Source organism: Vombatus ursinus, unplaced genomic scaffold (genome assembly GCF_900497805.2).
Source record: "Vombatus ursinus unplaced genomic scaffold, bare-nosed wombat genome assembly UNPS02014802.1, whole genome shotgun sequence".
Taxonomy (NCBI): Eukaryota; Metazoa; Chordata; class Mammalia; order Diprotodontia; family Vombatidae; genus Vombatus; species Vombatus ursinus.
Genome location: NW_020954580.1, coordinates 25,346,749 through 25,418,837, shown reverse-complemented (window position 1 = coordinate 25,418,837; position 72,089 = coordinate 25,346,749). Strand labels below are relative to the sequence as shown.

Sequence of the window (72,089 nt, the reverse complement as noted above, 5' to 3'; positions counted from 1 at the left end):
AATTGCAAAAACTCATGATTATCCCTAAGAAAGTAAAACTAAAGGTTTAAGATCTGCAACATACAGATGGCAAATTAGGTTACAATGAACCCTCATTCAGAGCAGAAGCTATACTTAGGGTTTTGCGGGTGGGAAAAGGCTTCTCTGTAATAGGACTCTGGAATAGGATATAAATGAAGCCACCCAATTCCCCTTACTTTGCAAATCCAAAAGTATTTAGTAATCCATGAGACCATAGGGTTTCTAAATATCTTCTCACTTTCAGTTTATCAATTTTCCCTATACATGGAGTACTAAGAGAATAGAGATTCTGAAAGGAAGGAAAAAAGATTATGCCTTTAAATTCTCAAGAAACCTGGTGAATCAGAAGTCTTGGCGAGACAGATGGTCAATTAACACTCAAGAGCCCGGTCATTATGTACATATTTTATAATTTAGGTCTAGGATCATAGACCTGGAGCTGACAGGGACCCCTGGAGGTCATTTAGACCAACTCTTCATTTTATAAATGGGAAAACTGAGGCCAACAGGCTAAGCGACTTTGCCCAAAATCAGTAAGTATCAGAGGAGGGATTTGAGCCCAGGTCCTCTGATTCCAAAGAGAGTATTCTTTCTACCATACCACATAATATAAAGGTTATATTTAATCTAATATTTTAAGGTTTACAAAGTGTTTTCCTCACAACGACCCTGTAGGTAGGTAGCACAGAAGTCTTATGATCTCCATTTTACATCTGAGGAAACTAAAGTTTAGAGAGATGAAGTTGGTCACTCTGCTAATAAGTAGGGGACCAGAGTACAAGTTTTATGACACCTAAGACTCCCTTTTCCATTGGGATGGGTCTTCATGGGTCTATACCATATAGTACATTTCATCTTGTTTCTAGCATATTGATTTTCACATGCACATAAGGTGCCCAAGGAAGAGAGGGAAGCCATATGTTATTCTATTATGTGTAAACTCTAATCTCTTCTTAACCTACCAATAATTTTATGTATGGTATAGACCCATCAAGAAAGTAATAGGTTGTCATTTTTGGGGGGGGGTGAGGCAATTGGGGTTAAATGAATTGCCCAAGGTCACACAGCTAGTAAGTGTCAAGTGTCTGAGGCCAGATTTGAACTCAGGTCCTCCTGACTTCAAGGCCAGAGCTCTATCTACTGTGCCACCTAGCTGCCCCAATAGGTTGTCATTCTTTAAATTGTAACATGTATACATTTGGACTCTACATCATACGCTATGATAGATTTTCTTTCTTTACATTCATGAAAGAATGGACCCTACCCCTCCCTTCAACCCCTACTTGGCACCTATTCCTTAGCTTACTGGTATTTCACCAAGAGCAGAATCATGATAATTCTAACATGGGAGGAGTAAACCAAAGCTTTGGGAATTCTTAAAGATATATGAATTTCTCAAGAGACATTTCTTTTTTTAAATAATTAATTTATTTTTAGTTTTCAACATTCACTTCCATAAGATTTTGAGTTTTAAATTTTCTCCCCATCCTTCCCCTCCTCCTCCAAAGACAGTGTACAATCTGATATAGGCTCTACTTATACATTCATATTACGCATATTTTCCCATTAGTCATGATGTAAAGAACAATTAGAACTCATAGGAGGAACCACAAGAATGAAGCAATAAAACAAACAACAAAGGAAAAGGAGAGCAGGTAGTCTGCTTCACATCTGCATTCAGACCCCAGAGTTCTTTCTCTGGGTGTGGACAGCATCTTCCATCGTGGGTCTTTTGGAGTTGTCTTAGATCTTTGCATTGCTGAGAAGAGACAAGTCCATCAAAGTCAGTCACTGCATGGTGTGGCTATTACCGTGTACAACGTTCTCCCAGTTCTGCTCATTTCACTCAACATCAGTTCATATAAATTCAGGAGAAATTTCTAAGGAAATTTAATAATAAAAATTTATACAAATTTAATTGTGAATAAATTTGTAAATTTCTACTTTCACACAGGGCCTCGGTGAGTCAGGTATGTTCCTGGGATGTTCCGTGTTCTTTGCTATCGGTGATGCGGTGACAGCAGCTCGCAAAGAACGGGGCTTAATGGAAGACTTCATGCTGAACAGCCCAGCGACTCCAGAACGGATTCGAATGGCCTGCGCGGACAGATTCACAGAGATGGTATGGAATTACCCTTCCCCCTCCGATAACATTGGGGATTTATTTTACTATTTCCAGTCATGCACAACAAACATTTTTTCCTATCTATGTAGCATTTCCTGAAACAAATGGATGCATAATGAAGATATTCTTGATTAAATTTCACAATGACTAAATAGTCTCTGCTGGAATGTAGGAGGATGGGATAGCAAATGGAAAGATCCAGAACTTCTACCCTTCCTGTCTTGCTTTAACACCATCGCTTTATAAGAGGCCTGGTTACAATAACATGATGATAATAGCAAGCATTTTTCCTGCACTTTTCATATGTTGCTTCATTTGAGACACACAACTACCCTTTACCATAGGTGCTATTAATACCATCACCCCTATTTTACAGATGAGGAAACTAAGGCGGAGAGAAGGCAAATGACTTACCCAGGTTAAGGTGTCCAAGGCAAGATTCAAACTAAAGCCCAACTAGAAAATTCATTATTCAGTGGCCAAGATTTCAAATCCTTTTTCATCTAGCTGCCCAGTGAAGTAACTTGAGAAACAGTAAGAGTGGACTAGCCATTCTAATTTCAGCTAACACCAGAAGCTTGGCTTCTAAGTTACTTGCTCTATACAAGAACAACTTGGTAAAGTCACTGGAGGATTAACTCTGGCTTAAGTGGACCTGGTTTCAGGGCAGCTAAGTGGCATAGTGGTTAGAGTACTGGCCCTGGAGTCAGGAGGACTTGACTTCAAATCCAGCCTCAGACACTTGACACTTAACTAGATGTGTGACCCTGGGCAAGTCACTTAACCCCATTGCCTAGCAAAAAAACCAACAAAGAAAAAGAAAACCTGAGTTCAAATCATCTCTGATGTTTACTTCCTATATGTTGGGTTCTCTAGTGATATTCCATTTGCTTTCCTATTCTCCAAATTTTAAACTTTTTTCAATATCAATACTTAGTCCTATAATGTATTATTTTTATGCCTTATTACTAACATTTTAAGGCATCAAATACAAGTGTCGAAATATAAGGTAGACGATCATGCATCATACCTCTTTTTAGTAGGAGTAAAATGTCTCTCCATTATATATGATATTAGCTCATGAGTTCAAATAGATTTTTGCCATACTAAGAAAAAATCTTTCCATTCCTATATCCTAGTGTTTTGGGTTGGGTTTTTTTGTTTTGTTTTGTTTTTTGAGGCAATCAGGGTTAAGTGACTTACCCAGGGTCATACAGCTAGTAAATATCTGAGGCTGAATTTGAACTTAAGTCATCCTGACTTCAGAGCCAGCACTTTCTCCACTGTGCCACCTAGCTGCTCCTATCCTAGTGTTTTTAACATAGACTAATGCTGCATTTTATCTAAAGCTCTATTAACATCTCATGACATAATTATGTAATCTTTATTGTTGATATATGTTGAGTGGTTTCCTGATATTAAATTATCCTTACATTAACTACATCCTTACATTATATAAATCCTACCTGATCATAACATGTTTTTAATGTATATTTTATTTATGAATATTTTGTTTAAAGATTGTGCATTGATATTCATTAATGATATTGGCCCATAATTTTTTATCTACATCATCCCTCCCATTTTAGAAATTAAAATACTATTTTCTACTTATACATTCATATTACGCATATTTTAGTCATTGTGAAATTTAATCAAGAATATCTTCATTATGCATCCATTTGTTTCAGGAACTGGTTAGTCCAACATTTTTCTCTGTTTCAAAAAAAAAATCTGTATCATAGAGGAATGATTTGGTCTTTGAAAATTTGGTAGAATTCATTCGCAAAGGGGCAGTTAGGTAGCATAGTGAATAGAGCACTGGCCCTGGAGTCAGGAAGACCTGAGTTCAAATTCGACCTCAGACACTTAACACTTACTAGCTGTGTGACCTTGGGCAAGTCACTTAACCCCATTGTCTAGCCAGGAAAAAAAAAAGAGAATTCATTTGCGAATCCATGTGATCACCTTTGTGCAGGAGAGCTCTCTAATGGCTTATCTGGTTTATCTTTTTTATATTGATCTGCTGATTGATTTATTGGAAGGAGGGAACAAGCTTTATTAAGTATCTACTATGTACCAGGACTGGGCTAAGTGCTTTACAAACATTATTTCATTTGATCCCACAACTACTCTAGGAGATAGGTGCTATCATTATCCCTACTTAACAATTGAGGAAATTGAGGCAAACAAGTTTAAGTGCCTTGCCCAGGGCCACACAGCTAGTAAGTGTCTGAGGCTGGGTTTAAAAGCAGGTCTTAGGCCTCTGGACCCAGCACTCTATCCACTGCACCACCTAGCTGCCTCAAAATATAAAATTGGCATTCACTCTTTTTTGTTAATAATCACCCCTTCTTTCATCCCCACTGTGACCTTCCCTTTCGCATTTCAAAATTTAACTTGGGCTCTCTTTTTTTAAAGATTACATCTGCTAATTGTTTATCAGTTCTGTAGGCCTTTTCAAAGAACAGCTCCTGTGCCATTTCAATTGTTTTCTCATCTTCCATTATATTAATTTCAGCATTTTGGTTATTTATCTCTACTTTCTGTTAGTGTTGGGCTTTGTTCCTTTTCTACCTTTATTTCCACAATTTATTTTTAGCATCTTTTAATTCCAGTGCACACTTATCTTGCTATGATTCTCTTTCTTATTAATATAGGCATTTAACACTATGAATCATTATTTCCCCAATCTGTTTTTAGCATCTTTTAATTCCAGGGCAAGTTTCTCTTGCTAAGTTCCTCTTTCTTATTAATACAGGCATTTAGCACTATGAATTTGCCTCTAAGTATTGTTTTGGTTGCATCCCATAGATTTTTAAAATATAGAATCATTGTCTTTGATATTCTATTATTTTTATAATTTCCTCTTTCCTTCATGCATTACTTAGTAGATCACTTTTTAGTTCCATATGAGTTTACACGCCCCCCTTTATTCATTGTATTGTCATTTACCACAATAATAATAATAACTTGCTTTAAGGTTTACAAAACATTTTACATACCTTCACCTCATTTGATCTTCTCAACAATCTTATGAAGTAGGAGCTGTTATTATCTCCATTATTTCATTATGACTCATAAATGTAGTATATAGAAGTTCTGTTTTTTTATATTTACCTGGACTTTCTTTGTGATTCAGGGGCATTGAGAGGTTAGATGACTTATCCAGAGTCAGGCAGACAGTGTGTGTCAGAGCCAGGAGCTAAACTCAGCTCTTCCTAACTCCAAAGCTGACCTTCTGCCACTAGGTTAAAGCTATCTAAGTTCAAAGGGTTAAATGTTTTCTATAAGTATGTTTTCAGTAAATATGTTTTCGTGTAAATAACATGCTTGGTTTTAATCCACTCTGTGTTCTTGTTTTGTTTGTTTTTGTTTTTGTTTTTTTATATATGAGGCAATTAGGGTTAAGTGACTTGCCCAGAGTCACACAGCTAGTGAGCCTTATGTGTCAGAGGCCAGATTTGAACTCTTTTAATCCATTTTGTAATTTTTTTTCTTTTATTTAAAATGTTAGTCCAATTAGCAGTGCTATTATTTAGTTAAATTTTCTTCTACCATTCTGCATTATCACTATAATATTATTATTATTAACAAACTAAAACTAAATTCCTATGCATTATACTATTAACTACATAGATTTCTTTAATTTTTGCCTTCCTCTTTATCAAAAAAGTAAGTTTTATTTTACATGTTTCTGAAATGTTTAGTGACTTAGGCAATATAATATCCTAAAGGTTTCTGTATTTAATTAGTCATTGCTTAATCTTGATTTGAAAAGTATGGGTCTTTTTAAGTACTTATCTTTGGGACTAGAAGGCCTGTCTTCAAAATTCCTTTGAAATGCAAATGTCTCTCTAAGAGTTTTTCAAAGTCTAAATGTTTCATAAATGACCTCCCCTTGTTTTCATGTGGCAAGTTAAATTTTGCTGGAGAGATAAGTACAGGTTTGGTGCTAATGCTTCTTAATATTATATCTGTTAAATTCTTATGTCTCCAATCATTCCTAATCTTTCTTAAGAAATCTACTATAGAGCATTGGCCCTGGAGTCATGAAGACCTGAGTTCAAATCTAGCCTCAGACACATAACACTCACTAGCTGTGTGACTCTGGGCAAGTCACTTAACTCCAACTGCCTAGCCAAAAACAAACAAACAAAAAAAAAGAAATCTACTGCAATCCTCATTGATATCCCTTGGTAGACATCATTGTTGTTTTCGTAAAGTTCGCTAGATTTATTCCTTGTAGAATTGTTGGGACTTTTTGTTCATTCTTCTTGCTCAGAGGACCAATGACGTCACAAGGGTGATGTCTTGACTCTATTGTGTCTAGAAGGCTTGAATTCTTAGTGTTTCCATGTCAGGGTCCTGTCAACTCCTTCTATTTAGACATTGTCCTCTCTTTTTGGTCATTCTGAAAAGTTTCCTTGAATAATTTCTCGGGATAGTCTTTCCATATTTTGTAGATTACAGTGAGTTTCCCTGCCAGAATCCAGTAGCCCTATCTAAATGTTTATGATCAAATACTTAAAATTTTTAGTTTGCTCAGAGATCTGTTATTAGAATTGCTTAGTTTATATGCCTCAATACTTACCAAATCATTTAATCCTAATTACCTCCAAAGTTAGAGTTCCCTTAAAGTGGGACCAAAACATGGTATACCCCATATTTGACAAGGAAAATCCTTTATCTCCACCCCCCCCCATATTATGCACTGATCAGTATGTTGAACATTCTGTCAAATCTTTTCAGCAAACAGCAGGATTCAATTTTCTAAACTAATATATGGTATGAGGAGCAGGCAAGATTGAAGCACGATCATCTGGTCCCTAAATTCACTACCTCAGAGTTATCCTCAATTCCTTGATCTTCCTCACCCCACATATCCAATCAGTGGCCAATTTTGTAATTTCTTTAGAAACATTTCTTAGAAACATTTTCCTTCTCTCTACTCACACAGCCACCATTCTCCTTCAAGTCCTAATCTTTCAAAAACCTTCTAATTGTTCTCTCTGCTTCAAATCTGTCCTCATTCCAATCCATCCTCCTCAAGACCAACAAAGTGGTTTTCCCAAAACATAAATCTAAGAATGTTTCTCCCGCACCTCCACCCTATCTCCCCTTATTCAGTAAACTCCAATAGTTCCCTATTATCTCCAAGATCAGATATAAATTCTTGTTTGACATTTAAATCTCTTTACAACCTGGCCTCTTACTGTCCTTTTAATCTTTAACATATTAATCTTCTCCATGATTACCTGCTTACTTTCTCCAGCCATACCTGCTTACTTGTTCTTCCTTACACCCCATGCCTCATCTCCCATCTCCATACTGTCTTCCATGCTTAGAATGTTCTTCCTTTTCATCTCTGACTCTTAAAATCCCTGGGCTTCTGAGGTTAAGTTCAAATCCCATGTCCTATAAGAGGCCTTTTCCAGTCACCTCAGCTGTTAATGCCTCTCCCTCTAAGAATATCTTCCATCTATTCTGTATCTTGTATGTTGTCTTGACTTTGTCTTGCCACTGAACTTCAGTGACTCTGGAGGAGAGAGTGAGGCATGCTGACTATGTGACTGAGAACTTAGTTAAGATCATTACATGTTATCCACAGGATCCAACAATTTGTCATAAGACTTGGACTGAACAGACAAGAACTATCTGTAGACCAAACCATGTAACTAGTATAAGCCCACAATACCGGACTATTAAGAAACTAAGAGTGAGGAGGAATGGTCTTAGGACAGATGGAATCCCAATCTTGAATAGTGTCACACAGGGATATGCCCTAGCCTCCCATCTTCTCAATTTATATCTTAACCAACTTGGTACTGCTACTAGGTGAAATGTGTTCATATTCTGATAGAGAAGACAAAACTTATTTGTTTGCTCGAAAAGTATTTAAAGAGCACCTATTCTATACAATACACTGTGCTAGGTACTAGAGAAGATGCATAAATATGTAAAATATGGGCCTCTATCCTCAAGGATACCATAATGTAGGAAATATAACATGTACATAAATAAATACATTATAAATCAGAATGTGACAAGTGCATAAAAAGTACATAAAGTTCACCTTCTTGATTCTTATATTATCTCTGGGAGCTGTCTTAGAAATTACTTGGACTTGTTGGTTACGATCAGAAGGAATGGCTTAACATCTTTCTCACTAAAACTAAAATTATCATATTTTATATGCATTTCCCAGCATTTAAGAGGATAAACTTAAATAACCCCATCTAAAAAAGTCAATCCATCTTGCCCTAGTAGGTGCAGAAGTTAGATGCTAGGATGTTAGAACTAAAAAGACCCTTAGAAATAGTCTAGTCTAATATTGATAGACTTAACCCTTCTCAGCAATACAAGGATCTAAGACATCTCCAAAGGCCTCACGGTGGAAAATGCTATCCACATCCAAAGAAAGAACTATGGAGTTTGAATGCAGATCAAAGCATATTATTTGCTATTTTTTTTCTTCTGTTGCGTTTTGTTTCCTCTTTCTGGTGGTTCCTCCTACTAGTTCTAATTCTTACTTACAACATCACTACTGTGAAAATACGTTTAACAGGAATGTAAATGTGTAGCCTATATCAGATTGCACGCCATCTTGGGGAGGGAGGTGGGGAGAGAGGGGGAGAAAAATTTAAAACTCAAAAGCTTATGGAAGTGATTGTTGATAACTCAAAAAAAATTAATTCAAAAAAGAAATAGTCCAGCCAAACACTTCCTTTAAAAAGAAGAGGGTTTTTTTGATAGTGTTTATTTTTATATTACAATCATTCCCAGACATAATCTATCCCCACCTCTACCCCTGCATTGAACTCTTCCTTTTAACAAAGAAAAACAGTTAAACAAAACCAACTAACTAACCACGGTCTCTAGAAACCGTTTCTGACAGTACATGCAACATTCTCCACCCCGCCACCTATCTGTTCCTGGGGGCCAAAATTAGGCATGAAATTAATCAAGGTCCAGCTTCCTCTGAGTATTCGTTTCATTTGCATTGTTATGGCCATTGTGTATAATATTCCCATCTTGCTTAGTGCACTCTGCATTCATTTATGCAAGTCTTTTCATGTTTTTCTCAATTTCTCATAATCATCATTTTTTCCTGCACCTTAGTATTCCATTACATTAATCTACCACAGTTTGTTCAACCACTCCACACGCAATGAGCATCCATTTTATTTCTAGTTCTTTGCTACCACAAAAAGTGCAGCTATGAATATTTTGTGATTCAGGGGAAAACCTTTCAATTTGATGGATAAGGAAAGTCATCTGTTTGAGAACTAGAGAGGTGAAGTCATTTTCCTAAGGCCACATAGAATCGTATATTCTACAGGTTCTTTCATGGATGAGAGGGTTTGATGGTAGAAACTTCCCTAAAATTCTTTCATGCTTTAGCCAACTCTCCTCTGTAATAAATGGCATAGAACTACAGAATCTTTACCTAGTATACACAAAAGCTTAAGAAGATTCAAAGTTCTTTTTTTAAGAAAAAAAAAACGGGTTCCTATAACCCTGTTGCCCACCTCCATGATAAAATCAGTTGGCCATCTGTGTGGGTGAGAAAAAAATCTGGCTCTTAAACTTTCACAGTTGAATGATTGCTTTGCCTCCTTCACATCTGGCATTTAAAGTCTGTGGTTTTCACTTTTACAAACAATATAGATAATCTGCACTGTGGTTTGTTAGATAATCCAATCATGAGTCGAATGTGAGTTAGTACCAGCCAAAGGCTCACTCAAGACATCTGGAGTTTAGGAGAGTTGAAGATATACATTAGTTACCTATTATTCAAGAATGTCCAGACTCTATCCTTCCATTAAGTTTGATCATCAAATACCAAAGGACCTAGATGATATTACCTAGAGTCCTAGGCCTAGAATCCTAAAGAAATGTCTTGACTGAACTAATTTTTTTAACTGTTTTATTGATCCTTTTTATTTATGTATTTATTGGACCAAAGTCACTTCTTGATATACTCCCTCCCCAACAATGATAACTCCCTTATACCAAAAAAAAATTAAGTAAAACCAACCAACAAACAACTGCTCCTGACAGCATAAACAGAATTCAGCACTCATATTTTCTCCAACCGCACTGAAATGAGTGTTTAATCATCTGTTCTTTGTAACCAAAATTGATCATTACATTTCATCTGAATTCATCTTCCTTTTAGTGTTTTCATTTAAATGATTGCATTCATTATGTCAGTCAATCAATAAACATTTATTAAGCACCTACTGTATGCCAGGTACTGTGCTAAGCACTGGGAATACAAAAAGAGGTAAAAGATAGACAGCCCTTGCCTTCAAGGAGCTCACAATCTAAAGGGGGAGACAACAAGCAAACAGATATGTACAAATAAGCTATAGGCAAGATACACTGAAAATGATCAACAGAAGGAAGGCATTAGAATTAAGAGGACAGTTATCCTCTCCACATCATATGAGGTAAGGGCACAGCACCCCCGCAATCTGGAAAATCTGCATAAAATTTTTGGCCTTTCGTTCGTACCAGAGAAGTCTGAATTTTTTTCATTTGCTTTTACAGGATGTTTCTAGTACCTCATTATAAATGTGGGTTGATATTATACAATGCTATACATATATTTCATGCATTTCTTCTTCTGTGTCATCTGCTGGCCTTGCAGTATCATTTGCAGCAGATTTCACAAAATTCCCAAAAAAATTCCCATTTAATTTCTTATGCCAACCTATGATGTATTGAAACCTCGATGGGGAAAGTTGAGATGTGGAAGGGGTAACTGTAGTTGGGAAAGGCTTCCTGTGAAAGGTAGGATTTTAGTTGGGACTTAAAGGAAGCCAAGGAAGCTAGTAAGAGGAGATGAAGAGAGAGAGCATTCCAAGCACAGGGGACAGCCAGAGAAAATGCCCAGAGCTGAGAGATGGAATATCTTATTAAGTATAACAGCCAAGAGGACAGTATCACCAGATCAAAGAAAATGTGTTGAGGAGTAAGGTGTAAGAAGACTGGAAAGATAGGAGGGGCTAGGTTTTGAAGGGCTTTGAATGCCAAACAGAGCATTTTATACTTGATCCTGGAGGCTATAGGGAGCCACTGGAGTTTATAGAGTAGGGAAGTGACATTGTCAAACTGCAATTTAGGAAAACCCCTTTGGTGGCTGAATGGAGGATGGATTAGAATAGGGAGAGACTTGAGGCAGTCAGACTCACCAATAGGCTATTGCAATAGTCCAGGTGTGAGGAGATGAAGGTCTGTACCAGAGTAGTGGCAATTTCAGAAGACAGAAAGGAGCATAAGAGAGATGCCTCAGAGATGTTGAAACGGTGAAATCAATAGGTCTTTACAACATATTGGATATGGAGGAGGGAAGAGGGGGAGAGATAGTGAAGAATCAAAGATGACACCTATGTTACGAGCCTGAGGAATTGGGAAGATTTTGTTGCCCTCAATAGTAATAGGGAGAGTATAGGACAAGGAGGATTTAGGGGAAAAGATAATCAGTTCCATATTGGACTTGTTGAGTTTAATATATCTACTGGTCATCCAGTTCAAGGCATCTAAAAGGCAGTTGGAGATGCCAGATTAGAGGTCAGCAGGGAAGTTGGGACAGATAGGTAGATTTAAGAATCATCAGCACAGAGATGATAATTAAATCCATGGGAGCTGAGGACATCACCAAATGAAGTAGTATAGAGTAAAAAAAGAGGGCATGAGCTGGATGAAGATCCAGAAAAGGGGACAGACAAGGAGCAATCAGAGAGTGTCAAAGGCTACAGAGAGGTTAAGGAGAATGAGGACTGAGAAAAGGCCATTGGATTTGTCAACTAAGAGATCACTGGTAACTTTGGACAGAGCAGTTTCAGTGGAATGATAAATTCAGAAGCCAGATTATAAAGGGTTAAGAAGAGACAGAGAAGAGAGAAAAGTGAAGGCACCTATTGTTGAAACTCTCTTTAAAGAGTTTGGCCACAAAGGGCAGAAGAGAAGATAGGATGATAGCAGGGAAACGTGGATGAAGTGAGGGTTTTTTTCAGGATGGGGGAGACATGGGCATGTTTATAGACAGTAGGGAAGGAGCCAGTAGATGGGGAGAGATTGAAAATAAGTAAAAGTACAGGGATGATAGAAGGACAAATTTGTTGAAGGAGAAAGGATGAAATGAGAGTGCTTGTGAGCAGGAAGAGGGGTTAGCGTTGGTAAGGAGTAAAGCCACTTCATGTGAGGCGGAGGTGAAAGAGAAGAGAGTGGAAGAAGGAGAGAAGGGGGAGCTCATGACAAATGGCCTCAAATTTCCTATAAAATATGTGGCAAACCTCTTAGCTGTGAGGGGAAAGTGAGGGGAAGAGGGGAGATTTGAAGAGGGATGAAAAGGTTTGGAAGAGCCACTGTGGAGAATATGACAGTGAGTTGATAAGGGAGGTATAGTAGGATTGCCTATTAGCAGTGAGACTGTGTAACATAAATTTGTAGTGAGCCCAGTGAGAATGGTTACATGATTTTCTCCACTTTTGTTCAGTAGCACATGTGTGGGAGCAAAGGCAGCAAATGGTGGGAGTGATCCAAGGTCACGACTTAGCAGGACACAATTGGTGAAATAAAGGGGTTAGAGATTTAAGAGAAGGACAGTATAGGATTGAATTGGCTCACCAAGGGGTCAAGATGGGGAAAAAGAGGAGAGAGTAATTAGTGCAGGGGAGGTGTCCTGGGAGAAAATTGAGCATCAAGGAATTGGAGGTCACAGTGGACAAAGAGTAGGGTTTGATAAGGGAAGGCAGAGGAAGAGGTGAAAAGCCAATAAATTATGATCAAATAAGGGGATTTGGGAATTCTTGAAAAGGAGGTGGTCAAGGATTTGATCATCTTTGTGTGTGGTGGCTAAGGCAGGGTGGAGGTATAAGCCATAAGAATTGAGTAGGTTGAGAAACTGACTGATTATGGTGTTTGAGGGAGAGTCACTATGTATACTACAGTCCAGTAGTATGGGGGTAAGAATTGGAGAGGGGAGAAAGACTGTGAGCCATGTAGAAAATTCAATGAGGAAGGAAGGGGAGTGACCTGGGAGTTTGTAGACAACAGTTACCAGGATTGTGCAGGCTGTTTTCCTGGTTCTGCTTTCATCATCCTACATCAGTTTTCACAAATGTTACCATCTTCTGTGAATTCCTCATATTTGTCATTTCATATGATGCAATACTGAATCACGTTTTCATGTTATACACTCATCTTTATAAGGGATTGATACATGAAATATGCTCTGTAACTTTTACAACACTGTAATTGAAGACTTGAATAGATTACTTGAAAGGGTCTGGTTTTTGTTGTTGTTGTTGTTTAGCTATATCAAAAATAGAAGAATACCAAAAGAAGTATAGAAGCACTCATTGATCAGAATGGATGAGATGGTGAAAACTCAATATGGGGAAAGGACAATACTTGTACAAACCTCTACTTCTACTGCTTTCTCTGCCACAAAGAAGGAAAAGAAATGAAAAAAATTAGTTTATAAGGAAGTTGAGACTCAAGATAAGTAAGGAAATAGGAAGAGAACATGTAGCTGCCCTTGATGAATTCAAGTCACCAAACCCAGGTGATTTACATCCTTATGTACTTAAAAAAATACTGGCAGATGTGATCAGCCACTACTAGAGAACTTTGAACAATCATAGATTGTGAGAAAGGTAATGCAGGATGAGAAAACGGCAGATGTTTTCCCTGTTTTCCAAAAAAAAAGGAAAGAGAAAAAAGTCTGTAAATTATAGGCTTTGAAGATTGATTCAACTACTAAGAAGATCCAATATATTACTAAAGGAGTGGTTAGTGAATATCTAGAAAAGAAAGTAGTGATCACAAAGAACTAGGACATTTCATCAAGAATATGGTTGTGCCAGGCTAACCTAATTTCCTTTATGGATAGGGCAGACTAGTGAATTAGGGAAATATTATAGAGTTTGCCTAGATTTTAGCAAACCATTTAATGAAGTCTCTCATCCTGTTCTTGTGAAAAAGACAAAGATGTGGGTCAGACAAAATAAGTGGATTTCCAACTGGTTGAATGACTTGACCCAATTAGTAGACATTACTGGTTCAACAATGGAACCTATCCAGTATAGTGCCTCCAGGGATCTGACTTGGCTCTGGGTTGTTCAACATTTTTATCTATGACTTAGATAAAAACATAAATGGCTTATTTATCAAATTTTCAGATGACTGAGAGATAGCTAAATACACTGAGTGGCAGAATCAGGATCCAAAAAAAAACTGTAGGCTAGAATACTGGGCTACCTCTAATAAGATGACATTAATATGGATACATAGGCAGCATAGAGTAGTAGAGTATAGGCCTTAAGGGTCAGGAAGACTTGGGTTCAAATGGCCTCTGACACCTGCTAGCTGTGTGACCATGGGTAAATCACGTAACACCTCAGTGGCCCAAGCAACTCTAAATTCAGACTTTTCTAATCTGCTTTGGAATAAGGAGCTTCCACACTAAGCAGATATCTCATAATAAAATGTAAAGTCATTCACTTGGGTTCAGAAAAATCAGCCTCACCAGTACAAGATAGGGGAGGCAATACTATTCAATACATTGTTTATCTCTGTGGATTACATGCTCAATATGAATCAATAGTGTGATTTGGTTGACAAAAAAAAAAGTTCAGGCAATCTTAAACTACACAAAGAGAGGCCCTGTGTCCAAGATATAGGAAGGTGATAGTTCTGGCATATATTGTTCTAACCAGACCGCATCTTCAGTATTGTGTTCAGTTCTGGATATCACCTTTGAGGGAGGCCACTGATGAGCAGATCATGTCCAGACTAAGTAAAGAGCATGAGATGGACCACTGGAGAATCCATTAAAGAAAACTGGGATGTTTAGCCTGAAGAAGAATAGACTTAGAGGGTACATCATAGCTGTGTTTTAGTATCTGAAGGGCTGCCACTTGGAAGAAGGGATTAAATTTGGTGCAAATTTATTTTGCTTGGCCCCTGAGGGTAGAATTAGAAACAATGAGTGGAAGTAACAGAGACGTAATTCTGGCTCAACGTAAGGAAAAACTGTCTAATTATTAGAGCTGTTCAAAAGTGGAATGGGCTGCATCAGGAGGTTGTGGGTTCTCTTATATTAAAAGTCTTTTCATAAAGTCTGAATGATCACTTACTTCGAGGAGATCCTATAAGCACAGTCTTTATTCCAGTAAGAGTGAAATGAGATGAGCTCTGAGGTCCCTTCCAACTGGAACAGTCTGTGATTCATTAACACTGTCCACTATTAATCAACATTCTTTATATAAGGATGCATGTAATAAATAATAATATCACACTTATACAGTGCTTTCAGATTTACAAGTACTTTTTTCCCAATAATCCTTAGAGACAGACGGGCAAAGAAAATTATCATTTTACAGAAGAAACTGAACTTCAGAGAATTAAGTAATTGGTTCAGTGTCATACCTCTAGGAAATGTCAAAGCTGATTTAATGCTGACCAAAAAAAAGTCTTCACAGACAAATTTGTTTGTTTTGTTAGACAAAAGAGTCATGGAATCTAATTGTTTCCCTTTATGCCTTAGCTGCCAGGAAACTTAGACCTAACTTCAATGACCAGCTATAGTAATTAGCTCATCTCAGATGATTCCTGGCAAGATCCATTCCTCTGTTCCTCTTGGTGGGTCTTTGTTCTGGTTTTACTCTTAACAAGTGCTGTTTACTTACATGTTTCCTCAAATCCTTTTGCTGGTAGGTAGGAGTATAAACCCAAAATAAACATATCAACAAAGAGAGTCTACCAGCTTCTTATTTTCTACAGGTTTAAAAATCCACTTAACTGTAGTGTGCATTAAGGTTTTAGTGAGGTTTTGGCCATCCTGTAAGTTCCTCTGAGCCCAAACCAACTGAAGAAAGTATGCCAAGTAGTGGAATATCTGGCAGTTGCCACAGGAGCTGGGTCAGTGGCATCTGCAAGGCAGGAGCCATGATTGCATATTCCTTTCCCTCTAGGCCTCCAATTCATGTACCTGTTGGAAGTTGTACCTAGGTAATATCTTCACAGTACAAACTACTAGGCTTTACAGCATCAAAGATTATAGAATGTAAACTGGAAAGGACTTCAGAAGTCATTTAGTCTTACTTAATAGATTAGGAAACAGGTCCAGAGAGGATAAAGGTTTTGTACAAGGTGACATGGATAGTAAGTAAAAGATCAGGATTCAAACCTAGTTGCCCTGACTCCAAATCCAGCATTTTCCTCCTGCACTATACTGTTTCCCATTGATGTAAATAACTGAGCAAAGTTAATATTCTTTTCCATTAAATTGCTTTCTCCACAAAAGTAGAACTCTATTAAAAGACCTGTGCATAATTTATAAACATAAGAAGGTATGTGGTCACTGGTGCCAGGTATGATGCTAAAGAGATTCTCTTAGTAGCAATTCTGACCACCTCTAGCTTGATCCCCATTTTCCTCTCATGGGTCAGCTTCACCTTCCTCAATCACAGCATTCTAAAGTCATAGAAGTATTCATTGTTAATGGCCATGACTTATTAACACAACCGGATCACATATAAGAAACACAAAAGAGAATAAAAACAATGCTTCCAATAGTAGGTTGATTTCCACTCTTCTCAGCCAAGCTGAAGAGAATGGAAGGGAAAAAAATTATTCAGAGTTTAAATTAGCAGGACCTTTTACAACAAAGCTCTTTGAGGAAACCAGAAGAGAAAAAAAGTTATGGACTAGAATTCCACTTGCTCTCACCAGACAAGGTAAATCAGGGTGAAACTAACAGCTCCCACTGGTGAGAGGTAAAGGGAGCAAGCAGACATTAGATGGCATAATAGAGTACCGGGCTAGAAGTCAGGGAGACCTGAGTCCAAATACGACCCTAAAAACTTCTTAGGTTTGTGACCCTGGGAAAGTTACTTAACTTCTGCCTGCCTCAGTTTCCTCAACTGTAAAATGGAGATAATAATAGCACTTCTCAAGATTGTTGTGAGGATCAGATGACATATTTGGGTTTTTTTAATTTAATTTATTTTTAATTTATGAAATAAAACAAGCATTTCCATAACATAGTAGAATAGAAAAAAGATAATTGTTCATGAAATTGCAAATCTATTATGTACTATTTGCTATTCCTTTTAAAATATAATAAAGTTATCATGTAAATTTTTTCTTCCCTCCCACCCCAGCCTAGAAATATCCTCCATTAGACAAAAATATACGTATGTGTGTATATGTACAAAATTATTCTATACATACTTCTCCTTATCAGTTATTTCCCTTAATATTGACAGTACTTTCCTTTATATGTCCTTTGTAGTTAATTTGGGTATTCATCAAAATGACTTAGTCACTCAAAGTTGTTCTTAAAACAATGTTGCTACTACTGTATACAATATTCTCTTGGTTCTGCTCATTTCACTCTTCATTATTTTGTGCAAGTCTATCCATGTTTTTCTAAAATCAATAAGCTCATCATTTCTTATAGCACAGTAGTATTTCATCATGATCATACACCATAACTTGTTTAGCCATTCCCCAACTGATGGGCATCCCTGAAATTTCCAGTTCTTTGCCATCACAAAGAGAGCTGCTATAAATATTTTTGAACATACAGATTCTCTTTCTTTTTCCCTGATCATCTTTGGTAATAGACCTAGCAGTGGTATTGCTGGGTCAAAGGATATAAGCAGTTTAGTAACTCTTTGGGCATGATTTCAGATTCCTCTCCAAAATGGTTAGATAAGTTCATAGTTCTACCAATAGTGAACTGGCGTTCCCATTGTCCCACATCCCCTCCAACATTTGTTGCTTTCCCCTTAAATCATTTTAGCCAATCTGATAGGTGTAAAATGATACCTCAAGGTTGTTTGAATTTCTCTAATCAATAATGATTTAGAGCAGTTTTTCATATGACTATAAATTGTTTCAATTTCTTCCTTGGAAAACTGCCTGTTCACATCCTTCAACCATTTATTAATTGGGGAATAACTCATATTCTCATAGATTTTACAAAGTTCTTTATATATTTGAGATATGAGACCTTTATTTGAGAAACTGTCTATAAAATTTTTCTCAATTTTTTTGCTTTCCTTCTGATCTTGACTACATTTGTTGTATCTGTACAAAACCTTTTTTAATTTAATCAAAATTATCCATTTTATATCTCACTCTGCTCTCTATCTCTTGTTTATTGACGTAATAGTTGTAACGAACTTAACACAGTGCCTGGCACCTAGTAGGCACTTAATAAAGTCCCTTTCCCTCTCACAGATGGAAGCTGTTAGATTCACCCTGATCAGGTCTTCATACTATCTCTCCTCTGGCTCCCTCCAGTCCTCCCTGATCTGGTCTTGTATGCAAGAACATAACTTCCTGATTTACTCTTAGTAAGTTATTAGAGTAAAAATTTTTAAAAAATAACTTATCAGAGTATATTGATTAACAAACATTTATTAACTACTTATTATGTTCCAGGCACTGGATATATGCAATCATTGCTCTCACTGTGGCCATTCACAGCTTCAGGGCAGCTCAATGCCAAAACCCATGTTTTCTCTCCTTGATTCTATATTTGTGGATCAAAAAAAGTTGGAGAATGGTAGCAGAATGAACGGTGACCATCCCTTTTGTATTTCTTGTTGCTATCTGAAGGAAAGGTCCTGCAAAAGTGACCAAAAAACTCGAGTAAACCCCATTTCAGGTCCATCAACCAAACTGAATACATATGGCACATGGCCTGGTTTGCCATGACACTCCAGTCTTGTTTGCCTGCTTCAAAACCAAAGGCCATAACCATACAATCGGAACTCATTCAGCGGTATCAGCAGCCCAGTTTTGAACATTTCTTGGCTGTGAGGAATCTTTTGTCAGCCCTAAAATATATTAGTTCCTGTCTTACACATTGTCCTGGGCCACGCGTTTTTCTTCCCACAGTCTGGTAAAATCTGACCACAGCAGACTATGGGCAGTGAAGAAACACGCCAAGCCAGAACGTCATGTGGACCATGTGATATGCACTGACCCTGCGGTCCTCAGATTACATGAGTCATTGTGGGCGCTTAGAGAAGATGAAGGATAATATATTGGGACATGTTTAGACACTCTCTGGATTTCAAAACATAATTAGAATATATAATTAAATATGGGTGTTTGGCTTATTAAGTCTCAGGACTATTTTCTCTAAGTCTTCACATTCTGAGGGGATGAAAAATTACATTATGGCTCTTGAGGGCTCTAATCAAAACAAATGAAGAAATACTAACCCCAATTTACCACCCCAAAAATGACGAATTTTTTTTTTTTTTATATTACATGGGTAACATGTAAACTCTACCACAGAAGTTCAGATTCAACTTAAGCGCTTCATAACTCTTTTCCCCGGAAATGGGTCTTATACAACTAGTTTATATGTTAAATTTATGAAGGATCCTTGTTCTTATATGTACATGCATAGTACATAGAGAGTAATCATAGAAGTATTGGGCAAGTGGGCTGGGGATTGGATAAGGAAAGATCTCCTTTAGAAGATAGGATTTGAGCTGTCTTTTTAAAAATTGAATTCTGTTTTATTAATTAACAAATCTATTTTCTCTCTCTCCCACCCCTTACACCTTTTAACAAATAGGCATAGTCAAGCAAAACAAATTTCCTCATTGTCCGTGTTGAAACAACATTTTTCATTCCGTACCTTGAATCCATTGCCTCTCTGTCAGGGGTTGGATAAGAGGCTTCATCATAGGTCCTCTGGAAGCTTGAATGATCATTTATTGATTAGCGTTTTCAGCGCTTGCAAAGTCATTTGTTTTTTGTTTTGTTTTGGTTTTTTTGCTAGGCAATGGAGTTAAGTGACTTGCCTAGGGTCACACAGCTAGTAAGTGTCAAGTGTCTGAGGCCGGATTTGAACTCAGATCCTCCTGACTCCAGGGCCAGTACTCTCTCCACTGCGTCACCTAGCTGCCCCAAAGTCATTTACTTTTACAGTACTGTTGCTATTGTATAAATATTGTATAAATTGTTCTCTTTGTCCTACTCATTCCATTCTTCGTCAGTTTATATGTCTTTGAAATGGTTCATTTTTATAATATTGATGTTAATAGTATAAATTATTCTTCTGGCTCTACTCACTTCCTGTATCCATTTGTACAAGTCTTTCCATGTCTCTTTGAAACAGCCAGTGGTGAATGGGATAGTGAGTTAATTAGGGAGATATACCAGGATTGCCTAGCAGCAGTGAAAGTCCAGTTGAAGTAATATGACTTAAATTTGTAGTAGACTCAGTTAGCACCGTTTCATTATTTTCTGTACCTACGTTTATCAGTATGTGTGTAGGAGTGAAGGCGGCAGATGTTGGGAGTGATTTAACATTAACGCTTGCCAGGGTAAAATTGACAATAGGATGAGAGGGCACTGGACTCAAGAGAAGAGGACAGTGTTGAGTTGAACTGGTTCACCATGCGGTCAATATGGGGAATGGAGGAGAGTATGGCTGGTACAAAGATGATGACCTCGAAGAGAACGGAGGGATCAAAGGATTGGAAATCATTAAGTTGAAAACCTATGAGGTCAGGGGGCTTGAGGGAGCATTAATAGATATGTTGAAGTCCCCTAGTAGGAGGACAGGAGTTGGGAAGAAGAGAAAGACAGCAATCCTAGCACTGAACTCACTGAGGAAAGAGGGGGTGTGTCCTGGAGGACAATAAACAATAGCTACCAAAATTTTGATTAGGTGAGAGATATGTATTGAGTGAATCTCAAAGGAGGAAACTTAACCAAGTGATAGTGGTCAAAGGAGAACTTGGAAGTGGCCATGGGAGAGCAAGGAGTATTCATTTCCAACTCCCCCACCTTCACCAGGGGAATGAGTGATAGTACAGCCATTGCTAGAAAAGGCAGCCGGGGAGGATGTGTGATGAGGAGAAGACCAGGTCTCAGTGAGAGCCAGGACATGGGAGAAGTGGGAAAGGAAAAGATTTAAGATGAAAGCAAATCTGTTGTCTACGGAGCAGACATTCCAAACAAAGAGGTCGGCAGCTTTAGAGTGGGATGAGGGGAGTGGTGGGGCTGGTGTTGAGAGGAATGGGAATAAAGGATCAGGCAGAGGGGCTCAGGAATGGGCTTCAGAATCACTGGATGAGGACAGTATGACTAGAGGGGAGTTTGATAATCATTAAGTTCGGATAGATTTTCATTGTCAGGAGTTCAACCTCAGGGCAGAGTCCTCTCAGGGTGGCTAGGTGGCACAGTGAATAGAGCACTAGGCCTTAAGTCAGGAAGACTCATCTTCCTGAGTTCAAATCTAGTCTCAGATACTAGCTCTGTGACCCTGGGCAAGTCACTTAACCCTATTTGCCTCAGTTTCCTCATTGTAAAATGAGCTGAAGAAGCCCATGGCAAACCACTCCAGTATCTTCGCCAAGAAAACCCAAAATGGGGTCACTGAAGATATAACTGAACAACAACAAAGAGTCTCATCAGGGCTTTAGGCAATTCAGGCTAGGGGACAAGTACTTGGAACTCGAGTCTCCTTCCCCCGAAGCCAAAAACCAGTCTGAAGACTTGATGGAATGGCCTTTCTCCACTTCCCCGGAAGAAAGGAGTCTTGTTCTTCTTGATGGAAAAGTATTTCTCCTCTTTCTGAAACTGGAGACCACACAGGAGATGTAGTATGATGAAATAGCACCCTTTCCCCTCACCACAAAGGTGGGAGATTGGTGGGACAGAGTGGCATCTTCTGTCTTCTCCCCTTACTTCAAAGGCAGGAGATTGGAATGGCTTTCCTCCTCTTCCCAAGGAGACACATGGAATGGAATGGAATAATATTTGTAAAAAGCTTAGCACAGTGCTTGGCACATAGTAAGGTGCTTAATAAATGCTTTTCCCCTTTCCCCATCTACATCTCGTCTCACCACAAAAGTGAAAGGGAGTATGATGTAGTCAAATGGGGATGAATAAAAGGATTGCCATGAGGCAGTGAGAGTCCATTTGAGAGATTAGAATGTGGAGAGCAGAAGTGTAAAATGATGTAACACTCTCTAGTGCAGCTGAATCAGATTAAAATGCAATTGAGAAATATTTTTTAAAAAACAGAAATACAACAGAACATAGCTAATGTTAATATGTGGTTTTATATGTCAATACGCACAAGCAGGAATCCTTATGTAAGGTTTAATGCCACCACCTCTTCCTCCCCAGCCCCCCCCCCACTCCCCACTTTCCATTTGAGTTTGACACCACTAGTGTAGAGAGAGGTAGCTAGGTGGCACAGTGGATAGAATAGGCGCCTGGAGTCAGAAGACTCATCTTCTTGAGTTCAAATCTGGCCTCAGACACTTACTAGCTGAATGATCCTGCACAAATCACCCTTGTTTGCCTCAGTTTCCTCATGAACTAGAGAAGGAAATGGCAAACTATTCCAATATCTTTGCCAAGAAACCCCAAAAAGGCTCACAAAGAGTTGGACAGTACTAAACAACAACACAGTGTAGAGGGTTGATCCTATAGACCTATTCAACTTGCTGAGGTTAAATGCCTGAGGCCATTGTCCTTATAAGTCTTTGAATATGTAGGAAGCACTGTGCCTAATCAATTATGTGGGATCTAATGTGGGATCTGCCCCTTCTCCCAAGGACTAGGGCTGTCCCATGTAAATTTTTTTTTAAACTTAAAGATATATAGACATTCTTTTCACAGTGAATTATTGTTCATGTAATATCACTACAGTATTAACAAATGATGCTTCGTGTTCTTTTTCTTAGATCCCAATAGATGATGCAAAGACCTTTAAGCCTTGGTGTATCCCTATTGCTTAAAATCATCATCATTTCCTAAAAGGTAAGATCCTTTCAGTTCACAAATTCATTCATTTACCTGTGAATATGAAACCTATCCATTCAGCTATTTACTGGCATGCTAAATAAATTAAAGGAAGGCCTTGAACTCTTTCTTCTATATTTTATTCTCTATAAATTTTTTTGTTTCAGATATTGAGGAACCTTTCCATGATTTGAATGAATTAAATTACAAGGATGGCTTTTTTTTTTTCCAAACTAGACCCAGAACTCCTCTTCAGATCTATTCGACCTAGCCATGGAAAAACATAACCAGTTTTAGAAACACTGCTACAAGTTCTCATAGTCATGACAGACGATCAACACTTAGATAGGAAATTTGTTGGATATCACTGTCCATTTATCCACAAACACATGCTTTGTAGGATACAATTATATTTCTTTCTGATTGATTTTTGGCTTTTTATAATGAAATTAAGCCTTCTTTTACCTCTTAACTAACATAGTCCTCTCTAGTGCTAGAAATGGGATTACCACTTAAGTCTATTTGTAAAATATTTTTGTATTGATGCTTTTTATCTTCATATCATAAAGACCTTCTCCTCTCTCTCTCTCTGCTCCTTCCCTCTAAAAGACTGAACCTTCCATTATTATACTATTTCTAAAGCATTAGTTAATAGTAGTATACTAAAATGAGTTTGAGGGGTAGTAGCGGGCTTGGAGCCAGAAAAATCCTGAGTTCCTGGCCCACTTTCCTTACAAAAACATTTGGACATAGGTACTATTGTAATACTCATTTCATGAATGAGTAAAATGAGGCTCAGAGACCTGGGCCAATGTCACACAGCTAGTGAGTCAGGGGAGCTGGATTTTTAACCAAGGCCTTCGGACTCCGAAGCCTAAGAACTTGGCTTCTTGTCGGAACTCCACCTGTTACCTGACCTTGGCTTAGTCATGCCAGCTCTTCTCATCTGTAAAAATCAGGGCATTGGACTACATAATCACTAAAGTCCTTCCAGTTCCAACATTGCATGCACGTTAGATGTTCGAGGGAAGATCGTAGTCATCAACCAGGCAATAGTTGTTTCAAGTAATTTTGCTTGGAGTGGAGAGGGATGCAGAAAGACATTTAAAGATGTTTTAAAATATTCATTGACATAGAACAGCTGCTTTTTTAAAAATTTAGTAAGTTTATGAACAACAAATAATACGGTTCACATTAATATTTGTCCAATTTTCTTCAATACTGAAAAGCACATACATTTAATAATGAGGTCTCACATGGGACAAAGTGGGTCATAAAGAACCATCATGTTGTAGTTATCATGCCTACAACTGTTATAATTCAGGGGCAGCTAGGTAGTGCGGTGGATAGAGCACCGGCCCTGGAGTCAGGAGGACCTGAGTTCAAATCCAGCCTCAGACACCCAACACTTACTAGCTGTGTGACCCTGGGCAAGTCACTTAGCCCCACTGTCTAACAAAAACAAAAACAATTGTTATAATTCAAAATACCTGCTCCCACATGACCCCATAGTCCTAAATTTTCCAGTCTTTAAAAAGAAAATAAACTGACATATGAATTGGGCCCAATCTGATCAAGAAGCAAAAAATAAACTGTTTTTATTTGTGAAGGATAGCTAACACACTGGATAAACCCCCAAAAATTGTTACATGCCAGAACATTTCATAAGATGAAATTTAATAGGGGCAAATGTAATGTTTTACACTTAAGAAAATCAACTTCAAAGTACGGGATGAGGAGACCAAGTTCAGCAGCAGTTCTGAAAAGGATCTGGGGGTTTTAGTGGACTGCAAGCTTGATATGAATTAGTAGTATGATAAGACATCTCAAAAAAAGCTAACATGAATTAGGACTACAGCTGCATTATAACAGGGATTCCTTTTCAGGTGTGGTTATGATTAAGTGGCTTCTGAGGTTCTTTCCAACTCTAAAAATCTGTGATTCTGGGGATAAATGGCCCTTTGGGGACCAGTCATTAGTGCCAGAGAATTAAATGGCACCTTAATAACAAAAATTAATATACCATCTGATATAGTCTCATCTACCAAATCATTCCTCTCAATTATTTATGCCTATATTGAACAAAGAACAGGTTGAAGTGAGAGGACTTAGTGAATCAGGATTGCACCAGGAATCATCAGGACCTGAATTCTAAACTCGACTCTCTCACTGTGTGACCTTAGGCAAGTCACTTAACTTCTCTGGCCTCAGTTTTCTCATTTGTAAACAAAGGGGCTGGACTAGGTAATTTCTTCCTTAAAGTACTTTTCATTTCTTATAGTCCGTGATTCTACAGGATGGGTATGATATAAGCCCGGGATTCCAATCCAATATGCATGTATTATGTGCCAGACATTGCACTAGGCAAATGAGATTCAAAGACAAATGAAAAGCAACTTTACATTCTACCGGGGGATGGGGAAAGCGGGGGAGCAATATGTAAACAGATAAGCCTATACATCACAATTTGAGAAAAGAGAGAGCATTAACAACTACGGTGAATAAAGGCTTGTCATAGGATGTAGGATGCGGAGGAAGCGAGGGATTCTTGGAGGCTGAAAAGAGGAGGAAAACTGTGGCCAAGATGTGAAAGCAGGACATGGAATGCCAATGCCAGGAAACAGTAAATAGGCAGGTTTGGCTGGAACAGAGCATGCGATTCCACAATTCAAGGTGCTGCCTGAAAGCTGAGGGACAGAAATTGATAAATTGCAAAAGACAGCATTGAACAAGTTTGCCTGAAGAGAACAGAGAGCATAGCTATTGGAGAACCCAGCAATTTTGAAGGCACTTGAACTAGTTTCATAGCTTGCTCATGGGTGGCAGGAGATAAAGGACTAACACTTCATCAAAGTATCATGACATCATCCTATCCTCCCGAACCAGGATTTCAAAGACGAAAGGAATTCCAAAGCAGCAAGCTGTAAGAACAGCAGAGTCAGAGAGATGAGACCCCAGAGATGTGGGAGTAGACAGGATAAGCAAATACGGGTGGGAAGAGGGGAACTTACAGCTTAGGGCTCGGGTAAAATGAGCAAGCAGCCAGAAATGAAAACAGGAAGGAAACCAAAGAATCAGTCAGTCATATGTGTATTTCTGTGCTTTTAATAGTGATTTGGGGAGTCCTAACCAAGCTCATCTTCCCCCTTAAAGGGATGAGGTACTCCAGGGTTCTGGAATTCTAGAACAAGATAGATATACAGATATTTGCCTTCTCAACATAGGTTAAGTAGATGGTCTGTAGCTGAAAACACAAAGAACATACAAGTAGATGTATCAGGGAAATAATTCAAATGATAATTAATTAAAAGGAATATAAGAATTTATACCTCATTTGATTTTTAAGAGTAAAAATTTAATATATTTAATGATGGAATCAATTGAGAGGGTAAAAATATAATTTTATCATCTGCCTTAAATTATAGTAAATGTAAATTAGGGATTTGGAGGAAGGGTATTCTTATCTAACATTCATTTTACTCTTATCACTTTTGAAAACAAAGAGCAGTACTCAAAAAAAAAAATGAGGGGTTTGAATAACATTAAGTGAGTGGTGAATTGTGCTATTAAATCAGGATTTTCTACTAACCAGTACTTTATTGGCATGATTATCAATAAAAACACTAAAAAATAATCAATGTTTGGCTAGTTCTTTGAATTCATATAATAAGAATAATATATTTGGTAATGATACAACCTCCTTGTTTGTTTTAAAAATAATGTTGTGTTTATATTTTTATCTTTATACCAGAGACATTTTTGGGGGGCAGGTGGACTTACACACACACACACACACACACACTCCCTTGTGACAAAGAAAAGCAAGTAATAAAAACAAAACATTCAATACAGTAATCTAATTAACAACGTATACAACATGCCCCTCTGGTAGTCCCCCATTTCTCTGATGTGAGGATGCAGGTATATTTCATTATTTCTTCTCTAAGTTTGTTGTCTATTTGATGATCTTTTCATTTGCATTTTTGAAGTCACTGTGGTCACTCTTCTGCTTTTTTTGCCCTGCATTAGCCCATACAAATCTTCTCATGTTTCCCTAAATTTCTCATACGTTTCATTCCCTGCTACACTATAATATTCCATCCTGTCCATGTGCTACAGTTTTTTCCAGTCATTCTCAATCAATGGGGAGTCACTTACTATGAGATGTTGAAAATGACAAACTTAAGATCAATGATTTGGTGCTATCAAGGCTCTAAAATTAGGTAAGAGGAACTGAATGCACATTTAAACTTGGGCTACCTAATTTACACATGTCCTCTACGGCCGACATCCGGCCTAAAGCAAGTTCAACTTGTATGATTCAATTAGGCAACACTGGACTGGATCTAATTTCACAACTTCATCATCACTTGCTCCTATTATTAATGTAGGAAGCATGTTGACTCTAGAACAATGCTAAGCCCAGTGTGCTTACAATGACAACATAAGGGAAGGGTACCCAAGACCAATGCTATGAGAGCACTGCAGCCTCCGAGCTCCCCCAACATCTTTTTTCTCTTCCCGAGCTCTCAAAAACAAGAAAACCCACTCTAACTCTATCATGTCATCACAAACTAACCCCACATTTCCCCAAAACACACTACAAAGTGGTACCCAGAAATTGTCGAGAAGTATTTATTAAGCATCTACAATGTGCCGGGTACAGTGCTAAAAACTAGGGATACAAAAAGAAAGGAAAAAAAAATCCCTGCCCTCAAGGAACTTACAAACTAATGGGAAAGACAACATGTACAATGAAGATATACAGGATAAACTGGAGACAATTTCATAGGAAAGGCACTAGTATTAAAAGGAACTGAACAGGAAAGGCTTCTTGGCAAAGGTAGGATGTTAACTGAGATTTAAAGGAAGCCAAGAGGCAGAGACAGGGAAGGAGAGCCTTTCAGACATGGAGGATAGTTGGTAAAAATGCACAGCTGGGAGATGCAGTATCTTATTCAAGAACAGCACGGAGGCCAATCACCAAATTGTATAGTACTTGGAAGGGAGTATGGTGAAAGGCAGAAAGGGGCCGGGTTATGATGGGCTTGAAAAGCCAAACAAAATTTTATATTTGATTCTGGAGGTAATAGAGAGGTACTGGGGTTTACTGAATAAGGGAGGGACATGGTCAAATCTGTGGAAGATCACTTTAATAGCTGAGTGGAAGATGGACTGGACCGAAGAGAGATTTAAGGCAGGAAAACCAATCATCAAGCTATTGCAATAGTCCAAGTGGAAACTGATGAGAGTTTTTTCCATGATGGTAGCAGTGTTATATGAGAGAAGGGGTGTACAAAACAGATGTTGCTAAGGTAGGAATGACAGTGCTTGATGGGGTATGAGAAAGAGTGAGGAGTCAAAGATGATACTTAGGTTGTGAGATAGGGTAACAGGGAGAGTAGTGATGTCAACAGTAAATGCCCTCAAACAGAAATTTGGGAGAGGCAAGCAGTTAGGCAGAATGATAATGAGCTCGTTTTAACACACTTGATGCCTGAGAGGGTGGACAGAGAGACAGACATACCACAATTGACCTAGTGCTGCCTTTTCAGCAAGATAGCACACTAGAAACCCACGTAAGAGAAGACTGCAATACGTATATTGAGGGGATATGCAGTTACATACTTCCCAAGGCCCTAAAGGCTTACTTAATTCAGTGCCTCTCCAGTGATAAGCAATTCTGACCAAACACAATAGAATTGCAGCCAGTCTTACATCCACTGGCAACAATCACCATCCCTCCTCCTTAAATACTCCAGCTAAGCGCTTATATACACTGGAAAGTTATTATCATCAACAAAATTTGTTGTTGTTGTTGATGTTGTTTCCATATCCAATACTTTGTGACCACATGCACCGTAGCACACCAATGCTGTCCATGGGGTTTTCGTGGGAATGATAATTGTAATGGTTTGCCATTTCCTTCTCCAATAAACTAAGGCAAGCAGACGTTAAGTGACTTGTCCAGGGTCACACAGCTAGTAAGTGTGTGAGGTCCGATTTGAATTCAGATTGACTCCAAGCCCAGTGCTCTATACACTGAGCTACCCAGCTCACAGTTTACCTGTTCCCAAATGCTCTGCTAAGTTTCCTTTGTTACAGTACTGATTGTTCCCATCTCTAGAGATAAGTTTCTACTTTTAAAAAGTCTGGCCTCCTATTGCTGGAGACCTAATATTGTCACCAATCTTTAAATCAAATAGAGCCAATCAGATATAAATCCTATCACCATTTCTAGGAAATAAAAGCAAAAGAGATCACTTAAAAAAAACGATAGTATTTATTGACAGCTGTCTGTTTTGCATTTTCCTATCTCTTCTCTGGGGCACCTAGGTGGTACAGTGGATAGAGTGCCAGGTCTGGAATCAGGAAGACTGATCTTCCTGAGTTCAAATCTGACCTCAGACACTGTGTGACCCTGGGCAAGTCACTTCACCCTGTTTGCCTCAGTTCCTCATCTAGAAAATGAGATGGACAAGGAAATGACAAACCACTCCAGTATCTCTGCCAAGAAAACCCCAAATAGGGTCATGAAGAGTTCAATACATCTGAAAAGGCTGAACAACAAAAATCTCCTCTCTAGCCTCAAGCTATAGTTTTGTCTTGATATTCTCCCACCCACCTTCACGGCTAGAAAATACAGATTTTTAAACAAAATTAAGCCTAATAGCTAGATGAGTCTGCTCTGTGTTCCAAAGAACTTGGTACCTAAGGCAAGGAATCTCTTTCTTGGAAAGGAAAAATCCATTTCAGCCAAGGTCCAAAAAAAGGCCCTTTCTTATGGGAGAAAAAGCACTGATGAGTTTTTCCCAATGAAGTGATTAAGTTTGTGAAGTATTTTGTCTACTAAAAGGACTGAAGCTATAAGGACAAGAATAGAGCCCACTCTTCCAGTGAGGAAGAGAAAACACCTTACAGGGTGGGGAACCTTCAGGCCTCCAGGCCACACGTGGCCTTCTAGGTCCTTGGGTGAGGCTTTTTGACTGAGTCCAAGTTTTACAGAACAAATCCTTTTATTAAGAGGATTCAATCTGTGAAGTTTGGATTCAGTCAAAGGGCTGCACTTAAGGACCTAGAGGGCCACCTGTGGCCTTGAGGACACAGGTTCCCCACCCCTGCTTAAGAGAACTCCACATGTAGCTGAAACATGGAAGCAAAGTGAATACCTAGTGGAGCTGCCCTTGGCAGTAATAGTTACTGTGGTAACCATGGGTCCAGCCAGGGAAGCTAGGCTAAACGGTCACCATGTATGCAGACAGCAGAGACACACACCATACTATACCATACGCCACGCCTATGACAAGATGTTTTGAGGCGAGTAAGGAGCAGGACCAATGAGAACAGCCTGTCAGCATCACCAGAAGACATCAGAGTTGACGTAATGTCAAGCATAAGTTGCTCTACACAATAGTTGTGGGACCTTGGGCAAGTCACCAAACCTGTTTCTCTCAGTTCCTTCAACTGTAAAATGGGGATAACAATGGCACCTACCTTCCAGGGTTATTGTTAAGATCAAATGAAATATTTGTAAAGCACTTTGCACCACATAGTTGGTGCTATATAAATACTAGCTATTATCATTGTTATTATTATATATCCATGCCACACATGTTCCTTAATTGTACACCTGTCCATACATGTGCCCTAACCGTGTTTTCTACATGTGTGTGCCTTCTCACACGTTTTCCTTTTCATACATGTTTTCTACCTATGTTCTCTCTTTCCATTGATGCTATATATAGTATTAATGGGAAACCATGCCTCAAATTTATGGGGGAAATGTTTTGTTACATTTTTCTTACTATACTCTTTCATTAAATGTCTTTGCTTTTAATTAATTGTGTCCTCTGGCTAACCAGTAAAAGTAAACACATCAGTAAGAGCTTGAGAGTTTAGGTTTTTTGAGTGGATTCAGACCCATGAAGTTTCATAAGCCTGAGGTAGCACTCTCTCAGGGATCCACCGTGTGAGTTCAGGGATGCCTCCAGATTTCACATATGATGTGAGGGAAAGTGAGAAAAAAAAAACCCCACAAAGGAGAGGCCTAAGCAGAGTCCTAGGAAAAATTTGAAGATAGATCACTTTCACCAGTTGAAACATGTTATGGCCATGTATAAACAAAAGGGAAAAGGCAACCAAGGAAACTAAAAAAACTTTGAACTTTCCAACCAGTGGTCCATGGGTTCTCACAGCTAAATGATATTTCCTCTCAGTAACACAAGAATTCTAAGTAGATGTGATGAGGATGGGATCTGGACCCCAAAAACGAAAAACCTTGAATTTTCCCAGTGGCCAAATCTCTGGAGTTTGCCTGAGGCTATAATCCCTGGGGATTATTATAATCCTGAGGCTATAAAGTCAACTGGCCTTTCATTGTGGCTACACCCAATCTCCCAATTCTTTGTTACCCTTAACCTAGCCTGGCCCTCCATTGTCTTACCTCCCTACGGCCCCAGGCCATTTCCCACCCTTAATCCTAGCTAGGCTCCATTCTCCCTTGGCCACACGGTCCAGGTCCTTGGTGTTCTACCACCTCACAGTCCCAGCAGACTACTTGGCCACTCCTAGATCCCTCCCATAGTCTTTCCATGTATAAGGTCCATCTTGTCTCCATTAAGGTGCTCAGATTCTTATAATCTAGCCAACAGCTCACTAATGTTCAGATCCTTTAAGAGTCTGTCCAATATGACGGATGTTCTAATAAACCTTGTCTTTGGCTGAAAGAAGGCTTGAGTCGAATTATTTCGGGCAGGACCCGTGGGTTGTGATTTTGAGGTTCCAGCACCCCTAAACCTCAACAGATGGATAGAAGAGGAGCAAGAAAGTTTGTACCTGCCAGTTTTTAACCAAAGCATAAAGAAATCACAGAGGCTGGTAGGAACAGTTTGCAATAAGAATTAAAGTCATGATTTCTATTTCTCCATACAACCTTGCTTTACTAAATCAACAATTAATTAATTGGGGCAGCTAGGTGGTGCAGTGGATAGAGCACCAGCCCTGCAGTCTGGAGGACCTGAGATCAAATTGGGCCTCAGACTTGACACTTGTGTGGGATGCCCCGGTGAAGACTTCTCAGTGTAATTAAGGTTTGGGATAAGATTATCCTGAACTTGGAGATAAATTCAGGAGGTAGTATACGTATAGATTTCTATAGTTCCCTTGTTCTCACAGTCTGACATCAGTAGTTAAAGATTGCCAAGCCTGAAACTTTGAAACCCCCCTGTATCCCCTTACAGTGACACATTCTAAATGTTTCATTTTGGTAGCAAATTGAGGTGATTGTTTCTTTGTTATATTGTTTCTTTGTTTTAGATATGTATATTGTTTCTTTGTTCTCTGCCTCTGGGAATAGATTTTCCTGCTCAGATTGTGAGCCAAAATATTGGTCAGTTGGTGGGAGGGGGAATCTCACCATTAGGGCTATTTAATCTGGCTTTCTGCTTCTGTACTTGTCTCCTTTCATCAGAAGCATCCTGGTGAGAGGACACCAAATTCTCAAGAATTGAAATAAACTTTCTGTTCCTACCTTGAGATACCACTAAGAGGTTTTTTTTAGGTCGCTATCCCACACACACTTAACTAGCTGTGTGACCCTGGGAAAGTCACTTAACCCCATTGTCGAGCCAAAAAAAAAATAATTAATCTACTATGTTACCATAAGCCTTTAGGTTGCAGAAGAGTTGCCAATGTGCATTGATATGGAGTTTCCCATTACACAGCTCTTCAAATACCCCAAAACAGGTATCATTTGACACCTTTTCGGTGTTCTTATTGCCAAGCTAAATAATTCCAAGTCTCCCCAGGTCCTTCATCCAGTTCTCAAATCCATGGATTTCAGAGGCTTCATTATCCTGGTTGCCATTGTTTTTGCTAATCAATATCCTTTCTAAAACGTGGTCTGAACTGAACTCAGCATTCCAGTGTGGTCTGACCATGGCAGAATACAGAAGACCATCACTTCTTTTTTCCTGGAAGCTATGCCTCTTTTAATCTAGCCCAATATAAAATTAGGGTTTTTTGGCTGTCATATCATACTATTGACAATCCACTAAAACTCAGAGTTCTCTTTCAAGCATACTTTTGCCTGTCTCCCCCATCTTGTATTTGGATTCAAGAAATTAGTTTCACAAATGAAAGACATTACAATGATCCTTATTAAATTCCAAATTATTTGATTCAGCCCAAAGTTCTGTCCTGTCAAGTTCTTTTTGAATACTGTCATCTAATATATTAACCACCCCCACCCCAGTTTTGTGTCAGATGAAAATTTGATAAGTATGGACTTCCGCTTCCAGAAGCCAAGATGGCGGAGTTAAAAAGGTAGTCGCTCTCACCCTCCCCTATCAACCTCTGAAAACCCAGAAAATATCACCCCAGAAAAAACCCTGGAACAGCTGAACCAGAAGAAAGACAGAGTGCAGCAGTGAAGTAGCCCAGGTAGCAAGAGGGATTAATGGGAAAGGCCCCTCTTACCCTCGGGGAAGGGGAGCAGTATAGAACCGGGAGTCGCCCAGCCAGCTTGTGGAAAGACCCACTTTAGCACACCAGAAGGAGATTCTAGTGCCTCAGCATTCCACAGCAAACAGGTCTCCCAGTGCCTCAGCAAAAATAAGGGAAGCAGCACTACAAAGGGCCCCAGGAAGATAAGCACCCTGCAGCATTCGTCTGAAAGGATCTGAAGAAAGCAACCTAGAGTTGACCTAAAGTTCCAGCCTTGTTGACTCCAGCCCAACACCAGGTAAGCTGTCAGACCCTACAGCCTCCAACTGCCAACCAGGAGGAAATCACAAAACCCAAGGGGTCGAGCAGACAAACACCAACAGCTGGACCTCCGAGTGCCTCAGTGAGGGCAGGGGGAACCAGTGGAAATCAGCTCAGAAAACCACCAGGTGCCTCGGCATTCTACAACAAAGGAGTCTCCCAGTGCCTCAACAGAACTAAGGGAGGCAGCACTGCAAGGAGCCCCAGGCAGAAAAACACCAGCAGCATCCATCTAAAAGGAGTTGAACAAAGCTAAAGGAAAGGAAAAGCAGGCAAGCTAGATTGCCTGAAAGTCCCAGCCTTGCTGACTCCAGCCCTACACCAGGTAAGCTGCCAGAACCCTACAGCCTCCAATTGCCAACATAAGAGGCCCCAGCATACGAAGTCAGTGACCAAGCCCTAGGCTCCCAACACAAGAATCTTGGGTCAGTGCCCTCTGCTACTCAGCAGAAGAGCATAATCTCTTTAAAGGCCAGGGAATAAAGAAACACCATGAGTAAAAAGAAACGTACGATAGATTCATATTATGAGAAGAGTGAAGAGATTCATATTATGAGAAGAGTGAAGATCAAGATGGAAATTCTGAAGAGGACAACATTGTCATCAAACCCACATCTGCAACATCAAAAGGGAATGTGAACTGGTCTGAAGCCCAAAAAGCCTTCTTAGAAGAGCTCAAGAAGGATTTTAAAAGTCAAATGAGAGAGGTAGAGGAGTCCTTAAAAAGTACAATTGGCCAATTGGAAAAAAACTACACTGAAGAAAACAAGTCCCTAAAAAACACAATTGGCCAACTGGAAGAAAAGTATGCTGAAGAAAACAAATCCCTTAAAAATGCAATTGACCAATTGGACAAGAAAGTACAAAATCTAACAGAAGAAAATAATATGTTAAAAATTAAAATTGAACAAATGGAAACTAATGACTCTATGAGACTGCAGGAATCAGTCAAATAGAAACAAAAAAATGAAAAAATAGATGAAAACGTAAAATACCTCGTGGGTAAAACAAGTGACCTGGAAAATCAATCCAGGAGAGACAATTTAAAAATCATAGGCCTACCTGAAAATCATGATGAAAAAAAGAGCCTGGACAATATCCTTCAGGAAATCATAAAGGAAAACTGCCCTGCAGTCCTAGAACCTGAAGGTAAAATAACTATAGAAAGAATCCACCACTCCCCGCCTGAAAGAGATCCCAAATTGAAAATGCCAAGGAATATAATAGCTAAATTCCAAAATTACCAGATTAAAGAGAAATTACTGCAAGCAGCCAGAAAGTAACAATTCAAATATCATGGAACCACAGTTAGGATTACACAGGACCTTGCAGCCTCTACATTAAAAGACCATAGGGGGTGGAACATGATATTCTGTGAGGCAAAGGAGCTTGGAATGCAGCCAAGGATTAACTACCCAGCAAAACTGAGCATGATTTTTCAGGGAAGGAGATGGATATTCAACAAAATAGAAGACTTCCAAACCTTCCTGATAAAAAGACTAGAGCTCAACAAAAAATTTGATCTTCAAGTACAAGATTCAAGAGAGACATAAAAAGGTAAATGGGACAGAAAGACACAATATGTTGTTAATAAGGGCTAAATGTTCACATCCCTACAAGGGAAGATGACACTTGCAACTCTTGAGAACTGTATTGTTATTGTACCATGTTAAAGGAGTATACATAAAGGGGGTGGATATAAGTTGACTTTGATGTAATGATAAAAAAAAATTTAATCAAGTGGGTTAAATGGATCCAGCTAAGTGGATTAGTCTGAGCTAAGAAAATGTACTGAGAAAGGAGGAGGCAGACTAGGGTAAATTACATTACAGGAAAAGACACAAAAACCTATTAGAGCAGAGGTAAAGAAGGGAGGGGGACAAGCATTGTTTGAACCTTACTCTCATCAGATTTGGCTCAAGAAGAGAATAACATAATCAGTTAGGTATAGAAATCTAACTTGCCCTATAGGCAGTAGGAGGGAAAAGGGGAAAGAAAAGGGAGGGGGGATAGAAGGGAGGGAAGAAGCAGTAAGGGTAAAGGGGAAGAAAAGGGAAAGGGAGAATAGAAGGGAGGTGGGACTGAAGGTGGCGGTGGTCAAATGCGAAACACTCGTGAGGGGGAAAAGGAGAAAGGAGGAAGAAAAGCATAAATGGGGGAGGAGGATGGAGAAAAAGACACAGATAGTAATCATAACTGTAAATGTGAATGGGATGAACTCTCCCATAAAAGGGAAGCCTATAGCAGAATGGATTAAAAACCACAATCCTACAATATGTTGTTTACAGGAAACACATTTGAAAAAGAGTGACACATACAGGGTAAAGGTAAAAGGCTGGAGCAAAACATATTATGCTTCAGCTGAAGTAAGGGTAGCAATCCTGATCTCAGACAAAGCAAAAGCAAAAATAGATCTTATCAAAAGAGATAAGGAAGGAAACTACATCCTGCTAAAAGGCACCATAGACAATGAAGTAATATCTTTACTAAACATACATGCACCAAGTGGTATAGCATCCAAATTCTTAGAGGAGAAGTTCAGGGAGTTACAGGAAGAAATAGACAGCAAAACTATACTAGTGGGGGACCTCAACCTCCCCCTCCCTGAACTAGATAAATCTAACCACAAAATAAACAAGAAAGAAGTTAGAGAGGTGAATAAAACATTAGAAAAGTTAGGTATGCTAGGCCTCTGGAGAAAACTGAATGGGGATAGAAAGGAATATACTTTTTTCTTGGCTGTACGTGGCACATACACAAAAATTGACCATGTACTAGGGCATAAAAACCTCACAATCCAATGCAGAAAGGCAGAAATATTAAATGCATCCTTTTCAGATCATGATGCAATAAAAATTATATGTAATAAAGGGCCATGGAAAGATAGACTAAAAAATAATTGGAAACTAAATAATCTAATCCTAAAAAATGATTGGGTCAAACAACAAATCATAGAAACAATCAATAATTTCATTCAAGAGAATGACGATAATGAGATAACATACCAAAACTTACAGTATGCAGCAAAAGCAGTTCTTAGGGGAAGTTTTATATCTGTAAATGCTTACATACATAAAATAGGAAAAAAGGAGATTAATGAATTGGGCATACAACTAAAAAAACTGGAAAAAGAACAAATTAAAAATCCTCAATTAAATACCAAATTAGAAATATTGAAAACCAAAGGAAAAATTAATAGAATTGAAATTAAGAAAACTATTGAACTAATAAATAAAACTAAAAGCTGGTTTTATGAAAAAAAAACAATAAAATAGATAAATAATTTTAAAAAAGAAAGAAAACCGAATTACCAGCATTAAAAATGAAAAAGATGAATTCACCACCAATAAAGAGGAAATCAAAACAATAATTAGGAGCTATTTTGCCCAACTATATGTCAATAAATATAACAATTTTAGTGAAATGGATGAATATTTACAAAAATATAAATTGCCCAGACTAAGGGAAGAGGAAATAAAATACTTAAATAACCCCATTTCAGAAAAAGAAATTGAACAAGCCATTGATGAACTACCTAGGAAAAAATCTCCAGGGCCAGATGGATTTACATGCGAATTCTATCAAACATTTAAAGAGCAATTAATTCTAATACTATATAGACTATTTGGTAAAATAGGTGAAGAAGGAATCTTACCAAATTCTTTTTATGATACAAATATGGTGCTGATACCTAAACCAGGAAGAGTCAAAGCAGAGAAAGAAAATTATAGACCAATTTCTCTAATGAATATAGATGCAAAAATTTTAAACAAAATATTAGCAAATAGATTACAGCAACTTATCACAAGAATAATACACTATGACCAGGTAGGATTTATACCAGGAATGCAGGGCTGGTTCAATATAAGGAAAACTATTAGCATAATTCATCATATCAACACCAAAACTAACAGAAACCACATGATCATCTCAATAGATGCAGAAAAAGCTTTTGACAAAATACAACACCCATTCCTATTAAAAAACACTAGAGAGCATAGATATAAATGGACTCTTCCTTAAAATAATAAGTAGCATTTATCTAAAACCTTCAGCAAGCATAATATGTAATGCGGACAAGCTAGAAGCACTTCCAATAAGATTGGGGGTGAAACAAGGATGTCCATTATCACCACTGTCGTTCAATATGGTACTGGAAACATTAGCTTTAGCAATAAGAGAAGAAAAAGACATTGAAGGCATTAGAATAGGCAAAGAAGAAACAAAGCTATCACTCTTTGCAGATGACATGATGTTACACTTAGAGAATCCTAGAGAATCAAGTTAAAAAACTACTTGAAATAATAAACAACTTTAGCAAAGTTGCAGGGTATAAAATAAACCCATATAAATCATGGGCATTTCTATACATTACCAACAAAGCCCAACAGCAAGAGATAGAGAAATTCAATTTAAACTTACTGTAGACATTATAAAATATTTAGGAGTCTACCTCCTGAAACAAACCCAGGAACTCTATGAACACAATTACAAAACACTTTTCACGCAAATAAAATCAGATCTAAATAATTGGAAAAACATCAGTTGATCATGGGTAGGCCGAGCTAATATAATAAAAATTACAATTCTGCCTAAGCTAATTTACTTATTCAGTGCCATACCAATCAAACTACCAAAAAACTATTTTATAGAGTTAGAAAAAATAATAACAAGATTCATTTCGAAGAACAAAAGGTCCAGAATGTCAAGAGAACTAATGAAAAGAAATGCAGGGGAAGGTGGCCTAGCCATTCCAGATCTTAAATTGTATTATAAGGCAGCAATCATCAAAACTGCTTGGTACTGGCTAAGAAACAGAGTGGTGGATCAATGGAATAGGTTAAATATGCAAGACACAGTAGTCAATGACTATAGTAATCTATTATTTGATAAATCCAAAGACCCCAGGTTCTGGTATAAGAACCCACTCTTCGAAAAAAAACTGCTGGGAAAACTGGAAAAGAGTATGGCAGAAACTAGGCATAGACCAAAATCTCACACCATATACCAAAATAAAGTCAAAATGGGTTCATGATTTAGATACAAAGGCTGATACTATAAGCAAACTGAGAGAGCAAGGAATAGTTTACCTGTCAGATCTATGGAGAACAGAAGAATTCATGACCAAACAGGAGATAGAGAACATTACGAAAAGCAAAATAGATAATTTTGATTACATTAAATTGAAAAGTTTTTGCACAAACAAAGCCAATGCAACTAAGATTAGAAGGAAGGTAGAAAATTGGGAAAGAATTTTTACAACCAGTGTCTCTGATAAGGGCCTCATTTCTAAAATATATAGAGAATTAAGTCAAATTTCTAAGAATACAAGCCATTCCCCAATTGATAAATGGTCAAAGGATATGAACAGACAGTTTTCAGATGAAGAAATTAAAGCCATCTATAGTCATATGAAAAAATGCTCTAAATCACTATTGATTAGAGAAATGCAAATTGAAACAACTCTGAGGTACCACATCACACCTATCAGATTGACCAAGATGACAAAACAGGAAAATGATAAATGTTGGAGAAGATGTGGGAAAATTGGAACACTAATGCATTGTTGGTGGAGTTGTGAAATGATCCAACCATTTTGGAGAGCAATTTGGAACTATGCCCAAAGGGCTATAAAACTGTGCATACCCTTTGATCCAGCAATAGCACTTCTAGGGCTATATCCCAAAGAGATCACACAAACGTGACAAGGACCTACATGTACAAAAATATTCATAGCAGCTCTTTTTGTGGTGGCAAAGAACTGGAAATCAAGAGAATGTCCATTAATTGGGGAATGGCTGAGCAAGTTGTGGTATATGAATGTGATGGAATACTATTGTGCTATAAGAAATGATGAACAGGCTGACTTCAGAAAAACTTGGAAAGACTTGTATGGTCTGATGCTGAGTGAAGTGAGTAGAACCAAGAAAACATTGTACACAATAACAGCGACGTTGCATGATGACTAATATTGATAAACTTAACCCTTCCTGGCAATACAAGGATCTAAGACATCTCCAGAGGCCTTGTGATGGAAAATGCTATCCACACCCAAAGAAAGAACTATGGAAGCCGAATTGCTAATTTTTTTTGTCTTCTGTTGAGTTTTGTTTCCTCTTTCTGATGGTTCCTCCTATTGGTTTTAATTTCTACTTACAACATCACTAATGTGAAAATATGTTTAATATTAATGTAAATGTATAGCCTATATCAGATTATGCACCATCTTGGGGAAGGTGGTAGGGAGGAAAGGGGAGAAAAATTTTAAACTCAAAAGCATATGGAAGTGATTATTGATAAATCAAAATAAATTAATTTTAAAAAATTTGATAAGTATGCCATCTATTCCTCTATACAAATCATTAATAAAAATGTTAAACAGCACAAGAACATGCACAGATCCCTGGGGCAACTCCACTAAAGAGCTCCTGCCTATGTGGCATTGAACCAACAGTGATGACTCTTTGACTCTGGGTGTTCAACCAGTTCTCAATCTGACTAATTCTACTATTGTCTAGCTCCTATCTTCCACATTTTCACCAAGGATAACATGAAATAATTTATCAAATGTTTTGCTAAAATCTGGGTGACTGCACCATGGCATTCCCCTGAGTTTACTAAGCCTATCACAAAAAAGAATTAATCTGTGATCACTATTTCCTTTTCTGGATCCTCTCTAACTCTAATCATCTCTTGAATAATCCATTCTAAAATTTTTCTACAATTCAAAATCAAGCTCATAATGGAAAGGATATTCTTTTTTTATCAATTTATTTTGATTTATCAACAATCACTTCCATAAGCTTTTGAGTTTTAAATTTTTCTCCCTCTCCCTCCCTGTTTCCCTCCCCAAGACAGCATGCAATCTGATACAGGCTATACATATACATTCCTATTAAACATATTTTCACATTAGTCATATTATAAGGAAAAATTAGAACCAATAGGAGGAACTACAAGAAAGAGAAAACAAAACAGAAGAAAAAAAATAGCAAATAGTATGTTTTGATCACATTCAAACTCCATAGTTCTTTCTTTGGATGTGGATAGCATTTTCCATCATGAGACTTTTGGAGATGTCTTAGATCCTTGCATTGCTGAGAAGGGCTAAGCCGATCAACGTTAGTCATTGCACAATGTGGCTGTTACTGTGTACAACATTCTCCTGGTTCTGCTCACTTCACTCAGCATCAGTCCATGCAAGTCTTTCCAGGTTTTTCTGAAGTCAGTCTGTTCATCATTTCTTATAGCACAATAGTATTCCATTACATTCATATACCACAACTTGTTCAGCCCTTCCCCTATTGATGGGCATCCTCTCAATTTCCAATTCTTTGCCACCACAAAAAGAGATGCTATAAATATTTTTGCGCATGTGGGTCTTTTTCCCATTTGTGTGATCTCTTTGGGATAGAGCCCTAGAAGTGCTATTGCTGGGTCAAAGAGTATGCGCATTTTTATAGCCCTTTGGGCATTGTTCCAAATTGTTCTCCAAAATGGTTGGATCCTTTCACAACTCTGCCAATAATGCATTAGTGTTCCAATTTGGAAAGGATATTCTAAGACCAGTTGAAAAATGAAAACATAGGTGAATAAGCAGAATTAGCTCTAAGAATTCTGAAGGAACCTGATCCAGTAAAACTGAGTATAATCTTACAGAGGACAAAAAATTGATATTTAACAAAATAAGGGGCTTTCAAGTATGAGTGGGAAATCATAAGTGACTCATGTAAGAATATACCTTCTTTAATCCCTGGAAGACGCAGATAGCTTCATAATAAAATATGGGCACCAGGGAAAATGTTGAGAGGAATGGAAATAAGGGATCAGGAAATGGAGGACAAGAATAGGATACAGAATCACTGGGTGGAAGTATATAGTTAGCAATCATAACTGTGAATGTGAATGGGATAAACTCACCCACAACATAGAAAAGGATAGCAAAATGAATTAGAAACCAAAGCCCAATAATATGTTGCTTACAAGAAATATACTTGAAACAGAAAAATATACATAGTGTTAAAATAAGAGGTTGGAGCAGAATCTATTATGCTTCAGCTGAAGTAAAAAAAAGGCAAGAGTATCATTGTCTCAGAGAAAAGCAAAATTAGATTTAATTAAAAGCAATAAATAGGGAAACTACATTTTGCTAAAATGTACCAAAGACAACAAATTGATATCAATATCAATAATCAATATCAATCAAACAGCATGGCATCCAAATTTTTTTATATTTAATTTTTATTTTTTTCTCACATGTAAACAAAAATTTTTAAGTTTTTTTTTAGTTTTGAGTTCCAAATTCTCTCCCTTCCCTCCTCCCTCCTTGAAAATGTAAGCAATTTGATATAGATTATACATGTGCAGTTAACGCAAAACATTTCCATATTAGCCATGTTGCAAAAGAAAACAGACAAAAAAACAGATATAGTAAAAAAATATACATATACTTCAATATGCATTTAGAGTCCTACACCCAGGGAAAGAAATATGGAGTCTGAGTACAGATGAAAGCATACTGTTTGCTCTCCTTTTCCTCTGTTGTTTTGTTTTATTGCTTCATTCTTGTGGTTCCTCTCATTAGCTCTAATTGTTCTTTACATCTGGGAAAATATGCTTAACATGAATATATATGTAGAGCCTATGTCAGATGGTATACCACTGGGGGGGGGAGAAAATTAAACTAAAAATCTTATGGAAGTGAATGTTGAAAACTAAAAATAAATAAATTAGTTTTTTTTAAATATGCATTTAGAGTCCATTGGCTTTTTAATCTGGAAGTGGATAGGGTTTTTTATCATAAGTCCTTTGAAATTGTCTTAGATCATTATATTGCTGAAAATAGCTAAGTGATTCACAGTTGATCATCATGTGATATTGCTGCTACTGTGTACAATGTTCTCCTGGTTCTACTCTCTTCACTTTGCATCAGTTCACATAAATCTTCTCAGGTTTTTCTGAAAGCATCCTGCTCTTCAGCATCCAAATTCTTAAAGGAAAAGTTAAATGAATTATAAGAGGAAATAGACAATAAAACTACATAAGTGGGGGACCTCAATTTACCCCTCAAAGACCTACATAAATTTAACCATAGATAAATAAGAAAGAAATTAAGGAGATGAATAAAATTTTTTAAAAGTTAGATATGATAGACCTCTGGAGAATACTGAATGAGAATAGAAAGGAGCACATCTATTTCTGAGCTTTCCATGGCACCTTTACAAAAACTCACCATGTATTAGGACATAAAATCCTCATGAACAAATGCAGAAAAGCAGAAATATGAAATGTATCTTTTCTGACCATAATGCAACAAAAATTATGTTCAATAAAGATCCTTTGAAGCACAGATTAAAACTAAATTGAAACTAAATAACATAATTCTAAAGAATGGGTGGATCAAAGAACAAATCATAGAAATAATCAATAATTTCATTAAAGATATGACAACAATGAGACAACATACCAATATGTATTGGATGCCACTAAAGCTATATTCCAGGGGAAAATGTTTATCTCTAGACATTCACATGAGTAAAAGAGAGAGAGAAATCAACGATTTGGCCTTATAACTAGAAAAAAACATCAAAATTAAAACCTCCAATTAAACACCAAAACAGAAATCCTGAAAATCAAAGAAGAGATTAACAAAACTGAAGGTATGAAAAACCACCAAATTAATAAATAATAAATAGAAGCCATTTTTAAAAATAGATAAACTAGTAGCCAATTTGAATTTAAAAAAGAAAACCAAATTACCAGTATCGAAAATCAAAAAGGAGAATTCACAACCAATGAAAAATAAATGAAAGCAATTATTAGGAGCCATTTTGCCCAACTATATATGCCAAAAAACAAAACAAAAAAAAAAACCAAGAATCTAAATGAAATGGATAAATATTTACAAAAAATATATAAATTGTCCATATCAACAGAACAGGAAATGAAATGCTTACATAGCCCTATCTTAGAAAAAAGAAATTGAACAAGCTATCAATGAGTTTCCTAAGAAAAAATCTCCAGGACAAGATGGATTTAAAAGAAAATTCTATCAAATATTTAAAGAACAATGTATTCTAATACTACATAAATTATCTGGAAAAAATAGGTCAAGAAGGAGTCCTGCCAAATTCCTTCTATGACACAAAAATGGTCTTGATACCTAAATCAGGGAGAGTCAAAACAGAGAAAGAAAACTACAAACCAACTTTCCTAATGAATATTGACACACAAAAATTTTTTAAAATAAAATGCTAGCAAGGAAATTACAGCAATAAATCACAAAGATCATACATTATGACCAGGCTGTATTTCTACCAGGAATACAGTACTAGTTCAATATTAAGAGAATGTTAAGTATAATTGACCATATAGCAATCATAAAAATAACAAATCTAATATGATTATTTCAACAGCTGCAGAAAAAGCTTTTGACAAAATACAATATCTGTTTCTGTTAAAAGACATTAGAAAGTATAGGAATAAATGGAGCTTTTCTTAAAATGATAATACTAAGTAAAATAACAATACTAATTAAATTAATGTACTTATTCAGTGCATACCAATCCAACTATCAAAGAATTATTTCATAAAACTAAAAGAAATAATAAAATTCATCTGGAAGAACAAAAAGTCAAGACTATCAAAGGAATTGATAAAAAAAAAAAAGTGGAGGAGGAAGGGAAGGAATGAGGCCTATCAGTACTATAAAACTATTATCAAAATAATTTGGTACTTAATAAGAAATGGTTATAAATGGTTGATCTGTGGAACAGATTATGTACACAATATACAAAAGCAATGGGCACAGTAACCTCATATTTGATAAGAGATCCCAGCTTTGGGATAAAAACTAACTAGCAAAAAGTGTTGGAAAAACTGGAAAATCATCTGACAGAAAGTAGGCATAGACCAACATCTCACACCACATACCAAGCTCAAAACGGGTACATAATTTAGACATAAAGAGTGATATCATAAGCAAATTAGTGGAGCAGGGAAGAAATTACTTGTCTGTCTATGGATAGTGGAAGAGTTCATGACCTTATAAAAGATAGACCAAATAACAGAAGAGGATAGCAAAATGGATTAGAAAGCAAAATCCAACAATATGTTGTTTATAAGAAATACACTTGAAGCAGAAAGATACACACAGTGTCAAAATAAGGGGATAGAGCAGAATCTATTATGCTTCAGCTGAAGTAAAAAAGTAAAGGGTATCATTATCTCAGAAGTACAACCTAATAAAAAGATACAAACAGGGAAACTACATTTTGTTAAAATGTACCACCGACAATGAATTGATGTCAATACTGAACACATATGCACCAAATGGCATGGCTGAAGAAAAAGTTAAATGAGTTATAGGAGGAAATAGAGAGCAAAACTATATTAGTGGCGGATCCCAATTTACCCCTTTCAGACCTAGATAAATTTAACCACAAATAAATAAGAAAGAACTTAAGGAGTGAATAGAACATTAGAAAAGTTAGATGTGATAGACCTCTGGAGAATAACCAAATAAGAGACAGAGACATTCACAAGAGGTAAAATGGATAATTTTAATTACACAAAATTTTAAAGGTTTTATATTAAAAAAAAAACCAATGCAGCTAAAATTAGAAGAAAAGCAGAAAATTGGGAGAAGGGAATCTTTGTAGCAAGTTTCTCTGATAAAGTTTTCATTTCTAAAATATATAGGGAACTGAGTGAAAATTATAAGAATAAGAGCCATTCCCAAATTGATAAATGGTCAAAGGATATCAATAGGCAGTTTTCAAAGGAAGAAATCCAATGTATCAGTAGCCATATGAAAAAAATTGCTCTAAATCAATAACTGTTTATTATTCAGTCATGTCCAATTCTTCATGACCCCATTTGGGTTTTTCTTGCAAAGATATTGGAGTGGTTTGCCATTTCCTTCTCCAGCTCATCTTACAAATGAGGAAACTGAGGGAAACAGGGGTAAGTGAATTGCCTAGGGTCACACAGCTGAGGCTGGATTTGAACCCAGCCTGGCACTCTATCCACTGCACCACCTAGGTGCTGCAATAATAGAAATGAAAATTTAAAATCTCATACCTATCAGATTGGTTAAGAGGACAAATATTAGAAGGGATGTGTGAAAACAGATACACTAATGCACTGTTGGTGGAGCTATGAACTAGTCCAACCATTTTGGAAAGCAATTTGGAACCACGTCCCCCAAAAGCTATTAAACAGTTACCCTTTGATCCAGCAATGCCACTACTAGATCCACACTCCAAAAAGATCAAAGGAAAAGGACTCATGTGTACAAAAATATTTACAGTAGCTCTTTCTGTAATAGCAAAGAATTGGAAACTCAGGGGATGCTCAGCAATCAGGCAATGGCTGAACAAGTTATGATATATGAATATGATGGAATACTATTTTGCTGTAAGAAATCACAAAAGGGATGGTTTCTGAAAAACCTGGGAAGACCTGTATGAACTGATATAGAGTGAAGTGAGCAGAATCAGGAGAACAATCTCTACAGTAACAGAAATGTTATAAAGATAATCATCTATGACAGACTTAGTAACTCTGATCAATACAATAACCCACCACGATTCCAATGAACTCATGAAAAAAAGCGTTCTTCCAGTCAGAGAACTGATGGACTCAGATTTCAAATTGAAGCATATTTTTTCTCTGTCTTTTCTTTAAATATATTTTTTTGGAACATGGCTAATAAGGAAATTTGTTTTATATGACTATACATATTCGTAATGGTTTTGTTTTCCTTGCCTTCTCAAGGGGTAAGAGAAGGGTTAGGAGTAAGAAGTGAATTTGGAACTGTGAAAATGAAGAATTTTAAAAGTCTACAGTTTAAAAAAACGTTGTTGGCAGCACGAGTTTGTACACTCAGCTTAGTCTGGTAATCAGTGAATGGGTATTGACAGTACTTGTATTCTTGCCGATAAAAACAACTGAATGAGTAAGAATAATTATTTAAAATAAGAAACTACTAGATGGCATGTCTTCACATCAATACCCACCATAAGGCTGCACTCTGGATTAGCAACTTCAGGATTATGACTTCGCTCTTCCTTCCGCTAGCAGAGGCCTTCTAAGCAGTGACTGCAATGTCCCCAGATCTCTATCACCACCACTGGGTTAACATTCCTGGTCTCTCCCAACCATGAGGTCTATGTCCTGAGATCTCCCTCCCTAAGACATTACGATGTTCAGAAGTTTCAAATTAAGAGCAGCAAAACCAGAACTGTGTATACATAGACTATATTAAAAATACACCAGTGCACAGAAAACAGTGGCAGTAAAACTTCAGGGGGGGTTGGAAGTGGACATACTGCAAACACCATTTTTGTTTGGTTTTTGGTTAATTAGTTTGATTTTACTTCCTTACATGCTAAGGGCGTATGAATATTTTATTACTAATTTTTTGTTCATTTGATTATATGTTTTTGTTGATGGTTATTAAACTTGTAATAAAAACTTTAAAAAGCCATTGTTAATTTGATTTTATGACCCTCATCTCCTTTCTCCTAAAAGTATTTCAAAGCATGGATTTAATTTTAAAATTAAAATTGAGTTGAAATAAATTTGGTTTGTAGAACCTGGGTGGGGGGACACTCTCAGGGACTAGGCACCAACTCTAAATCAATACTCAAAAGAAAATTTTTTCAGAAAGAAGTGCGGGGAAGTTTCCAAGAGAATTTTAATGGTGCATTTTAAGAGAAAAGCAAGAAATATATGATAAGAAAAGAGAAAAGGTGCTACTACTCACTAGATGGTAAATGAATGTGACAGTAAATGCACTTAATGAAATTCCAGAAATCACCCTCTGGAATAATGATGATCATCCACCTACAATGCAGTTAGCTTAATTTAAAAGGGAGACAGCATTTTAAAATTAAAACACAGGGTGAAGTTTTATTCTCTGTTACTTCATTTTCATTCCAGGTACATAAATTCCAACACAAATAAATGTATGTGGGAAGACCAGAAAGCGGGGAGGAAAATTTGAAATAACAAACAACTTTTCCACAAGTGTTTTATCTGCAGACTCAAACAGTAACTAGAAAGTCACTTTTTGAGCCTCAGTTTCCTTGTCTGCAAAATGAAGCTAAAAATATTAGTACTCCCTACGTCACTAGGTTATTATAAGGAAAGCTGTTTATAAATCTCAAGGTAAACGTAAGTTATTAGAACATTAACTTCAGATCACTGAAGAACAAAACTTAAAACATAAAATGTTTCATACCTCAAGATATACAAAGTATGTTCCTTTTTAACATATGGATTGATAACATACAAGTTCCTTATGGGCAGGTATCAGAACTTATTTTCTTTGTATTCTGAACAGCCAAGTGAAAGTCTTTCACATAGCTAGGGGTAGGGAAGAGATGAAGAGGAGAGGAACCCCTTCATAAATGTTTGTTCCCTTGAATTGGACTGAACTGAACTGATCAGGCAGTGCTATTTTCTGAATAAACACCATCTAGCTCTTGAGATTTTACATACCAATCAATTACTATATTTCTTTGTAAAAACAAACAGAATAAAGTGTCCTTAGGGTTCACAAAGTTCCAAATGCCAGGGTAAGTTTGTCTTTATTTACTGTTTAACAATCTGGTTTAAAAGAAAAATCTATCTCTATATTTTTTATTTAAATGTTAGGTAGTTATATTTATTAATTTTTCTTTACTTATTAGCTTGGTCATGACAAATACAGTATCATCATTCATGCCTTATCTTGTCCAAGCCTAGGCCTCCAAGCCATGTCCCCACCTGCCCTAACTATGCCACCCCCAGTTCCTCCTCCTCCTCCTCTTTCTCCCTGCTGGTAAACTGGACTCCACCTCTGGGTCCCTCAGCTCTGATGGGTCTGTTTTTGCCTTATCTTGCAGGGCTCAGGCCTTTCTACACCACTTTTTCAGTGGGCTCCAGCCATGCCTTCATGAGTGACCTCCAGCTCCTTTTTATGTTTTCTTCCCCCATAAGGACATAAGTTCCTCGAGGGCAAGAACTGTCTTGTGTGAGGGACTGTCTGATGTTGACTACTGCCAAGTAACGATTGTGGCAAGATGGGGTAGGAACAAGATATTAGGAAGTGACCGGAGCTCACGCTCCTGAGGCAGGCGCTGTGCTAGGCGGAGTTGTGGTGAACTGGGATGGGAACTGGATACGGAGAAGTAACCGGAGCTCACGCTCCTGAGGCAGTGGGCAGTGCTATGTGGAGCTGTGATAAGCTGGAGAAGGAACAGGATACAAGGAAGTAGCCGGAGCATGTGCTCCTGAGGCAGGGGGCTGTGCCACGTGGGAGTGGGACGGCAGAGGACGAGTTCCTTTGTCTAGCCCCCTCCCTAGGTACAATATCAACCCCAGACGTCTCCTTCCTGATTTCCTGGGTCACATACTTTCCTTTGTGTAGCACTGACCCCAGACACCTCCTTCCTGTGTCCTTCCTGACTTCCTGGGTCACATCCTCTCCCTAGGTACAGCTCTAACCCAGACGCCTCCTTCCTGTATCCGGTCCTAGCCTCCTGCGTCACTTCCTCTCCCTTGGTGCGCTAAACCCAGACATCCCCTTCCGGTATCTGATCCTACAATCAATGACTAGTAGGCGGGCTGAGGAGGAGGGGCTAAGTAGGTACTTAAGGAACGGTAGTGGTCGGAGCTCTCTCTCTTTTTTGCTCCTGCTCTCTTGCTCTGGCTTTCCTACTTGGCCTTGCTGTGATGGCCTCTGAATAAAGCTCGAGTGTTGGCACCTCCTGATCGGCTCGTCTCTGTGTGTTTATCCGGGTAGGCTCTGAAGACTGGTAAGTAGTATGACCCTGGCAGCCTGCTCCTTATAGGAGGAGAGTGTACGGCGCGGCTGGCACAGTCTTGCTTGTTTATAGTTGTATCGAGTGTACTTTGGCACAGTGCCTGATACACAGCAAACCATACATGACATATACATTCATAACTTTTAAATATTCATTCTAATTTTTGTAGGTTGCAGTTGAAAAACCTCTATTACAAAATTGCATTATATTAAATTAGTGTAAATTTTAAATTCAAAATGATAGAGAGATGATTTAATGCTATTCTAGACTTCTTTCAAGCTTGCAGGGGATCTCTAAAACTTCTGCAGATATTTCCTAAATGTCAGCTAGTATACAAAGAACCTGACTTCCACAAAATCTATAGCACACTTACAAAGGGTATCCTTGAATCACTGAGCAAGGAAGAAAAAGACTTTATCAAAAGGCTCCAAAATCCTACTAAGCATTAGAAATTCTACAGTTAACCACCTCTAAAAATGAAACTCTCTTCTATTTTTTTCATCAATATAAAATCAATTAAAAAGCAATAAAAATTGCATTCTTTGTACCTAGTCACCATTTCATGAGAATTCAGATTCAGGCCAGGCAACTGGGTTTCCATGGTCATTTGAGGAGGAAGGGTATTTCATAATTTTGAAAGTTACAAGAGACCTTAGAAAGTCAAATATTTTCATTTTACAGACAATGAAAACAGGGCCCTGAAAAGTTAAATGACTTTTCCAAGGTCAACACAGATAAGTAGTTAATTGATGTGAGGTTAAGAACTTCCTATTTTAATCATGGTCCCACCAAATCCTGGATTTAGCCTTTATAACTTCAAATGCAGAGCCCTTTCTACTATATTATGCTACTGTAGACTTCTTTGTCTTAATTATATAATAAATAGTTATCAAGCTCCTATTATGAGTGCAAGCTCTTATATGGTGCAAAGAGTTAGGGTTACTAAGATAAAAACAAAACAGTCTCTACCCTCAAAGAACTTACATTCAAAATTCTCTTTCCCTCATTATCAACTAGGTTTTCAAATACATACATTGTCTCCTTTTATGTTCTCTGGAACCCACTCTATATTTCTCTAAAACCTGCTAGGGTCCATGTACAAATACTTTTCATAGGCCTAACTCCAGGACCCAAGATTCTCTTTCAGGAGACAGCACCCATTAAAAATTCAAATGACAACAATTTTGAGGGGCCATTGGCACAGTCCATTGCTGTGAAGGATCAGTTCTTAATGTACTTTCCTATGATTCTCCTTTCAGCTGGGGATCTCTCACATACTTGAGTGAGAAAATAAGGGGCATGAGTTCCCTCTTCTCCCCTACTTTTTATTTCAAAATCCGTAGACCTCATCCTCCATTCCCTCCTTCTTTTACTCCTGCCTCTCATAAAAAGGTGACCCTTTTCCTTCCCAAGACCTACCCCTCCTACTTGTATATCTGATCCCAGTTCTTCCTGTTTTCTCTAGCCAACTATGCCCCAAGTCATCACCTTTCTAATCTTCAGTCTCTCCCCGTCTACAATCTTATTCTCCAAGGCTACAAACACACTTTAAACTCCCTTTAATTCCTCAGCCTATCACCCCATCTCCTCTCCTCATTCACTTCTCAACCTCTTGTAATCTGGCTTCCGACTTCATCACTCAACTAAAACTACTCTATCCAAAGTTATCAACAATCTCTTAATTACCAAAATCTGATGGTCTGTCAATCCTCGTATCTCTGAACTTCTCTGCAACATATGATACTATTGACACCTTCTCCTCCCATTTACACTTTCCTCTAGGGATTTTCATGACACTATTGATTCTTGCTACCTGTCTGCTCCTTGTCTCCTTTGCTCAAAATCATCATCTGTATTATGCCCCCCCCACAATCATGGCCCTTTCTTTTCTTTACTTTTTGGTGTCCTTCTAGTTCCTATAGGTTTAATTAACATTTCTATGTCCTAATTTCTCTCCTGAGCCCCAATCCCCCATAACCAATTGCCATCCATCTCAAAATGCATGTCCCAGAGATATCTCAAACTCAATACATTCAAAAACAACTTATTTTCCTCTAAATCCACACATGCTCCCAATTACCCTATTCCTTTTAAGGATGCAATCATACTTCTAGATTTCCAGGTTTGCAACTTTGGTGTTATTCTCAAGTCCTTACTCCTTTCTCCTTTTCATTCACAGGCCAGTACCCTATTTCAGATTCTCTTCACCTTTCACCTGGAACACTGGAGAAGCCTCAAAATTGGTCTCCCTGCCTCCTCTCTCCCCTGCAATCCATCCTCCACACAGCCACTAGTGATTTTCCTAAAATGCATGCCTGACCACGTCTTGCCCCTGTTCAATAAACCCCAGTGCTTCCTTTAAGAGTCAATACAAACTCCTGCCTTCATTTAAAGCCCTTCAGAGCCAGTACCAATCTATCTTTCTAGCCTTATTATACATTACTCCCCCTCTCCCCACTTCATACACTTCTATAGTGCCACCAAACTGGACTCTTGTCTTTCATATACAATATTCCACCTCACTTCCTCAGTGTCTTTGTACAGGCTGTCCCCCCAGGCCTGGAATGACTCTTAGAATCCCTAATTTCCTTAAAAGCTCAGCTCAAATGCCAAGTAGGCTTTTTCTGATCTCCCCTCTTCATCCCACTAGCCTATATTTCCCCCACCATTTGCCCAATGCTTTCCTTCTTAATTTCCTATTTATCCTGTATATAGCTTACTTTGCATATATTTGTTTGCATATTGTCTCCCCCATTAGATTGTAAATTCCTTAAAGGTAGGGACTATCTCTTGCCTCTTTCTGTATACTCAACACTTAGCACAGTGCTTCGAATATAGTAGGTGCTTAATAAATGTTTATTGAATTATTTTCTACTAATTGGTCGTGTGTTGGCATAGACTTGGCATTGGAGCCAGGAACCTGAGTTCAAGTTCTTCCTGTACACACCGGCTATTTGTCCCTGGACAAGTCATTAAATTTCTCAGTGTTCCAAGCAATTCTAAGAATAATTCTTAACTATGTTGTACACAGGTACTGACCTGCAATGGAAAATGAAAATTTCCTCATCGGGAGTTTATACCAATGACAATCCAATTAATAAGTCTTTTGCACATATTTCGATGCATAGTTGCCCAAAGCCTTCAGAAAGCTAAGTTTATTAAGAGCAGGTAGTTTCACTTTTTTTTTTTTAATCTCCAGCACCCGGCACAATTTGCCAGTCATATAGCAGCGTTTTTTGCAGTCGTATCTCCCTCTCAGACGCCTAGAGGGCAGGGGCTCTGCCTAGTTATACCAGTTTGGACAACCCAGTGCTTTGTACACAACAGGTACTCAATAGGTGCACGGTACAAAGTGGAAAGACTAGCAGTCTTGGCAAGCCTGGGCAAGCCGCAACAAGTCTATTTTCTCATCTCTAAAACGGAAAAATTGTGCCCGTGAGATTAATCCACAATATTTTTACGAGTGGAGAGAGCCGAGCTGCAAAGCGCTTTGCAACCACTAAAGCGCTCCCTAAGTGTCGGCTGATAATGATTAAGGTCCGTGGATCAAATGCAGGGAAATTTCCCACTGGGGGCCCCGGAGGCCCATGGGAGGTGGAAGGCGGCTCTTCGGCAGTCCTTCCAGGGAGTATGAACGGAGACCGGCGGGGTCCGGGTTCACCGTGGGCAAGTCCAGCCCACGCCGACCACCGTCCCGGGGTGGGGCGTCCTATACGCTCCAGCAGGCTCCAAAACCCGGCCCACGTCATTTTCCCCTCAGCCACGCCCTCCTCCACTCCCCACCAGCCGCAAGCAGCCCACCCCGCACGCCCGCCGCCCACGCTACCCCGCTTCCGGTGCCAGGCCGGGGGAGGCCGAGGGAGAGTGCAGTCAAGACGCTCCAAAGTGGACTCGTCCAACGAACTCAAGCCGGGAGGGGTGGGGGCGAGTACAGAATCCCCAGGGCTTGTAGTAAAAGCGTGGGAGACAGTAGCGCCAAGAGGGATCATTCGAAGAAGAGATGTTGATGGAACTTCATTCGGTTGAGGGAAAGAGAAAAAACAAGAAAGGCCTTCTTCCTTCCTTTAACGTTTATCCTTCTAACTACGCCCCACCCCCCGCTGCACTGGGAATGAAAAATGCCGGGCTGGAGGACTGCTGGGTGGGAGGGGGGAAGAGGAGAAGGAGGAGGAGGAGGGAGAGAGAGAGAGAGAGAGAGAGAGAGAGAGAGAGAGAGAGAGGGGGGCGAGGGGAGGGGGGGGGGGGGGGGGTGGCACCTCCTCCTCCCGCCTCTTCGCGTTAGTTCCGGTCGCAGAGGAGCCACCGCCGCAGTTACCGCCACCTCGGGGATTTCTGGCTCTTTTCTCTCCGCCTTAAATTCGGTAAGCCGAGGCCGTCCTCGGCCCCCGGGGCAGGGGGCGGGCGGGATGCAAGCCGCCTGGCCCTTCCGTGCCTAGGCAGGAAGGCGGCGGGCGCCCGGCCTGCGATGGTGAGGGCAGTGGCGGCGGCCGGATGAGGCCAGGCCCGGTCCGAGCCGGGAGCTGGATTCGGAGCCGCACCTGGGGAAGGTGAGGCGGTGGGAGGGAGGGGACGGGCGTCCGGAGCCTGGCCCGGCCGCCATCGCCTGGCCCCGCGCTGTGTGACCCCGCCCGGGACCGGCCTGGGTAACAAAGCCGCCGCGGCCTCTGTTGAGTGTCGTACGCGTGGGGGGTTCCGGGCCGGCGGGCGGGGCGGAGGAGCCGGAGCCGCCGCCGCCGCCGTCGCCGCTGCTACTGTTGGAGGGGAGGCGGATGTACGGGGCGGCGGGGGCCCCGGCGCGGAGCGCTTCGGCGCCTGTGATCCGCTCGCTGCGGCGGCCGCCGCCGGCTACGGGGTCAGTGAGGAACGGAATGAGGGGCGTGAGTGGCGTCGCGTCCGAGGCGGGGACCGGGTTCCCTAGCGCAGCCCTAGCCCCGTGTCACGGCCCGGGAGAGGGGGTGATGGGCACGTGCCGTGCCCGGGGAGCCGCGGGGGGCTTCGCATGCCATCCCGGCTGAAGGGAGAAGGCGGGGTGGGGGTCTCGGCTCGGTCGCTGTCTGGAGCTCCACTGGGGGGGGGGGCGTGCATCCAGCTGCTGCGGCCCGGAGGGTGCTGCTCTGGGGTGGGATGGTAGGAACAAGCAGGCCCTGCTGCTGGGGGCCAGATTTGCCCAGATCCATCCTCTTCCTGAGCTTAGAGTCCGAGGAACGCCTCTGGGCTGCGGGACAAGGAAGGGAAACTGTCGGAGTGCTGTCCGCGACGGCCTGGCCGTTCTCAGAGGCAGCTAGTTAGTGGGCAGTCTTAAAGAGAAAGTTGAGCTTCTCCACATGTGTGAGGCCTAGTGCTTGCACGCCCTGGCGTGCTAACCTGCAAAAGGACTTTCACAATCCTGCCACAAAGGACTTTAATTCTTTGGAGCTCTGAGGTATATATGCATACACAACCCCAAACTCTGCAGGGGCGTCCATTTCCATCGGCTTTTAAATGGTTAAGCTGAGAAATTTCTGCTGCTTTTTTTTTCAAAGGAAAGTGCTTGTTTGTCATTTTGAAGAACCTGTTTCTCTTTCCCAGGGTGTCTTTTATGAATAATCAAAAGCAGCAAAAGCCAACGCTATCAGGCCAGCGTTTTAAAACTAGAAAAAGAGGTAAGTATCGTTCCTGTTTTGGGCTTTTTGTACTCTTTTTAACATTTCCCATTCTCACTTTTTATAAGATTTGATGCAGATGTTATTTTTGACTCAATCTGACCAGTACTGTCGGTTTTCCTTTTAATCTGAAGTTCCTTGTTGACCAGTGAACAGATTTTAGGTTTATCCAAAGAGTTTGCATTCTGGTTTTCTTATAGCTTCTTGACTTTTATGTATTGACACATCTAAGGAGTTCAGCAGTTTTCTCTCATGGTCTAACTAAATCTGACTTCTACTAGTTTGTGCATATTTTAAAATATTTGTGAAAAATACCTTTTTTTGGCTAGGAATTTCAGTTTAGATAATTAATGTTGCTCAAACTTAATACAATATTTGTGTGGGATGCTCAGATGTATAAAAATTCTGAGATTTCATATTCTCAGGGAAGTATGTGCTTTTTAATCACCCAAAACACTTTGGAGAAATATTCCTCCTGTTTTTCATTATTATTCTTTTTTTTTTAAATAGAGTTAGTTAAGACTGCTTTAAAAAAATGGGTGTTCTGTAGAACTCAATGCCTTTTTTGTGTTTCTTAGCTTTTGTCCAGTCCAACAAACATTTATTAAGTGCCTAACATGCAAGGCAAATGCCCCCCTCCCCCCTAAAAAAAATTCTCTGTCCTCAAGGAGCTTACATTTCTAATAGAAAAATACACAACATTTAAATGCTTAAATATGCATACTTGATTATCTGAGAGGTCTTCTGGATTTCAGATCCTATGCTGTATCTACTACTCTTAGGTAACATGGGGAATTGGGAAATACTTTTCTTAGAAGTAGCACATGAGCTGAGCCTTGAAAGAAACTAGAGATTCTGATAGACAGGGGTCAGGAAGGGGGTACCTTTTGAGAGACCACCTGTACAAAAGGAGGTCTTTCAAAATGATGAGAATTCTACAGATTTATTTTCATTTTGTGAATTGTAATGAGCATTTTCTTTGACTACATTTACCACCTAATGATTTGTAAAGATCAAGCAAAATAATATGTAAAATGCTTTGTTTGCAAAGCTTAAAGCAGTTAACATAAATGTGAACTACTGCAATTAATAGCATAGAGTATTTGTCTTGGACCTTTGCTGGCAGTATTTTCAGATTTGAACTTTTTTGATGTCAGCTTGGTTGCACAGTGAATAGAGCAAGTGGCTTGGAGTCAAGAAGACCTGAGTTCAAATGTGACCTCAGGCATTTAACAGCTGTGTGACCCTGAGCAAGTCACTTAACCTCTGTCTCGGTTTTCTCATCTGTAAAATTGGGATAATAATAACATCTGCCTCCCAAGATTGTTGTGAGGCTCAAATAAAATTAATAATTGTAAAGGGCTTAGTCCAGTGCCTGGCACATGTAAGCACTATATAAATGTTCGGTATTATTATTATTTTGAAGCATTTTTATGTAAAATAATTCTTGATCCTCCAGATAATCCTGTGAAATATTTAGGTAGGGCACAAGATATCCCCGTTTTAGAGATGCAGAATGAAGGCACAGAAAGAGTACAAGTAGGTGGCTTGCCCAGCACAGTGAATTAGTGGCATGGATGTGAACCTAGAACTTTGTCAAGAGGCTGTAGTCAGCTTTTCATGTTTTTGTTGGGTATGTATAGTAATTGCAAGTTCTGAACATTATGTGAAAGGGTGCTTTCCACTTTGCAGTACTTTTGATCACTGGTTCTTTTGTGGTGGTACTAGAGACCCCAGTGAAGGTCTCTTTTCTCATACTTTAGGGGAGGAGAGGCAGATAAAAGCGTTTCAGAGGAATTAAACCTAAGGCTTATTGATGCATATCACTGCTAATGAGGAAAGGAACATGCAAATTGAATAAACTGGTTATATAAATGAATAGTATCATCTCTATATAAAGAATAATGTATATTATTCGTAGAAGGGATGTGCATGTCATTTGATTCTGGCACAGTTGGTAGGTCCCCTCATACTTGAGGGAAGGTATAGTGTATTATATATCCTTATCATAAGTTAGTTATTCAAAAAAAAGGGATTGAGTTTTTTAGTTTGTGGTGTTTTTTTTTTCCCCCCAAGTACTATATCTTCAGATTTTACCTTGAACAGACTTAGCCTTAAAGTAATGCCAGAGCTTTTAAAAAGTCAAGATTATAAGAGAGGGTAGCTGAAAAATTACATTCTCTGCCTTGGGAGGAGAGGGGTGTAAGTACTGAATGAATAGCACTGGCAGTGAGTGCTTTAGAAGTTGGAGGGGTTTGGTGGAACTCTTAAGAACTGGCTTGGTCAGCACCAAGTTAAGGGTTCTATTCACTCCACCAAGGGATAGCTAGGATTTGACCAATAGGATAAGGTCAGGGGAGGTCCTGCTACGTGAGAACTATTAGTAGCAAAGACAAATGGGCATTCTAGGAACAGCGTACTTAGTCTTGTTGGGTTCCATGGAGGAGTAGTGAGAATAGATTGGAACCGTGTTGTGAATATTAGAAAGAGGACTCCCTTGTTAATTTATTTTGGAGGAGGGATTTGCTGCTTTCGTTGTAATTCTGAGGATTTGTCTAAACTGGGTGTTTTTTATTTCAGATGAAAAAGAGAGGTTTGACCCTACTCAGTTTCAGGACTGTATTATTCAAGGTTTAACTGAAACTGGCACTGATTTGGAAGCAGTAGCAAAATTTCTTGATGCTTCTGGGGCAAAACTTGATTATCGCCGATATGCAGAAACACTCTTTGACATTCTGGTGGCTGGTGGCATGCTGGGTAAGTGGTTCTCTTGGACAACGTCAATATGTGGACTTGAATGCCGGGATATGAACTTTAATTATTACAACTCTGTTTAGTGCCTTTGATAACCCATCACAGCTTAGCCCTGTTCTTTTCATATTTGTATTTTTTCACTATATGCTTACTTATTAGTCCTTTAACAATCACAGCTGAACTTTATGAAGTACTTTACGTACAGTTTCATTTTAAGTCTCAGAACCCTTATGAGGTGGGTACTACAGGTATATTGATCCCTGTTTTATAGATAAGAAAACTGAGGTGCATGGAGTTTACGTAGGATTCAAACCCTGGTTTTCCTGACTCCAAACTCTGTTTCATTGAACCATTGGGAATTGGAATCATTTTAAAATTGTAGGTAGTCATGCCTTTCATTCACTAAACAGAATTGACTCTTAGTAACTGAGTCTGTTAATTGTACCCCACATTTAGGCATGGTGTCTACCTGGTTTTTTCCTCCTTAATTATGAGAATTAGTCTATTTGGTTTTTACTTCAGGTACTTGATACTTAATATTATTTACCAGATATCTAAAATTGGTTTTTCACCCTTCATCTGGAAAAGTAGCTGATTCTTTCTTCTGTAGTTTCCTTTTCAATTCTCATCTTTTACTGAAATCAGTTACTTGTTGTTCAGAGAGCCTTGTATTCTATCCATACTGCTTCTGTACATAGTTGCCTAGTATTGATAGACAATACAATCTATAGAAAGGATTGTGAAATAAGTGTAAACTGGTGGGGTCAGTTTTTGGTGTAAAATGCCAGTGGGTGTGGTTTTTGGGTTAATAATTTTTTTATTTAAATTTTCATTTTTAAAATCTACTCTGAAAGCATACAGGAGATTTTAATGGTTAATTAAGTTAAATATGTGAACTTTTCGGGGCACTTTAGTCAGCTTTATGAAATTTTCTATGATTAAAAAAATCTTTCATTCATTAAGACTACAGTAGTTTAATCATACCTTTTAATGTAGAATTATTTCTAGTTAAGCCATTGCATCTTCTAGCATTCAGGTTTCATGCTTAGTCAAATTTTAAAGGTTCCAGGGTAATTGAGGTTTGAATTCTCCTAAAAAGTTTTAAAATTACAACATTTTGTAGTTTACAAAAGTTTTACTACTTTAACAAATGTGTCACTTTTATTAATGCTTTTTCATCCAAATCTGGCTGTGTCAAAACTAGAATAGGGTAGACTCCACTGATCTTTGTCATACTACTCCATTTACATGCTGGCATTTACTTTGCCAAAGCTAGGTCTCACTGTAGCTCTTGTTAACCATACTATTACCATATAGTTTTGCAACTTTTCTTTTCCCTTTACATTTTTCATTTTGTTACTGCTCTTTAAAAGAGATTAGATGATTTTGTATAAAGTTACTTTAACCTTTATTTGGGTTGCCAAAATTATATTATGTATGTTAAATATATCTTAGCCCCAGGTGGTACACTGGCAGATGACATGATGCGTACAGACGTCTGTGTATTTGCAGCACAAGAAGACCTAGAAACCATGCAAGCCTTTGCTCAGGTAAAAACTTGATCCACAGGTTAAATCCACAAGTTAAATTATGTTGTTTTAACAATCATGCTGAGTCTGGTTTACACTTAAGGGATTTCCTATTTTTGAGGAGTTATCAATAGAACATAGATGTTTGGAAATAATTTTTCAATGCTAGATTAGTATCTTATCAATATTTTTTTTTATTTTTTTGAGAATTCATGAAGAGGTAAAAAATTTTAAAGATAGGAATATCTTAAAAAATACATTGGTTAAAATAGTGGGAAACTATTCTGTTTCTCTTTCACTCTGGTGTGGTCCCTCAGCTCCAGTTTCCTTCTAAGTGTTATTTTTCAGGGTGGGATTTATTCTGCATGTAACTATATTTTACATTTATTTTTGGAAGCACCTCGGTGTAATGGATAGAAAGCTGAACCTGGGCACACTCAGGAAGAAGAGGACCTGGGTTCAAATACTGACTGTAGCCCTAGACAAGTCAGGAAATTAGCTATCAGTACCACAGACAAGTAGAGCAGCTGCTGAACCACTTTGTAGTAGAAGGAATTTCCTCACAAGAGTTTTTAAACCAGTAAAACCCTAGGTGCAGACCCAATAATTGTTTTTTATTGGTGCCTTTTATTTTTATATCATTTATTTCTGAATACAGATCCCTTTCTCCTTAGCCTCCCTCCTAATGAGCCTTCTCTTGGTTTTAAAAAGAAAGTTCCCTAAAACCAATCTGCACATTGGCTGGTTCTAACAGTTCTAAATGCAGTATTCCCTACTTATAATCTCCTCATTTCTGCAGTGGAGAGAGTCAGTTACACTTTGGATTCATGTAGATATTTTTAAAGATAAATCGGTAACCAATAAGAAGTTTCCCTCTTAAGGAAATGAAGCTTGGCTTAGAGGATTGATTCTGTTATAAAGATATATATTTTTTGATTTTTAAAAGAAAACCCAAGTTCACTGACCCTACAGGTAAAGAACTGGATTAAATAGTCTGTGAGGTCCCTTTCAATTTTGTGGTTCTATAAAAAGCAAAAGTGGGGGACAAAAGGTAGTATTAGTCCTGTTCACATTGATATTTGTGAACTTATACTAATAATGATAAACAACTAATTTTGTTCCTAGGTATTCAACAAGTTAATCAGGCGATACAAATACCTTGAAAAGGGATTTGAGGATGAAGTTAAAAAGGTACAAGGAACAGTTTTGATGTGAAAAATTTTTTGTGACTCTTTCAGCAAGTTCTTAAGAGTTTAACTTAATGCTTTTCATTCAAATAATGTAATTTTGCTCTTTACATTTCAGTTATCTCTTCAGTGCTGAAATTTTCGTTGTAGGGAGTTTATATAGCACTTCTTGGTTGAATTGTGTCAGAATTTACAACTGAATTTACTTAAGTAAAAAGTTTATTAGTGAAGGAAGACAAGGAAAAACAGCCGGAAAAATTAAATTTGTTGTTATCTAGATCCATGCTACTTTAGCATCAAATTCATTTGTTGTATCTGTTTTAAATATAATTTTGCTGCTACTTACCGTGAATGTGTCGCAGAATTAAGGGAAGGGATAGAAATCTGGGTAAGCTTTGGTAAGAATTTAAATGGGGAACCAGCAGAACCTGGGAGACTCAAACTTAACCCTTAATAGAACTGTAAGTTTTGCAGACTTATTCACAAATCTTACTGTTGTGCATTTAACAAATAACCCTACCCACATTTCAAATAATGTGATTGTACTGATTACTTATCATTTATTCCTACAGCTGCTGCTATTCTTAAAGGGTTTTTCAGAGTCTGAGAGGAACAAACTGGCCATGTTGACTGGGGTTCTTCTGGCCAATGGGACACTTAATGCATCCATTCTTAACAGCCTTTATAATGAGAATTTGGTTAAAGAAGGTAATTTATTTTACTTTGTTGAGATTGTCTTTTTGTTTGACTCAAGGTTTGGAGGTTTATGGGAGAGCAAGAAATAGGTAGCAGCTGGTTTTAGATAAGTGTGGATTATTTAATAGTTTTCATGCTTTGGTTGTTTCTGTATGTAATCTTTTATTCTTTAACCCTTAGTTTAAGGATTTTTTTTTTTTTAAATAAAAAGTTCTCTAATTCTTTAGGCGTTTCAGCGGCCTTTGCTGTAAAGCTGTTTAAATCGTGGATAAATGAAAAAGATATCAATGCAGTAGCTGCTAGTCTTCGAAAAGTCAGCATGGACAACAGACTGATGGTATGTGGACTGTCTCTATTTTCAAATGAATATAAATCAGTGTAAAGATTTTTTTTTTCTCTTATTAATCTTAGGATGCAAACTCAGGAAACTAATAGCTGCTTTAACATTTTATTTCAGGAACTTTTTCCTGCTAACAAACAAAGTGTTGAACACTTCACAAAATATTTTACCGAAGCAGGTCTAAAAGAACTTTCTGAGTATGTTCGGAACCAGCAAACCATAGGAGCTCGTAAAGAGCTACAGAAAGAACTTCAAGAACAAATGTCACGTGGTGATCCATTTAAGGATGTAAGTTGTCATCCATTTTACTTTGTCTTTGAGGAGGTTGTAGCTTTAATTCTGACCTTTTTTTCTGTTTCTTTTGATCCATATTATTTTTTTATTTCCTCTATTACAGTGATTATTTTTCCACTTTTTAAGAAATGTTGTACAAGTTCTCTTATAATTTCATTTCTCTCTCTGCTAAGAGTTCTGTTTTCTCTGGAGGTAAGAATTCCTTAACAACATTAAGGAATTCTATGACTGTTCCATGATTGTATCTATCACTTCAATAGTCAACCGCTACTCTTATGTTCTTCCTCACTCCTTTTAGCATAAGTAATTAAGAATTGACTGAGGGTTTTCTCCTAATTAACTCATATCCTCTGCTTTTTTCAGTCAGTGTCTTTCTGAGGGCCATTGTAAACTTTAAAATTCTAACAGACAACATTTTTACATTTTATTTTTGTTCATTCATTTTTTAAAATTTTGAATACCAAATTCTTTTCCTCTCTCCTCTTTCCCCTCCACCCCATTGAGAAGGCAAGCATTTTTATATAGGTTATACATATGCAGTCATGCAAAACATTTTCATATTAGTCCGTGTTGTGAGAGAAAACAGACCCAAAGTGGGTGAAACATACACATGTGGAAAACAGTATGTTTCTGTCATCATTCAGACACTCCATCAGTTCTTTCTCTGAAGGCAGATGGCATTTTTCATCATCAGTCCTTTGAAATTGCCTTTCATTCACAGTTGATCATCCTACAATATTGTTGTTAATAGAGACATTATAATAGAAAATGGATTATATGATCAGGAGATTCAGATTTTGTCATGGCTTTACTACTTACTGTAACTGTCTTCAAAACCCTTGACTTGGGGGGTGGGATTAGGCAATGGGGTTAAGTGACTTGCCCAAGGTCACACAGCTAATGAGTGTTAAGTGTCTGAGATTGGATTTGAACTTAGGTCCTCCTGATTTCAGGGCCAGTGCTCTATCCACTGCACCCATCTAGCTGTCCCATCACTTGACTTTTTAAGGCTCAGTTTCTTCTTGGTTATTGAGAGGTGTGTCAGACTAAGTGAACTAAGGTTCCAACTTCAAAATTGTATGAAATGTGATGTGTGTGATTGTACCTGCCTGGAGAACAGACACAGGAAATCTTCACAGATTTAAGTAGGCAGTTTAAAGCTTAAAGATATTTAAAAGCCAGAATTAATTTCTCGTACTGAACTTGGGATACTTTTGCAGATAATTTTGTATGTCAAGGAGGAGATGAAGAAAAACAACATCCCAGAACAGATCGTTATAGGCATAGTCTGGTCAAGTGTAATGAGCACTGTGGAATGGAACAAAAAGGAGGAGCTGGTAGCAGAGCAAGCCATCAAGCATTTGAAGGTATTGACTTAAAAGCCACAGTTTACAAGGTTCTCTCATTGGCATAGGTGACTTCATCCCTTCCAACTCTGAGTTAGATTTTGTTGCACCAAATGAAATATACAGTGTGGACCACTATGGAAAAGATTACCAAAGGGAGATTTACAAGGAGAAATTCATTATAAATACTGACTTCGGGACTTTGTTTGACTTGGAAAAGATTTGCCGCTTTTAAGTAAGCAAAAGTGAGCGAAAGCAGCTGATGTTCTTTCAAAGTTAATTGTGACTTCTTCCTGTGGCAATGGAGGAGACAGCTGTTATAGCCTGTCTCTTAGTATGTGCATAGATTTAGAGCAGGAGAGACTTCAGAGACAATTTTACAAAAACTCTGGTCCTGTGACCTATTAAAAAAAAAAGATTGTTATTACTAAATCCAGTTTTGTTGACATCCTTGCTTTAGGGAATAATCTTCAAAATACACACATTTATTGTAAAGTATTAATGGTGTGTCCAGCAATTTTTAATGTTCAAAATTGAATTTTTTTAAGCTTCCCCCTCCCTGGTTGTTTGGATTCTGGTGTTGCGGTTTGGCAAACTAATTTCTCTTGGCTGTTTTAAAAAGTCACATAGTCACTGAATTACAACTTAATGTTATTCAACTAGAAACTTTTATTATAGAATCTTTAAACTTTTTTCTCTCTTTTAAAGCAATATAGCCCTCTACTTGCTGCCTTTACTACTCAAGGTCAGTCTGAGCTGACTCTGTTACTGAAGATTCAGGAGTACTGTTATGACAACATTCACTTCATGAAAGCCTTCCAGAAAATTGTGGTGCTTTTTTATAAAGGTAATTTAAGGTCTTCTGAGCATATATATCTATATACATACATATATATACATATACATATATATTTTTTTCCCAAAAAACCCATTGAACCCCATTTTTAGTATTTGCTCATCATCTGAGGACTTTAGTAACATTTGTATGCACTTGAAAAAAATTTCATTGAAATGAGAGTTGAAGGGCAGCTAGTTGGCACAGTGGATAAAAGCTCTGGTTTTGGAGTCAGGAGGACCTGAGTTCAAATCCGGCCTCAGACACTTGACATTTACTAGCTATGTGACCCTGGCCAAGTCACCTAATCCTGATTGCCTCAGCAAAAAAAAAAAAGAAATGAGAGATGAGTGTAGAGGAAAGAGCCCTGGATTTGAGTCAGGACTTGGCTTCTAATCTCCCATGACCGTAGGCAAGTGACTTCCCCTGTCTGGATCTGTTTCTTCCCGTATCAAATGAGGGAATTGGGCTAGGTGACCTTTAAATCTAGGATCCTGTGAGCAGGGGTTTTACCCATGATATCACCGCTTATAGGCAACTCCCTCGTGCACAAACTTTCCTCTGTCCGTTCAGGTTGGCAGCTTCTCTGCAACTTACGTGCCTAGGGTTACATAGCAGGCATCGGCCAGGAGGTACCCTGCCCCAGGCCTTGCTGTTTCTTCGTCCTGTGATGTGATGTTTAAAAGTTTATAAATGAGAATGTTAAAAATTTAGTTTAAAAGAATGTTAGGCAACAATGCCACAGCCTTAACTTAAGGAACCTAATTTGATAAGAAACTCTTCAGAATTTTCATTTTGAGTCAAACACCTAAGTACCCATTCCAGTTGCTTTATTGAGTGTTAGCAGTTGACTATAGCAGAATCATAGAATCTTAATACAAGAAGGATACCTCAATGGTTTGTTCTGCTCTTACATAAACAAGAATCTTTAACAAGTGATTGTGATGTTTAACGTAAGATGTTTTTGATCAGCACCTATTATCGGAAGACTTGCTACTAGACCTAGGTGTTAATATTTTAGCCAATTTGGATGAGCTTTTGAAATTTTTTTTAAAAAAATTCTTTTTAAGTGAACTTCCACATTGAAACCTTACTGTTCACATAGTAGCCCAAGATGAAAATCCAGTAGTCAACAGGGATAAAAGCTAGAATTTGACTTCCCAGAAGATAGCTGTATACTATGTGCATTAATGCTGTTTCCTTTAGAACAAAGACTTCCCTATGATTTCTCAGGAACACAGATCTAGAGCTGCAAAAGAGGGGGACCATTGGAGATTATCAAATCCAACGTGCTCATTCAGTCATTAAACATTTATGAAGCACCTACAATGTGCCAGGCCCTGCTAAGTGCTAAGAATACAAAAGGAGGCAAAAGACAGTCCTAAGTTTGGGGGAAGGGAGAATTGTTGACTTGTATCTCCTATGGCGTAAACTAAAGTTTTCATGTTTCTAAAGGATTTTGTTTCCATTATTTAAAAAACTACTATATGGTAGTTCCTTGGATGAATGGGTTTATTTTGGTTCTTTGTTCTAATTTGCTCTAAACATAAAACAAAGTCATAGATTTCCTTAAGTCTTTAATGTCTTCCTTCAGAGATATGGCTAGAATTTACTTAATATTTGAAAGACTTAAGTTCCTCAAAACAGTTTGAAAGGTTACAGGAAAGCTGGAAGGTATTTTAGGGGGGAAATGTCTTATCTACAGTGAAAAAGCTATAGATTAAAAGAAACAAAAAGCCACATGAATTAAAGCTACAGTATTTCCAAGACACGGCAGAAATTAATTGTACATACACTAAAGGAGAAAAAGAAATTAGCAGAAACAGAAGGTAAAATAAAGAACTGAGTATGATTAGTAAATATCAGGAAAGAAGTATAATGAAACTTGATTTAGAAGTATTCATGGAAAATATAACCAGTTTGTTGAGAAGCAGTTATTTTACAGGAGGATAAATAGCCAAAAATAAAAAAAGTTCAGGAAATTACAGCAAGGGAAATATTTAGGGTCTATATAATTCTGGAACCCAGGAACAGTATAACAAATTTGTGAGTCCTTAAAACCAAGTTACTAGTATATATAACTATTACATTCTATAAGAATAATCATCAACAGAAACTGGAGTTTCAGAGGCAGAATTTGAGTCTGCTCAGACTTGTGATCACAGGATCAACAGCCCAGTGTTTTCAGCACAGAAATTTGTTTAAATATCCCTGTACTTCAAAGGATTGGGTTTCCCTTTTACCAAACCTTGTAATGAATAGCAAATCCTTTCAGAGATCGAGTACTATAGACTGACGTTACTAGATTCCTTCCCTGATAAAGCCAATCTATAGTATCTTTTTGAAAGTGTGCAAATTCTGGGGCAGCTAGGTGGCGCAGTGGTAGAGCACCGGCTCTGAAGTCAGGAGGACCTGAGTTCAAATGTGGCCTCAGACCAAACACTTGACACTTACTAGCTGTGTGACCCTGGGCAAGTCACTTAACCCCAGTTGCCTGAAAAGGAAAAAAAAAAAACAAAACTGAAAAAAACAATATGCAATTCAGCCTGATTTTATGTACCTTATTTTGGTTTGCTTAGCCAGGTCCAGATAGTGCAAATAATCAATCCCTTGAAGTGGTCACATCTATTTGAATTTTCACTATCCAAAATTAAAATTACATTAAATGTTGTGACTGGTTCTACTCCAATGGAAATATGCTGTGTGAATTCAAATAACTTGACCACTTCAGGGAATTGTCACACTTTCTCTTATTGAGTTGTTTCAGTTATATCCAACTCTTTGTGACCTCATCTGGGATGTTCTTATCAAAGATACTGGACTGGCTTGTCATTTCCTTCTCCAGCTCATTTTACAGACAAGGAACTGAGATAAACAGGATTAAGTGACTTGCTCAGGGTCACATAGCTAGTAAGTGTCTGAGGCCAGTTTTGGAACTAAAAAGGTGAGGCTTCCTGACTCTCCCACATATTCTGCCTGTTCTAATTGTGTATAGAATTTTATGCAGTAGAGATATTTAGTTTTTATAATTGTTGGTGCTTAGAAGTAGCCAGGATCTCTTTTTTTTTTCCCAGTTTTTATTCTTCAAAGGTCTTACCATGCAATTTGAACCCTGAAGTACAATGAACTTCTTAGAATTACTTACCCCACTATCTAATAGCTAACAAAACAGTGAAAATTGTCAGCACACTAAAGCTGAAAATCCACACAAGAAATAGGATGTGTTCATAGTCAACTGATGATAATTAATTTGGTCTCTTTTATAGCTGAAGTCCTGAGTGAGGAGCCCATTTTGAAGTGGTATAAAGATGCACATGTTGCAAAAGGGAAAAGTGTCTTTCTTGAGCAAATGAAAAAATTTGTAGAGTGGCTCAAGAATGCAGAAGAAGGTAAGTTAATCATCTTTAAGGCACTTTGTTTAAAATTGTCAGTAAATTCCTATTACCTTCATAGTAATGTGTTGTTTTCTATAGGATACAGAATTTTTGCTGTTTTCAAAACTTGTGAAAAGAACTGACTGACATCTGTAAAAATAGCCATTTGCTTCCAACAAATAGGCTTTTAAAATCAAATTTTATTAACAGGAAATCCTTTTTAGTATGAGGCAGTAAAATGGGAAATTATGAACCTTTTCAACTCTTTAAGAGTTCTTTATACTATAATTTTTCTACATGTCACTTTTAAAAGATAAGTTAGGCTTGTGAGATTAACTCAGAATTTACAGAATGGAGAAACATGGCAGAGAATAGACAAAATTATAACTTCGTTTTGTCTTAAAATGGTGCTTTCCAGATAATTGGTGGTCATTTTGGTTTGAAAATTGACATTGGCTCCTTTCTAGTAATACATATTTAGGAGAGATACAGTAGAAAAAACACTGGTTGGAGTCAGCACTTAGCTTTTCTGACCCTGGTTTGTTTTTTTTGTTTTTTGGTTTTTTGTTTTTTTCAGCTTATTAGTGTTTATACTTAACAGGGTTATAGGTAAGGTGCTTGGTAAACCTTGAAGCACACTAGAAATGAGGTTTTTTTTTTGTTACATTGGCATGCTCTCTGAAAACAGTATGCTGATATCAGACCCTAATTTTCTGTGCCTCGACTTAAAATAAGACGGCCCATACTTTGCCGCTGGGAAGCAGCAGCAGGTCTTGCTTCATTGCACAGAATTGTTGCATTTGTTGATACAGACGTGGGAATTAGATTGCAGTTAGTGAAAGTCTTGGGTTTTAGGGGAAAGTTTTTTTGTTTTCTGAGATTTGTGGATGTCTGACTCTTTGTTTTGAACCTTCCCTTTTTTTTTCCCCCTTCTTCCAGAATCTGAGTCTGAAGCGGAAGAAGGCGACTGATTTGTGAAACTACAAGCTTAGTAAAGCAAACAGGAGTTGTAGATAAAATGTCGTGTCTCATGTGTCCTTCTGGTTCTTACATCTTCCTACCTCCCTGTATCAAGCATGATATAAGGGCTTTCATGGCAAATTTATTTTAACTGTTTTCTATGGTTACTGAAAAATGTTGGGTTTAGTTTTTAAAACCATGTTTTAAGTAGCTACAGGAGCTATAGATTTGAATCTAATGTTGCATTAGTCTTTTCAGTTATCTTCTACCTCCTGTATTTTCTACTGTAATAATGTAATTTAAGGCCTTCCATAATGAACAGTTCATTTTATCCCTGGGTTTTCTATAAACAGTTTACAAGACATGATTTGGTTAAAAACAATTTGTTATGGAAATTCTGTTTGCAAATTAAACTGTACAAGTATCCAAAGTCAAAAGGCAAATGACTTGTGTGATAATTTGGTATGAAATGAAAAGGCAGCATTAAATGGTGTTCAGAGCCCCATTCATCAGATAATCTCCTATATAAGACCTCATGGGTCAATTTCTGAACATTGATTCTAAAGTAATTGGCTTACTCTTTTGTTGATATTACTAAAGAGTACTTCTGTTAACACTTATTTTATTTTTTGGCATTATTAAAAATTTAAGCAAAAGGTTTGCAAGTAGCCTACAGCCAAAATTTCTATTACCCTTGCTCCCTGGTTTGTCACTTGTAAGTAAAGGAATTAAATGGGATCAAAAGAATCAGAAAAGTGAAGGCAGCACAGGTGACCAGGGGGGTGGAAAGAAGAAAATTAAGATCTCTCCTTTGCATGCTCATCTTCATTCAGTTTTTAGCCAGTAAAAGTAGGTGAGCATCTGTTATGTCACCATCTCCAGGTCTACTTACAGATGTATTATTAAAATAGTCTTGTCATTCACAGTATCTTGCACTCTAGAGAACCCTAAGTTCATAAAATAGGAATCATTAAAGGGAGTGCATGTAAGGAAATGACAGATGTCCTAAACCCAGTAAAATTGTTTAATATGTTAAGTGACCAATGTGTTACATATTACAAAGAGCCCCTTTGGGGACTCCAAACATAACTGTCAGATCTGTCTCACTGGCTTAAAGTCATCCTGTTTGTTGTATTGAAATGCAATGATGTAAGCATTGCCTAATATCCACCCCAGTTGCCATTTTCTTCTTTCCACAAGCCAAAAAAGTTTTCTTTCCAGCTCTCGCATCTTTTTATCTGATGGCTTACCTTTTCACTTTAGTTGCTGATAATTTGTCTACATACCTAGCATAGCGATTAAAAGATGAGTAGGTGATTGTTGCCTCATTTTTGGCGACTAAATTTTGTGGTAGGGAAACAATATTTTAAGTGACCGTTTTAAAATAAGGTGTTCTTAACTCTTCACCAAAGCTGGAAACAGTGTCACCAGGACGTCAGTGAAATATGCCCTATCTTAGCATGTGCCATTAAGAACCAAGAATTTGGTATTTAAAATTAAAAGTACACCTTGAGGAAATGAAGTGTGTAATATAATTTGAAATTATAATAGCCTTATAAGAAAGAGCATTATAACTGATAGTCTTGTGAGTGGAGTGTATGTTAAGTTTTCATACGTAGATATTATGTATCTAATAGGTTTCTACTGTAGTGATCTGCTTCCTTTGTAATTTGTAGTCCTAAAGACTTTTTTAAAAAATAAAGGCCATCCTTAAACTTAGGTTTAATAGATCCGTTTTTGTTCAATTGGAACTTTTAAAAACATTCATGCCTAAATGACTGGCATTGTATAACACATCAAAAATGTCTTTCCAGTTTATAACTAATGTAAATGCTGCTTTCATCTGAGTATGTCCCAAACTACAGGTATCATACCCCCAGAGAACTCTTGATCTAGATGAAGCTAGATTAACGTACCTCTACAATGGAAGTCGAGCGTTACTACAATACAGTCAAAAGTGTTTAATTGCATAATGTGTACATTTAAAAGGGGGTATGGGTGGGTGGGTGGGTGTGTGTATGTGTGTGAGAGAGAGTGTGTGAATGGCCTTCCAAGCTGTCTTTTTCCTGATTGCATAAGTCCTATCCTACTAGTGGCATAATAAGGGTTCATTAGTATATGGACCAGTCCCAAAGTAGTACAATGTTAGTTTGAATGGAGACTTGCTTAGGCTTAACTCCTTTAGTACTAGAGCTTGGTGCCAAGATTCAGTGTAATTGGTTTTTACGATATAGCAGTATGGAAAATTAACAACAGGAATCATATAAGATGGGTTTGCCTGCTATGGCAAAGAAGCCAGCTGCCAGTGCCAACCCCATACCCTCAAACGATCCCTAACGGAAAGGCCAAGAATGCTGTGCTTTCAGTGATGGATAAATGTTAGCATTCAAATTTTGTTGTTGCTGGATGTCAGTGTGTATCCTAGCTGGTAATACAAAGATAAAATGTCAGCTCTGCCACTCCTAGAGAGACATTTAAAATATTCAAGTTGAGTCTGGATTTCTTAAGTACTAAACTCCCAACATTTTTCCCCTTCTGGTTGGGAGTATACAACTCCCAAAATTTTTCCCCTTCTGGTGTATTAAAAATTGAAAGTCAAATTAGCTACAGAGCCTTTTGACTTTTTAAAAGATTAATCAAGTGTTGGGGTGAGTGGAAGACATTCACTCTTTATCAGGTGAAGTAGTATGAGTAACTGATTCCTTACTCATAATTCGGTTTAGAATGTTGGTCTTCACTGGAAGTAACTTGTGCTTTGCTTCTTCTGGTTTATAAAGGTTTTTTCATGAGTTTGGCTTTCGTGTTATCAAAGCTTTATGAGACAAAGTCTATGGACCTTTAACAGAAATGTTTTATGATGATATAAGCAAATAATTTTTGGCCCTAGTTCTCTACAAATTGCTATTATCAATTTCACCTTCATGAGTATCCCTTATTGATAAATGTAAAAATGGGATTACAGCTGTGGGTTGCTTTTGGAGGATAGGACTTAAATTTGAGTTTGAGCAATCTTGTCTTAAAAGCAATCTTAGTATAAAATAATTTTAAATTTATTTGGCAATTGGATATCTGAATATAAGATATGCATGTTTGCTTGGGTATAAGCAATTATATGATGGGTGATTTGCCATTTTTCTTTTGCCCACTGTAAAAATTATAATTCAATTCTGAACTATACATGAGTATATTTCATAGCTGTATGTCTACCCATTACAATTTCAAGTTAATCTTTCCTTGTATATTGTGTCCATGTGGACTTAATGTACTACTATCAACTGGTATTTTAAGTGTGTTAGGTTAATTGAGCTAGTGTGAATACTTTGCGCAGTTGAGTTTTGTGAAATTTATTAATGGAAATCTAGGATTACTAAGTTTTGAGCACAAATTTATTCCTTCATAAAATAACAGCTGCCAAGAGCTATTGAACAAGTTTTAAAAGTGATTTTAAATCTGATAAGTGTATTGTACTGTTGGTTAAACAATACAGAGAGGGTTTCTGGTAAACAGCCACTTTTCTATTTGCCCAAACGTTGTCCTTTTTGCTTTATTCTTAAAATCAGACTTGACCACCTAGCATAACTTTGTTTTCTGACAGTGTCACTATC

At 38.0% G+C, this 72,089-nt stretch overlaps 2 protein-coding genes across 6 annotated transcripts in view; both read left to right on the top strand.

Annotated features, from left to right (window-relative positions):
* AOX1 (aldehyde oxidase 1) overlaps positions 1-24,345 on the top strand; it is a 123,908-nt gene extending 99,563 nt beyond the window's left edge. For 3 of the 4 annotated variants that reach the window (XM_027873821.1, XM_027873822.1, XM_027873819.1), the window contains 3 exons: positions 1,976-2,143; positions 22,894-22,969; positions 23,119-23,176. In XM_027873821.1, the coding sequence (XP_027729622.1) occupies positions 1,976-2,143; positions 22,894-22,947 (222 nt within the window). In that variant the 3' untranslated portion in view covers positions 22,948-22,969; positions 23,119-23,176. The other variant, XM_027873820.1, reaches the window with a different exon arrangement.
* A 29,435-nt stretch (positions 24,346-53,780) lies between these two features.
* Positions 53,781-70,203, top strand: BZW1 (basic leucine zipper and W2 domains 1). Of its 2 annotated transcripts, XM_027873530.1 has the most exons (12): positions 53,781-53,888; positions 55,096-55,169; positions 57,750-57,926; positions 59,379-59,473; positions 60,578-60,643; positions 61,212-61,347; positions 61,563-61,672; positions 61,793-61,963; positions 63,190-63,336; positions 64,024-64,162; positions 67,417-67,539; positions 68,464-70,203. In XM_027873530.1, the coding sequence occupies exons 2-12, from the start codon at positions 55,106-55,108 to the stop codon at positions 68,493-68,495; spliced, it is 1,260 nt and encodes a 419-aa protein (XP_027729331.1). In that variant the 5' UTR covers positions 53,781-53,888; positions 55,096-55,105; the 3' UTR covers positions 68,496-70,203. The 2 variants fall into 2 exon arrangements, with proteins under 2 accessions (XP_027729331.1, XP_027729332.1); XM_027873531.1 differs by lacking the exons at positions 53,781-53,888; positions 55,096-55,169 and having other exon boundaries at positions 57,849-57,926; positions 59,379-59,384.
* The last annotated feature ends 1,886 nt before the right edge of the window (positions 70,204-72,089 follow it).

Bases quoted from the DNA above. Each gene is read 5' to 3' on its own strand.
- BZW1 (XM_027873530.1), top strand. From the start codon at position 55,106: ATGAATAATCAAAAGCAGCAAAAGCCAACGCTATCAGGCCAGCGTTTT. The intron at 63,337-64,023 runs GTATTGACTTAA...TCTCTTTTAAAG, and splicing joins AAGCCATCAAGCATTTGAAG to CAATATAGCCCTCTACTTGC. The intron at 64,163-67,416 runs GTAATTTAAGGT...TCTCTTTTATAG, and splicing joins TGTGGTGCTTTTTTATAAAG to CTGAAGTCCTGAGTGAGGAG.